The sequence below is a fragment of the Hippocampus guttulatus genome, chromosome 12, assembly GCF_054856545.1.
Source record: "Hippocampus guttulatus isolate MCC_2025c chromosome 12, RoL_Hgut_1.0, whole genome shotgun sequence".
In the NCBI taxonomy this organism is placed as follows: Eukaryota; Metazoa; Chordata; class Actinopteri; order Syngnathiformes; family Syngnathidae; genus Hippocampus; species Hippocampus guttulatus.
The window spans coordinates 4893320-4954267 of NC_141272.1; the positions used below are offsets into that span (position 1 = coordinate 4893320).

The 60948-nt window shown below is 43.5% G+C and overlaps 3 protein-coding genes and 2 long non-coding RNA genes across 7 annotated transcripts; 3 read left to right on the top strand and 2 right to left on the bottom strand.

Annotated features, from left to right (window-relative positions):
• Positions 1 to 1795: 1795 nt before the first annotated feature.
• On the bottom strand, positions 1796 to 10301 carry LOC147197038 (uncharacterized). 2 transcript variants are annotated; one of them, XR_015102521.1, is made up of 4 exons: positions 10173 to 10301; positions 5072 to 5208; positions 3021 to 3074; positions 1796 to 2924 (listed from the first exon to the last, which is right to left on the bottom strand). It is a non-coding gene; the product is annotated as an uncharacterized LOC147197038 (long non-coding RNA). The 2 variants fall into 2 exon arrangements; XR_015102520.1 differs by lacking the exon at positions 10173 to 10301 and having other exon boundaries at positions 5072 to 7139.
• Positions 9995 to 11343, top strand: LOC147197039 (cyclin-L1-like). The gene is made up of 2 exons (XM_086126054.1): positions 9995 to 10125; positions 10201 to 11343. Exons 1-2 carry the CDS (start codon positions 10028 to 10030, stop codon positions 10670 to 10672), a joined length of 570 nt encoding a protein of 189 aa, XP_085982180.1. The 5' UTR covers positions 9995 to 10027; the 3' UTR covers positions 10673 to 11343.
• Positions 11344 to 18140: 6797 nt separating this feature from the next.
• veph1 (ventricular zone expressed PH domain-containing 1) lies at positions 18141 to 59691 on the bottom strand. Of its 2 annotated transcripts, none has more exons than XM_086126161.1 (15): positions 59553 to 59691; positions 52674 to 53254; positions 52138 to 52356; positions 50721 to 50895; positions 37637 to 37800; positions 37065 to 37274; positions 33951 to 34216; positions 32435 to 32635; positions 31597 to 31979; positions 29991 to 30130; positions 29732 to 29866; positions 26479 to 26596; positions 21417 to 21553; positions 19366 to 19419; positions 18141 to 19269 (listed from the first exon to the last, which is right to left on the bottom strand). In XM_086126161.1, exons 2-15 carry the CDS (start codon positions 52809 to 52811, stop codon positions 19087 to 19089), a joined length of 2523 nt encoding a protein of 840 aa, XP_085982287.1. In that variant the 5' UTR covers positions 52812 to 53254; positions 59553 to 59691; the 3' UTR covers positions 18141 to 19086. The 2 variants fall into 2 exon arrangements, with proteins under 2 accessions (XP_085982287.1, XP_085982286.1); XM_086126160.1 differs by having other exon boundaries at positions 18141 to 19290.
• Positions 43234 to 49150, top strand: ptx3a (pentraxin 3, long a). The gene is made up of 4 exons (XM_086126257.1): positions 43234 to 43514; positions 45451 to 45610; positions 45819 to 46243; positions 47525 to 49150. The coding sequence occupies exons 1-4, from the start codon at positions 43376 to 43378 to the stop codon at positions 48193 to 48195; spliced, it is 1395 nt and encodes a 464-aa protein (XP_085982383.1). The 5' UTR covers positions 43234 to 43375; the 3' UTR covers positions 48196 to 49150.
• On the top strand, positions 59203 to 60150 carry LOC147197042 (uncharacterized). Its single transcript, XR_015102529.1, has 2 exons — positions 59203 to 59295; positions 59421 to 60150. It is a non-coding gene; the product is annotated as an uncharacterized LOC147197042 (long non-coding RNA).
• The last annotated feature ends 798 nt before the right edge of the window (positions 60151 to 60948 follow it).

Genomic DNA, 60948 nt, shown 5'->3' on the forward strand with positions numbered 1-60948 from the left:
ATGTATAGTAAGGCGTTTTTAGCAGAAAAAAACGACCATGTATAGTAAGGCATTTTAACCCAAAAACAACGACCATGTATAGGAAGGCGTTTTAACCCGAAAAAAAGGACCATGTATAGTAAGGCGTTTTTCGCCCAATAAAACGACCATGTATATAGTAAGGCGTTTTTAGCCCAAAAAAACGACCATGTATAGTAAGCCGTTTTTAACCGAAAAAAACGACCATGTATAGTAAGGCCTTTTTCGCCCAAAAAAACGACCATGTATAGTAAGCCGTTTTTAACCGAAAGAAACGACCATGTATAGTGGGCGTTTTTAGTCGAAAAAAAACGACCATGTATAGTAAGCCGTTTTTAACCGAAAAAAACAACCATGTATAGTAAGCCATTTTTAACCGAAAAAAACGACCATGTATAGTAAGGTGTTTTTAGCCAAAAAAAACGACCATGTATAGTAAGGCGTTTTTAGCCGAAAAAAACGACCATGTATAGTAAGGCGTTTTTAGCCCAAAAAAACGACCATGTATAGTGAGCCGTTTTTAACCGAAAAAAACGACCATGTATAGTCAGGCGTTTTTATCCAAAAAAAACAACCATGTATAGTAAGCCGTTTTTAACCGAAAAAAACGGCCATGTATAGTAAGGCGTTTTTAGGCCAAAAAAACGACCATGTATAGGAAGGCGTTTTTAGCCGAAAAAAACGACCATGTATAGTATGGCGTTTTTAGCCGAAAAAAACCACCATGTATAGTAAGCGGTTTTTAACCGAAAAAAACGACCATGTATAGTAAGCCGTTTTTAGCCCCAAAAAAATGACCATGTATAGTAAGGCGTTTTTAGCCGAAAAAAAACGACCATGTATAGTAAGGCGTTTTTAGCCGAAAAAAAACGACCATGTATAGTAAGGCGTTTTAATCCGAAAAAAACGACCATGTATAGTAAGGCGTTTTTAGCCAAAAAAACCCGACCATGTATAGTAAGGCGTTTTAATCCGAAAAAAACGACCATGTATAGTAAGGCGTTTTTAGCCGGAAAAAAACGACCATGTATAGTAAGGCATTTTTAGCCCAAAAAAACGACCATGTATAGTAAGGCGTTTTAATCCGATAAAAACGACCATGTATAGTAAGGCGTTTTTAGCCCAAAAAACCCGACCATGTATTATAGTAAGGCGTTTTTAGCCGAAAAAAACGACCATGTACAGTAAGGCGTTTTTAGCCCAAAAAAACCACCATGTATAGTAAGGCGTTTTTAGCCCAAAAAAAACGACCATGTATAGTAAGGCGTTTTTAGCCCAAAAAAAACGACCATGTATAGTAAGGCGTTTTTAGCCGAAAAAAACGACCATGTATAGTAAAGCATTTTTAGCCCAAAAAAATGACCATGTATAGTAAGGCGTTTTTAGCCCAAAAAAACCGACCATGTATAGTAAGGCGTTTTTAGCCGAAAAAAACAGCCATGTATAGTAAGGCGTTTTTAGCCGAAAAAACCGACCATGTATAGTAAGGCGTTTTTAGCCAAAAAAACCCGACCATGTATAGTAAGGCGTTTTTTGCTGAAAAAAACGACTATGTATAGTAAGGCGTTTTTAGCCGGAAAAAACGACCATGTATAGTAAGGCGTTTTTAGCCAAAAAAAACGACCATGTATAGTAAGGCGGTTTTAGCCGAAAAAAAAAAACGACCATGTATAGGAAGGCGTTTTTAGCCGAAAAAAACGACCATGTATAGGAAGGCGTTTTTAGCCGAAAAAAACGGTTAATTGCGATTGTAAATAATAAAAATGTAACACATACCTGTATATACAAAAAGGGTTACGTTTATTTCCGAAGTAACTGGTTTATAAAATTCCTATTTCAACATACACACACACACGCACGCACACAAAATAATTTTGGTATTCTCTATCTCAGGATACAATGACGCTAGCATGGCCGCTTGTTTGGTCTGCTTCTATCCAATCAGGGCCGTCATTTCATTCGAAATGGAGACATGGTTCAAGTTGCTCGCCACAGTTGTCCGTCCGTGGCAAAAGAATATTATTCGACAGCCAGTCCTCCGATGCTGGTATAATATGAAGATCATTTCTCGGAAATTACACTGCATACCGTCCGAGAGTCAAAACAACTCTTCATTTGGAGATCAACCAAACGTATCTGGACTAAAACGCCTACCGTATTATCCACATTAAAAGGCGCATTGGATGATGAGGTGCACCTTCAATGAATGACCTATTTTGTAATTTCTTTTTCTTATATTGGATAAGATGCAATCTGCAATGCATCCACTAGATGGCGCTAGGCTCAAGGAAATGCCAATAGGACGATCAGATGTCAGTAAAACGAATTTAATAAAGCAGCGACACAGTTGACTTGACCAACAGCAAGTTATAACATTGACTCGTTAACGTTGAACTCTCTTGCTGCTGCTCTATTTCCGTGTTCAACTGCGAAACCGATCGCCTTAAGTTTGAACTCTGCGTTGTAAGCAAGTCTCTAGCAAGGAGCCATTTTGGGGTTGAAATATTACCATAATGACCATACACAAGGCGCATCGGATTTCCAGGTGCGCTGTGAGCTTTTAAGAAAATGGAAGGCTTTTAGGTGCGCTTTTTAGTGCGGAAAATAGTAGTTTGCATCCTCTAAATCACACTTCCAACCTTTTGATTAATGAGGCCCAATAGGTGGTTTGGGGGTTTTTTTGTGTGTGTGTTTCCACTAAAGATGAAGGCGGTGCGATAAGATCACAGGTAGGTGGTGGCCTCTGTGTTCTCCCGCTCTCTGGCCTGAGCCACGGCCACGTTGATGCACTGCAGCCACTCTTCGGCGTGCTTTTCATCCTCGGCCTTCAGCACGTACGTCTTATTGTCCGTGAAGATCTCGAAGGCTCGTGGGAGGCCTCGATCTCGCCGCTTCTTGGCCACCACCTGACGGACAAATGAGTCAGCCTTAAGGGAAGTGGATTTAGAGGGCGCACTGATGAAAGAGAAGAAAAGGGATGCCTGGTGCTGCTGAGACTTTACCTTGACGCTTTGTACTTTGGTCAGCTCAATGGGAATGTCATCCAGCTCGTCCTTCTGCAAGGGAGTGCGAGTGGAAAAAAATTAATAATGGCATCGTCGTCATTTCCGCTTCACGCTGACGCATCGCTGTACTGCTTCCCGTACGTTTCAACAAGCATCGAATGATTTTACCGACTGAATGTTGAAATTTGTTTGTTGTGCAGTGCAATGTTACAAATACGCTTGCCAATGCGTCTGTAATTGTCGAGGCGGCAGATGCGCACTGTCTTTTCTTGGGAAACCAAAGTTATGTGGCGATAACCACATAACTCGACATTGTCTTTGTTGACTAGTGCTGTTGTCACCACACTGGAGGTCTTCTCGGTGTTTTCCAAAACGTACATTCATGTACCCATTTCATTATTGACTTCATGGAACAGACACGGCAGTGAATCGTCAACAATTACTCACTGGCCACAAAATTAGGTACAGCATGATAATCAAAGGCAGCGCTTTTCAAAGCGTGCCCCAACGTGCCCCCCAGAGGCCCAAAGGCAAGCTTCAGAAGAAAAAAGATATTTCCAAATATGGTAACCTAATTTTGGCTATTATACGGGCTAAACGGATTGATATTTAGCAGCATGACAGAAAAATTTTCAAACTCGCTAAGTTCCAGCTATGCTACAGCAAAATTGGTGGATTTTTAGGTCTAACATGAAAAATGTTATTTTATTGAAGCTATTCTCAAACTGGATAACATCCACAATGAACATGTTTTTTGCTGCAACACAAAGAGAGCCAGATATTTAAAAAACAAAAACAACAAAAAACTTGTCAGTGGAACCAACGAGACCCCCTCGAGCCACTGATGATAGATGCCAATGGAAATGGAGCAACATAAAATAACATTTTGTGGAATCTCACCCCCACCCCCACCCATGTGGAAAGTGGTTTCTCAACACACCGGCAAGAGCTGACAACGATGAAGTGAGAGCTGAGAACAAAGCTGGAAAACCTTTCCCATTTGTGGCTGCTGAAAAACAAAGATGGCGTCGCCGTTTTGGAATCGAAACAAGTAAGCTTCACTCTTGGATATTTCTAGAGAATCCTGCCGTGGGACAGAAACTCAACACTGACTAGTGTGAGGAACACGGAGGAGGTTCACTTCTCCGCCTGGAGAAGAATAGTCTCATATTTGACAACAAGAGATGTGAAGAGAAGAAAATACATCGGAGGTTATCGGTACATAAAATTCAGCAACCTCCAAGCGAACCATCCAGGAATGGTCTCTCGGAAAGAAAACATGAGATCCATCCATCCATCCATTTTCCGATCCGCTTTATCCTCACAAGGGTCGCGGGGGAGGGTGCTGGAGCCTATCCCAGCTGTCTTCAAGCAGTAGGCGGGGGATACCCTGAACCGGTTGCCAGCCAATCGCAGGACGCACGCATTCTTGATCACAACCATTCTTGCTCACACCTGGGGACAATTTAGAGTGTTCCATTAACCTGTCATGTATGTTTTTGGAATGTGGGAGGAAACCAAAGTACCCGGAGAAAACCCACGCGGGCCCGGGGAGAACATGCAAACTTCACACAGGAAGGCCGGAGCCGGAATCGAACCCTGCACCTCTGCACTGTGAGGTCGACGTGCTAACCACTGGACCAATAGGCCGCCAAAACATGAGATTAAAAGGCAAAATGTCTTGCTTGTTTGTTCATTTTCCCTTTGATAAACACTATCCTGGTTATTTGCTACTTGGTCGCGGAGATATCTGCTCGCAGTTACGCTGAATGTGAGAGTGACTCATATTGTTGCATCATTGCACCTTGGCCTCGGCAGTTCCCTCCGGACCGAGTCCCAAGGCCAAGATGTGTTACAGTTGACTTCAGCAGCTTCCCCCACGGGGACAACCGAGCTGATCACGGGTGGAAATTTCCACTCTTGCATATGGGTTGGCCGGCCGTGAATGACATGGATGCAGAACACTGAATCTGTGTGTATGTGTGTGTATGTGTGTGTGTGTTTGTTTGTGTGTGCGTGTGCGTGCCTCATTTTCATCATGAGCGTACCGATTTGCCTCTCCGGAAGAGCAGCTGGTTTCCCGCCAAGGTGAAGTAGCGAGTCTTCCAGCGCTTGATAAACCTCCAGCGGACCTGTTTCTCCTTCAGCTTCCCTTCGATGAGAGGCTGACCTTCCTGATTCACACCTGCAGAGAGACATCAAACGAGACCAGGAAGACATGGGTTGCACCTTAGTGCAAGAGGCAGGGTACACCCTGGCCTCACCTTTACCCCGGCTTTCAACTCAGCATGAGACTTTGCCCTTCAACTTAACGGTTTTATTTTTCACATGTTCAACTTTTATTTATGTGCAGCACTGTGTTTAGCTGTGGTTGGGGTTTTTTTTCACCTAAATGCTCTATAAATAAAATTGAGTTGGACTGAACACCAGCCAGTTGCAGATCGCATGGAGACAAGCAACCATGAAGACTGATGAATGATTTACTGTCTCCAATTAACCTAATGAGCGTGTTTTGAGGATGTGGGAGGAAGCCAGCGCACTCCAAGATCCACACCCGAGCATGGGAAGAACACGCGGACCTCAAAAAGGCAAGGCTGGAGTCGAGATTCAAACTGCCAACCCCAGAGTTCTGAAGCAGAGATGTTAAGCACTCCAGCGACGCGCTGCCCGAGTTTCATCGTTTGCTGCATGAATTAAGCAGACTCACAATGCGTGCACACAGAGCAGCATTGTCACTTTTTAATCAAAGAAAGTTCAAGGAGGAATGCCTTGTTTTACAGTTACACTTTCTAGACGGCACCACCGCACACAACCTGGACTGGTTGCCATTCAAATACAGGACACGTACACACAGACAATCCTTCATACTCACATTCACACCTGTCAACAATTTAGCCTTCGATGAACCTAACAGGCAGCATGCAACTGACACCGTGGCCACCGTGTTGCCTTGAGTGCGATGGGACAATTACGAAGAGATACTGCCCAAAATCTGCTTGTTTTCTACAAAGTACAGGGCAGTCAATTTTGAAAAAAAATTCTCCTAACAACAGATTCCGATTGCAGTTATGAAGAATCCTGGTCTTCATTTACTCACACTTCTTTTGAACACATTTTAAGAGGAAGTGTCGTTCTGAATAACAATTTGCACACACAATGGGATGACTCATGCAGCACTCGGGGAGGTGGCCTGCTCAAGTACAAAGCAGCCACATTAGAAACTACTATTACACAAAAGGCTGCGGGCTTGTCCAGGATTTGAACGCAGGACCCGTCACACCACAAGTGAGAATCACACCCATCAACCGGTAAGCAAAGTACCGCAACAATTACATTCTGGTCTGGTCACGAGTCATATGGCAACAATTGCATTCACAATCAAGTTGGAACAAAAATCCCACCTCCTGGCTGGAAGCCAAAGAAGCAAGTTTGGCACCTGCCTGAAATTTGTTTCCATGTTAACAAACGTGAACCTGGTGGTCAAATTTATGAAAGGTCAATGATTAACGTATTTTCCGCACTATAAGGTGCATCTAAAAGCATTCAATTTTCTCAAAAGCCGACAGTGCGCTTTATAATCCGATGCGCCTTATATATGGATCAGTATTCTGATTTCTTGGACATAGTATCTTAATGTCCTGTAAAGTGCTTTGTTACAGCTGCAGCGGTTGTGAATGCTGTAAATAAAGCTGTATTGTATTGTATTCCCTCTAGTGGATGCATAACACAACCTCGGCCACTCTTGAAGCTTCTATTCTATGCGCCTTATATTGTGGTGCGCCCTATATATGAAAACTGTTTTCAAGGGCAAGGTCAAGGTCATCTTTTAAAAATAGGCCAGGCATTGAAGGTGCGCCTTATACGCCGAAGCGCCTTAGAGAGCAGAAAATACGGTAAATAAAATCCCAACACATAAACATACCATGTACCGCAGCGCTCTCCCTCTCTCTCTCGCTCTCTCTATATATATATATCCATCCATCCATTTTCCGAACCGCTTGATCCTCACTAGGGTCGCGGGGGGTGCTGGAGCCTATCCCAGCCGTCTTCGGGCAGTAGGTGGGGGACACCCTGAATCAGGAGCTGGAATCGAACCCGGTACCTCTGCACTGTGAAGCCGACGTGCTAACCACTGGACTACCGGGCCGCCCTTATATATATATATATATATATATATATATATATATATATATATATATATATATACATGTTTCAGAGAGAGCTGTAAATGTGTGTATATATATATATATATATATATACACACATTTACAGCTCTCTCTGAAACATTTATTTTTGTGCATGCAAACACTTTGTTTTTCTTCTTTCTACTCCCCAATTTTGCTGCTGTAGACTGTAAATTTCTCCGGTGTCGGACAAAAAAAGGATATCTTAATCTTAATACTTACAGTATATAAAATAGTCTCCTCTCTTTCTAGCTGGCAGAAGACCAAAGGCTGACCATAACATTCAGAGACACCTAATTTCTCCCTAACTGCCTAAAACCTTCTCTTGAGAAGAAATAGCTGAAGCTGATGACTGATATTTCAGGATCTTGCACAGAAGCCAAAAACTGAGCACAGTAGCTACATTGGCCAGAAGCCAGAAGCAACGTTCCTGATTCCCAGGTAAAATAGCAGTGCGGTGAATTGTACACATTATGAGCTGTGTGAAAAGGACTTGGACTTGGACCGCCTCGCTCAACTGTTACAAGCCGAAAGTCCAAATGACTTCCTTCGAAGCTTTAATTAAAACCAAGTCCGCTGAAAGCTGAATGGACCTGACAACTCAAAGACAGATTTGCATTCCAACGGCTCATTCGGTCAAACAACCATCTCTAATGTTGGATTCCACAAATAACCTGCGGAAGACTTTGTACTTGTACAACTAGGGATGCAACGGGAAAATATTGAACCGTATGGTCCGCTCTGAACGGAACAATACACTCTTACGGAATGTGGGTTTTTTTTCAGATTTGCTATTTATTTTGCAATATTAAAGCTTTACCGGCCACTGTGTGTGTGAGTGTTTTATCACTACATTTGACCAACTGTGACCAACAAAGAAAACATTTTCTTTTTGTAGTACAGTATTATCGCAAACGAATGCTTTTGAATTGCATAGGAATCACAGATGAAACCGATTTGTTCCAACAACTGAAGTAGAACCTACAAACGAGAAGTTGTTTTGGGAACAAAATGCCTCAAATAATCTCCATCATATGTGCCGTCACGGGAGAATTAAACTCAGTGATCATCTAAAGGGTAACTTCCACTACAAGTGTGTTTCACTTACATGTTATTGAGACATACAGGAAAGCGGTACATTGTGTGTGTCTCGGTGTAATTTGTTTGACTTGACGAAAGCACATTTTATTATTTAAGCATCTCCTTATATTTTTCCAGCTGGATTTCTACGCACCCCCCCAAAAAGAAAGATGTTTTTAAATGTGAGTTTCTTTTTGAGTCATGGAAATTTAATGTAAGACCTGTCACGATCAATTATATTAATACGCCACCGTCACACCAAAAGTTGGACACCGTTCACTTGGATGACTGACACGTGACACAGTTGATGGTGGGCCTATTTTTATGCAAATGTTGATGTTTCACATATTTATAAGATGGAGACGTTTTGTGTTATTCTTAACTTGTGAATTGAGTCCAATATCTCCTGGCATGAAAAGAGCTGCTGCAAGTGAATTCTAAACCCTGCGAAATTATTGTTGCGTGGTTTTACTTTGGTTACAACAAAGCTCGCCTTGTTTCCTGTCAGCTTCACTCAACACATTTAAACTAATCCCTGTTATACAATGGTCGATAAATATTGTTTTTATTGCATCAAAGTTCTGCGATAGACTGGCCAAAAACTGCAGAGTGTACTCTTGTCCAAAGTCTGCCGGAATAGCTCCAGCTCACCTGTGACCCTGATTGAGACAAACACGATAGAATATGGATGGGATGACCATTTAAAGCACGTGTCAAAGTCAAGGCCCACGGGCCAGATCTGGCCCGCCATGTCATTTTATGTGGCCCGCGAAAGCAAATAGCGATAAGAAAATGTTTGGAGGCCAATGAAGCATTAGTCAGGTTTGACTGATACGAAAACGGTCAGCCTGTTTGGGATGAATATTGCAGAGGGGCAACAATAGTCTGCTGACTCTATTCAACAACTGCTGTTCAAATTGCTTACAAGACTTCGGCTTCCAGCTGAAAACAGAAATTGGTGAAACTAAATCATCACCCGCCTTCTTGCACGCAACCCCCCACCCCCCACCAAGATCACATGGAGTACTTCCAGAGTGAAAAAGACAAACTTTCAACATGTTTGACATGAATACAATGTCTATATTGAAAACAATTATGCCTTTGACATGACTTGCATGTGTACCATCTGCTCTCACTTTTCATACAAAAGCCTTTTGGTGAAACAGAGTCGGTCGAGGACACATGTGGACCTGTAGTCATTTGTGCATGCACACGCACTGTCAAGAAAAATGCCAAGCGGCAGCTTCTCTAAGCCCCACTCATGCAAATATATACATATAAGATTTTTTGGTTGTGCCCACTAACTTGCATCCACAACTGCTATGATTGAGCATGTAACAAATTCAACCATGACCTGTGTTCTGAAAAAAGCTCTTTGCCATACGCGGATAGAAGAATCCAATGTATAACTTGGTCTGTCTCACACACACGCACGCACACACGCGCGCGCGCGCACACACACACACACACACACACACACACACACACACACACACACACACACACACACCTCAATCAATCTAATAGGTGAACAGTATCTAGAAGCATTCCGAACAAATTTTTACTTCAAAAACTATATCTCTCTATTCACGTGGTATTTGGTACCTTGCGGCATCGAGGTGACCAACGCTTGGTTGCCCATCACTGTTACGATGCTTCCATAGATCAACAATGACACATTTTAATAAATTGGATCGTGAATTTCTTAACGCTTTCTTTTTTTCCCCTCTTTGGGTCAGAATGAGGAAGGAGGCAAAGATCGGGAGGAATAGCCGGAGCGGCAGCCGTTCCCGATCCAGAACGCGTTCCCGTTCCAGAACGCGTTCCCCTCGCAGGCAGTAAGTCAAATACGTTGGTCACGTGCCACGGCCGCTATGTTGCTCACCTCCCTTTTCTTGCCATTCCTCTTCCAGTTACAACAGCCGGCGCAGTCGCTCTGGGACATACAGTTCTCGCTCACGCTCGCGATCCCACAGCCGGAGTCCCTCGCCTCGGAGACAACCGCCCTCGCCTCTCCTCCCTCACCTCAAATCCAAGGCAGCCCACCACAGCAACAGCGACTCCAAGACCGGCGGACGTCACAACAACGGTGGCGGTGGCCACCACAAGAGAAAACGCTCGCGTTCTCGGTCCCGCTCTCGCACGCCACTCAAGACCGAAAGGGAGCGGGACCGAGAGAGGGACCGGGACAGAGATCGCGGCGGCGCCTTTGACACGTCCTCGAAGAAGCACAAACACGAGCGCAGCGCCGGACATCGAGGAGACAGGCGAGACGGGGAGAGGTCACGGTCATATGACAGGGACAGAGAGCGCGAGCGTGCTCACAAGGGCAAACATCACAGCAGTAGTAGCGGACATTCGGGGCACGGAAGACACAGACGCTAACACTCGCTTCGGCAGCGAGGCTTTTCCAAAATGTAAATAATTTCAGGAGTGCACAAGGACAGCGTTGACGTTTGGGATTCCTGCTTTGTTTTCCGGGTTTCCCAAACACATCTTTCATTTAACTCAAAAGAACAGGAATGCTCATTTTCATACCTTTTTGGTAGCGGACAGAAATTTGTTTTGTTGCCAGAAGCCGCCATCCGGTGTGTCATGTCCTCTGTTAATGTCGCACAGCTGCTAACATTTAGCTTCGATGTGGACTGTGCGAGGACCCACCAACTGGCTTGGCGAAATGTCGCGTCACATAGCCTCACGTTACATCACGTACCCTGCCTGCCCGAGCTAATCGATTCAAGTAGCAAAGCATCTATTTACAGTGTAAAGTTGGATTGATGTCCACTGGTATAAATGTCAATGCTTTAATTTTTTAAAGCGATCTGCACAGTGGATGGCTTGGATGAAAATGTCAAAAGCATTTAGTAAAGCGCAGAATTTTACAGGCGGCTCTTTTGTCAGATTTTTCTTTTTTTTTAAGACCAGTTATTCTTTACATATTGTGATGCAGACTTAATTTAAAGAACAAATTGGGGCTGTCAACTGGTTACACTGGTTTTAGTATACACAAATATTCATGTCTAATTTTTATTCAATAAATAAGTTGAAGCACTAAATTGGTTAATTTTTTCTTCTACCACTATGAATAGATACTGCATGTACCACCAGTTTTAAGAGGCATACCCCATCCATCCATCTTCTACCGCTTATCCGGGGCCGGGTCGCGGGATCTCGTTCTTTTGGTCACGACCCATATCTCGTGAACACAGATGAGGGTTGGAACGTAGATCGACTGTTGAATTGAGAGCATCGCCCTTTGACTCAGCTCCTTCTTTACCACGACAGACCGATATAACGTCCGCATCACAGCAGACGCTGCACCGATCCGCCTGTCGATCTCTCGCTCCCTCCTGCCCTCACTCGTGAACAAGACCCCAAGATACTTAAACTCCTCCACTTGGGGCAAGATCTCCTCCCCGACCCGGGGGGGGCACTCCACCCTTTTCCGACTGAGGACCATTGTTTCAGATTTGGAGGTGCTGATTTTCATCCCAACCGCTTCACACTGCTGCGAAACGCTCCAGTGAGCGTTGGAGAGCCCTTCTTGAAGGAGCCAACAGTATCACATCTGCAAAAAGCAGAGAGGCAATACCGAGGCCACCAAAACAGACCCCCTCAACGCTTCGGCTGTGCCGAGAAATTCTGTCCATAAAGGTTATGAACAGAATCGGCGACAAAGGGCAGCCTTGGCGGAGTCCTACCCTCACTGGAAACGATTCTGACTTACTGCCGGCAATGTGAACCAAACTGACATCGGTGGTATAGTGACCGAACAGCCCGTATCAGGGGGTTCGGTACCCACACCTGGGGCCTTGCCCCCAAGGAGCTTTTTAACCACATCAGTGACTTCAACCACAGAGATAGGAGAGCCCACCTCAGGGTCCTCACACTCTGCTTCCTCCAAGGAAGGCGTGTTGGTGGAGTTGAGGAGGTCTTCGAAGTACCGGTTCACAACGTCCTGAGTCGAAGTCAGCAGCGCTCCATCCCCACTGTACACAGTGTTAGTGGTGCACTGCTTCCCTCTCCTGAGACGTCGGATGGTGGACCAGAATTTCCTCGAAGCTGTCCGGAAGTCGGCTTCCATGGGCTCACAGAACTCTTCCCACGCCCAGGTTTTTGCCTCGGCGACCACCGAAGCTGCGTTCCGCTTAGCTAGTCGATACCTGTCAGCTGCCTCTGGGGTCCCACTGGCCATAAAGGCCCGATAGGACTCCTTCTTCAGCTTGACGGCATCCCTTACTGCTGGTGTCCACCAGCGAGTACGGGGATTGCCGCCACGACAGGCACCAACCACCTTACGTCCACAACTCAGATTGGCCGCCTCAACAATAGAGGCACGGAACATGGTCCATTCGGACTCAATGTCCCCCGCCTGCCCCGGAACATGGGAAAAGCTCTGTCGGAGGTGGGAGTTGAAACTCCTTCTGACAGGGGATTCCGCCAGACGCTCCCAACAAACCCTCACAATACGTTTGGGTCTGCCAGGACGAACCGGCATCTTCCCCCACCATCGGAGCCTACTCACCACCAGGTGGTGATCAGTTGACAGCTCCGCCCCTCTCTTCACCCGAGTGTCCAAAACATGCGGCCGCAAATCCGATGATACAACCACAAAGTCAATCAGTGAACTGCGACCAAGGGTCTCCTGGTGCCAAGTGCACATATGGACACCCTTATGTTTGAACAAGGGGTTCGTTATGGACAATCCGTGACGAGCACAGAAGTCCAATAAAAAAAAAACACCACTCGAGTTCTGATCGGGGGGGCGTTCCTCCCAATCACACCCTTCCAGGTCTCACTGTCATTGCCCACGTGAGCATTGAGGTCCCCTAGCAGAACAAGGGAGTCCCCACCAGGAGTACTCTCCAGCACACCCTCCAAGGACTCCAAAAAGGGTGGGTACGCTGAGCTGCTGTTTGGTGCATATGCACAAACAACAGTCAGGACCTGTCCCCCCACCCGAAGGCGGAGGGAGGCAACAGACTCTCGTCTACCGGTGTGAACCCACATGTACAGGCACTGAGCCGGGGGGCAATGAGTATGCCCACACCTGCTCTGCGCCTCTCACTGTGAGCAACTCCAGAGTGGAAGAGAGTCCAACCCCTCTCGAGAGAACTGGTACCAGAACCCAGGTTGTGTGTGTCGGAACTTCTCTGCCTCACACACCAGCTCGGGCTCCTTCCCTGCCAGAGAGGTGACATTCCATGTCCCAAGAGCAGCCGAGGATCGGACCGCCAGGGTCCCCGCCTGTGGCTGCCGCCCAGCTCACACTGCACCCGACCCCTTTGGCCCCTCCCACGAGTGGTGAGCCCATGAGAAGGGGGACCCACGTTGCCTCTTCGGGCTGAGTCCGGCCGGGCCCCATGGGTGTAGGTCCGGCCACCAGGTGCTCGCCAACGAGCCCCACCTCCAGGCCTGGCTCCAGAGGGGGGCTCCGGTGACCCGCGTCCGGGCAAGGGAAACTGAGTGCCATTTATTTTATTTATCATTCGGGGTTTGCGAGCCATGCTTTGTCTGGTCCCTCACCTAGGACCTGTTTGCCGTGGGTGACCCTGCCAGGGGCATAAAGCCCCTGACAACTTAGCTCCTAGGATCATTGGGACACACAAACCCCTCCACCATGGTAAAGTGACGGCTCACGGAGGGGGAGGCAAACCCCCTTGAATAGATTTGAGATGCGGATATTAGTGTGCCTCGCAAAAACGCAATCAGTGAAATGCACACCAGGGGGTGCAATCGCTTCTCGTGTTTGGGGGTGAATTTCCGGCATCACTAATTGCTTAGATCAGAAAAATACGCGACATGGTCGATTTGTCTCGCGTTTAACGAATGGTGCTGGATTACAACCAACTCCATTAAAATGAGCCCACAATAGGCTGGACCTGGTGATGGAGGCAAGAAAAAAAATTGGTGTCAAGATATATCTGACCGGCTATGGTCTCATTTCAGTAGCATTATAAATTGGTGCATGCTTATTTGACATACTGGTATTTTCAGTTATCCTGTAAAGATAATCTTATCCTATGCAGTTGCTACCCCGGTCTCATGTGGTAAATGTGCTTCTTGAAGTGGTTGGATTTGCCTTGATAGGAGACAAACAGTAGTTTGACGGAGGACGGCATGTTCACAATTTGAGATGTGTTGTGCTCCATTTTGCATTTTCAAATGGTTCAGGTTTTTGATTTGAGGACCGTGACCACACAGTTGGACGTTGAGCACCTTATCTGTGCGGTAAAAAAAACAACACGTTTTTGCAGGCATTAATTTTGCTTTCAAAGACATGCAGACATGCAGTGGATCAATCCTAATAAGTCACATTAAAATGAAGAGCAGGAAGACTATTTCTTGTCAGCATTACATGATTGAGTCATACAAAATAAATAGCACATTTTTGGACGTATCAAAATGCCATTTTGTACTGTTGAAATTATTAAATGGGATGTTAAAATGGTGCCTTGGAAATTTGCCTCAGAGTTCTGAAATTTGAGGTTTCCGATCTTAGCTTTGACCTTCCTGTGTGGTGTTTTTGTGCTTGTTTGGATTTCATTGATTGAACATTAAATTGTCCATAGGGACGAAGGTGATTGAATGGTTGTTTATGTGTGCCCTGTGACTCACTGGCGAACAGTCTCGGATGTACTGCTCCTTTCGCTCAAAGATTGAAGTCACCTGGAAGGAATAAGCAGTGTTGAAAATGGGTGGATGGATGAACGTTAGGCATCGCTGCCCATCTTTAAAGCTCAGTTTTATTCTTTGGCTTTTGACTCGGCATGAGACTTATTTTAGTTTTCATGTTTTTGTGCGTTGCACTGTCTTTGTTATTAATTTTTTTTTTTGGGATGGATAATCTTTGCTCCTTGTACAGCACTTTGTATACGGTGGTGGTTGTTTTAAAGGGTTCTATAAATACAATTGAGTTGCGTTATCTCTACACCACCCCTACCCACTCACATCTGGATTTTGGTCTGTTTTACTGCCATGACCCCCACCCCCACCGCCTGCGCTTTTTAGAAAATTGATCAATCGGTCTACTTATTTGAGAATAAAGTTCCTTAACTGCTTGAATGAGTTTGGTGTGAAAGAACAGATGTGATCGTTTGAGGTGAATGAGAAGAGAGCTTGTCCAACATCAGGGACGTCTGACATTACAAAATGTTTTTCTGCCTGAATGAAGCAAAAACCCCGGTCCATACATTTTTCCATTTTCATCCATAGTATGTCCCAATACCCCACATAAGAAGTGGCCCAGCCTCCAACCCGCACACAAATTTGAGTGAACTTAGATTGAATCCAAACGGTGTGACTTTTCCAACAAAATGATGACACTGACTGAAAACTGGCTTGGATGGGGGGGGGGGGGGGTGATAGGAAATGGGCAACGTGGGTAATTTGAGCCAATGTTATGTCTGCAGCTAGCAGGGTTGCAGCTGTTGCACAAAGATTTCATGTGAAGATATTGACATGCAGTTGAATCTCCAAGGTGGAATGCCCACACAGAAAGGCTGGAGGCAAGACTTGAACCCAGAACCTCCACAATGTGAGACAGACTTGCTGCTAGATGTACCTAAAATGTACAAGAGTCTATACAGTTGTTCAATGTTTTATGATGGTGATATGCATTATGTTAAAAAAAAACCCAAAACGTTTGAGTCAATCAGCACCAAACACAGTAAATTGCACATTTGTTGAAGGCAATGTAAGGTGCTTCATGAAATGTTTTGTAAAAGATACGTTCATTAAATTTCAACATTTTCCAAATGTTCTTGTGCTTCTTTATACCAAAACAAAGGAAAGACATATTATTAATGGTCCGGCCCACTTGACATCTACCGAGGCCGTATGTGGTCCACCATGTGAAAGGAGTTTGACACCAGTGATGTATAGTAAGGAATTTATAGCCGAAAAAAACAACCATGTACAGAAAGGCGTTTTTAGCCCAAAAAACGACCATGTATAGTAAGGCGTTTTAACCCGAAAAAAAACGACCATGTATAGTAAGGCGTTTTTAGACAAAAAAAACATGTACAGTAAGGCGTTTTTCAACGAAAAAAAATGACCATGTATAGTAAGGCGTTTTTAGCAGAAAAAAACGACCATGTATAGTAAGGCATTTTAACCCAAAAACAACGACCATGTATAGGAAGGCGTTTTAACCCGAAAAAAAGGACCATGTATAGTAAGGCGTTTTTCGCCCAATAAAACGACCATGTATATAGTAAGGCGTTTTTAGCCCAAAAAAACGACCATGTATAGTAAGCCGTTTTTAACCGAAAAAAACGACCATGTATAGTAAGGCCTTTTTCGCCCAAAAAAACGACCATGTATAGTAAGCCGTTTTTAACCGAAAGAAACGACCATGTATAGTGGGCGTTTTTAGTCGAAAAAAAACGACCATGTATAGTAAGCCGTTTTTAACCGAAAAAAACAACCATGTATAGTAAGCCATTTTTAACCGAAAAAAACGACCATGTATAGTAAGGTGTTTTTAGCCAAAAAAAACGACCATGTATAGTAAGGCGTTTTTAGCCGAAAAAAACGACCATGTATAGTAAGGCGTTTTTAGCCCAAAAAAACGACCATGTATAGTGAGCCGTTTTTAACCGAAAAAAACGACCATGTATAGTCAGGCGTTTTTATCCAAAAAAAACAACCATGTATAGTAAGCCGTTTTTAACCGAAAAAAACGGCCATGTATAGTAAGGCGTTTTTAGGCCAAAAAAACGACCATGTATAGGAAGGCGTTTTTAGCCGAAAAAAACGACCATGTATAGTATGGCGTTTTTAGCCGAAAAAAACCACCATGTATAGTAAGCGGTTTTTAACCGAAAAAAACGACCATGTATAGTAAGCCGTTTTTAGCCCCAAAAAAATGACCATGTATAGTAAGGCGTTTTTAGCCGAAAAAAAACGACCATGTATAGTAAGGCGTTTTTAGCCGAAAAAAAACGACCATGTATAGTAAGGCGTTTTAATCCGAAAAAAACGACCATGTATAGTAAGGCGTTTTTAGCCAAAAAAACCCGACCATGTATAGTAAGGCGTTTTAATCCGAAAAAAACGACCATGTATAGTAAGGCGTTTTTAGCCGGAAAAAAACGACCATGTATAGTAAGGCATTTTTAGCCCAAAAAAACGACCATGTATAGTAAGGCGTTTTAATCCGATAAAAACGACCATGTATAGTAAGGCGTTTTTAGCCCAAAAAACCCGACCATGTATTATAGTAAGGCGTTTTTAGCCGAAAAAAACGACCATGTACAGTAAGGCGTTTTTAGCCCAAAAAAACCACCATGTATAGTAAGGCGTTTTTAGCCCAAAAAAAACGACCATGTATAGTAAGGCGTTTTTAGCCCAAAAAAAACGACCATGTATAGTAAGGCGTTTTTAGCCGAAAAAAACGACCATGTATAGTAAAGCATTTTTAGCCCAAAAAAATGACCATGTATAGTAAGGCGTTTTTAGCCCAAAAAAACCGACCATGTATAGTAAGGCGTTTTTAGCCGAAAAAAACAGCCATGTATAGTAAGGCGTTTTTAGCCGAAAAAACCGACCATGTATAGTAAGGCGTTTTTAGCCAAAAAAACCCGACCATGTATAGTAAGGCGTTTTTTGCTGAAAAAAACGACTATGTATAGTAAGGCGTTTTTAGCCGGAAAAAACGACCATGTATAGTAAGGCGTTTTTAGCCAAAAAAAACGACCATGTATAGTAAGGCGGTTTTAGCCGAAAAAAAAAAACGACCATGTATAGGAAGGCGTTTTTAGCCGAAAAAAACGACCATGTATAGGAAGGCGTTTTTAGCCGAAAAAAACGGTTAATTGCGATTGTAAATAATAAAAATGTAACACATACCTGTATATACAAAAAGGGTTACGTTTATTTCCGAAGTAACTGGTTTATAAAATTCCTATTTCAACATACACACACACACGCACGCACACAAAATAATTTTGGTATTCTCTATCTCAGGATACAATGACGCTAGCATGGCCGCTTGTTTGGTCTGCTTCTATCCAATCAGGGCCGTCATTTCATTCGAAATGGAGACATGGTTCAAGTTGCTCGCCACAGTTGTCCGTCCGTGGCAAAAGAATATTATTCGACAGCCAGTCCTCCGATGCTGGTATAATATGAAGATCATTTCTCGGAAATTACACTGCATACCGTCCGAGAGTCAAAACAACTCTTCATTTGGAGATCAACCAAACGTATCTGGACTAAAACGCCTACCGTATTATCCACATTAAAAGGCGCATTGGATGATGAGGTGCACCTTCAATGAATGACCTATTTTGTAATTTCTTTTTCTTATATTGGATAAGATGCAATCTGCAATGCATCCACTAGATGGCGCTAGGCTCAAGGAAATGCCAATAGGACGATCAGATGTCAGTAAAACGAATTTAATAAAGCAGCGACACAGTTGACTTGACCAACAGCAAGTTATAACATTGACTCGTTAACGTTGAACTCTCTTGCTGCTGCTCTATTTCCGTGTTCAACTGCGAAACCGATCGCCTTAAGTTTGAACTCTGCGTTGTAAGCAAGTCTCTAGCAAGGAGCCATTTTGGGGTTGAAATATTACCATAATGACCATACACAAGGCGCATCGGATTTCCAGGTGCGCTGTGAGCTTTTAAGAAAATGGAAGGCTTTTAGGTGCGCTTTTTAGTGCGGAAAATAGTAGTTTGCATCCTCTAAATCACACTTCCAACCTTTTGATTAATGAGGCCCAATAGGTGGTTTGGGGGTTTTTTTGTGTGTGTGTTTCCACTAAAGATGAAGGCGGTGCGATAAGATCACAGGTAGGTGGTGGCCTCTGTGTTCTCCCGCTCTCTGGCCTGAGCCACGGCCACGTTGATGCACTGCAGCCACTCTTCGGCGTGCTTTTCATCCTCGGCCTTCAGCACGTACGTCTTATTGTCCGTGAAGATCTCGAAGGCTCGTGGGAGGCCTCGATCTCGCCGCTTCTTGGCCACCACCTGACGGACAAATGAGTCAGCCTTAAGGGAAGTGGATTTAGAGGGCGCACTGATGAAAGAGAAGAAAAGGGATGCCTGGTGCTGCTGAGACTTTACCTTGACGCTTTGTACTTTGGTCAGCTCAATGGGAATGTCATCCAGCTCGTCCTTCTGCAAGGGAGTGCGAGTGGAAAAAAATTAATAATGGCATCGTCGTCATTTCCGCTTCACGCTGACGCATCGCTGTACTGCTTCCCGTACGTTTCAACAAGCATCGAATGATTTTACCGACTGAATGTTGAAATTTGTTTGTTGTGCAGTGCAATGTTACAAATACGCTTGCCAATGCGTCTGTAATTGTCGAGGCGGCAGATGCGCACTGTCTTTTCTTGGGAAACCAAAGTTATGTGGCGATAACCACATAACTCGACATTGTCTTTGTTGACTAGTGCTGTTGTCACCACACTGGAGGTCTTCTCGGTGTTTTCCAAAACGTACATTCATGTACCCATTTCATTATTGACTTCATGGAACAGACACGGCAGTGAATCGTCAACAATTACTCACTGGCCACAAAATTAGGTACAGCATGATAATCAAAGGCAGCGCTTTTCAAAGCGTGCCCCAACGTGCCCCCCAGAGGCCCAAAGGCAAGCTTCAGAAGAAAAAAGATATTTCCAAATATGGTAACCTAATTTTGGCTATTATACGGGCTAAACGGATTGATATTTAGCAGCATGACAGAAAAATTTTCAAACTCGCTAAGTTCCAGCTATGCTACAGCAAAATTGGTGGATTTTTAGGTCTAACATGAAAAATGTTATTTTATTGAAGCTATTCTCAAACTGGATAACATCCACAATGAACATGTTTTTTGCTGCAACACAAAGAGAGCCAGATATTTAAAAAACAAAAACAACAAAAAACTTGTCAGTGGAACCAACGAGACCCCCTCGAGCCACTGATGATAGATGCCAATGGAAATGGAGCAACATAAAATAACATTTTGTGGAATCTCACCCCCACCCCCACCCATGTGGAAAGTGGTTTCTCAACACACCGGCAAGAGCTGACAACGATGAAGTGAGAGCTGAGAACAAAGCTGGAAAACCTTTCCCATTTGTGGCTGCTGAAAAACAAAGATGGCGTCGCCGTTTTGGAATCGAAACAAGTAAGCTTCACTCTTGGATATTTCTAGAGAATCCTGCCGTGGGACAGAAACTCAACACTGACTAGTGTGAGGAACACGGAGGAGGTTCACTTCTCCGCCTGGAGAAGAATAGTCTCATATTTGACAACAAGAGATGTGAAGAGAAGAAAATACATCGGAGGTTATCGGTACATAAAATTCAGCAACCTCCAAGCGAACCATCCAGGAATGGTCTCTCGGAAAGAAAACATGAGATCCATCCATCCATCCATTTTCCGATCCGCTTTATCCTCACAAGGGTCGCGGGGGAGGGTGCTGGAGCCTATCCCAGCTGTCTTCAAGCAGTAGGCGGGGGATACCCTGAACCGGTTGCCAGCCAATCGCAGGACGCACGCATTCTTGATCACAACCATTCTTGCTCACACCTGGGGACAATTTAGAGTGTTCCATTAACCTGTCATGTATGTTTTTGGAATGTGGGAGGAAACCAAAGTACCCGGAGAAAACCCACGCGGGCCCGGGGAGAACATGCAAACTTCACACAGGAAGGCCGGAGCCGGAATCGAACCCTGCACCTCTGCACTGTGAGGTCGACGTGCTAACCACTGGACCAATAGGCCGCCAAAACATGAGATTAAAAGGCAAAATGTCTTGCTTGTTTGTTCATTTTCCCTTTGATAAACACTATCCTGGTTATTTGCTACTTGGTCGCGGAGATATCTGCTCGCAGTTACGCTGAATGTGAGAGTGACTCATATTGTTGCATCATTGCACCTTGGCCTCGGCAGTTCCCTCCGGACCGAGTCCCAAGGCCAAGATGTGTTACAGTTGACTTCAGCAGCTTCCCCCACGGGGACAACCGAGCTGATCACGGGTGGAAATTTCCACTCTTGCATATGGGTTGGCCGGCCGTGAATGACATGGATGCAGAACACTGAATCTGTGTGTATGTGTGTGTATGTGTGTGTGTGTTTGTTTGTGTGTGCGTGTGCGTGCCTCATTTTCATCATGAGCGTACCGATTTGCCTCTCCGGAAGAGCAGCTGGTTTCCCGCCAAGGTGAAGTAGCGAGTCTTCCAGCGCTTGATAAACCTCCAGCGGACCTGTTTCTCCTTCAGCTTCCCTTCGATGAGAGGCTGACCTTCCTGATTCACACCTGCAGAGAGACATCAAACGAGACCAGGAAGACATGGGTTGCACCTTAGTGCAAGAGGCAGGGTACACCCTGGCCTCACCTTTACCCCGGCTTTCAACTCAGCATGAGACTTTGCCCTTCAACTTAACGGTTTTATTTTTCACATGTTCAACTTTTATTTATGTGCAGCACTGTGTTTAGCTGTGGTTGGGGTTTTTTTTCACCTAAATGCTCTATAAATAAAATTGAGTTGGACTGAACACCAGCCAGTTGCAGATCGCATGGAGACAAGCAACCATGAAGACTGATGAATGATTTACTGTCTCCAATTAACCTAATGAGCGTGTTTTGAGGATGTGGGAGGAAGCCAGCGCACTCCAAGATCCACACCCGAGCATGGGAAGAACACGCGGACCTCAAAAAGGCAAGGCTGGAGTCGAGATTCAAACTGCCAACCCCAGAGTTCTGAAGCAGAGATGTTAAGCACTCCAGCGACGCGCTGCCCGAGTTTCATCGTTTGCTGCATGAATTAAGCAGACTCACAATGCGTGCACACAGAGCAGCATTGTCACTTTTTAATCAAAGAAAGTTCAAGGAGGAATGCCTTGTTTTACAGTTACACTTTCTAGACGGCACCACCGCACACAACCTGGACTGGTTGCCATTCAAATACAGGACACGTACACACAGACAATCCTTCATACTCACATTCACACCTGTCAACAATTTAGCCTTCGATGAACCTAACAGGCAGCATGCAACTGACACCGTGGCCACCGTGTTGCCTTGAGTGCGATGGGACAATTACGAAGAGATACTGCCCAAAATCTGCTTGTTTTCTACAAAGTACAGGGCAGTCAATTTTGAAAAAAAATTCTCCTAACAACAGATTCCGATTGCAGTTATGAAGAATCCTGGTCTTCATTTACTCACACTTCTTTTGAACACATTTTAAGAGGAAGTGTCGTTCTGAATAACAATTTGCACACACAATGGGATGACTCATGCAGCACTCGGGGAGGTGGCCTGCTCAAGTACAAAGCAGCCACATTAGAAACTACTATTACACAAAAGGCTGCGGGCTTGTCCAGGATTTGAACGCAGGACCCGTCACACCACAAGTGAGAATCACACCCATCAACCGGTAAGCAAAGTACCGCAACAATTACATTCTGGTCTGGTCACGAGTCATATGGCAACAATTGCATTCACAATCAAGTTGGAACAAAAATCCCACCTCCTGGCTGGAAGCCAAAGAAGCAAGTTTGGCACCTGCCTGAAATTTGTTTCCATGTTAACAAACGTGAACCTGGTGGTCAAATTTATGAAAGGTCAATGATTAACGTATTTTCCGCACTATAAGGTGCATCTAAAAGCATTCAATTTTCTCAAAAGCCGACAGTGCGCTTTATAATCCGATGCGCCTTATATATGGATCAGTATTCTGATTTCTTGGACATAGTATCTTAATGTCCTGTAAAGTGCTTTGTTACAGCTGCAGCGGTTGTGAATGCTGTAAATAAAGCTGTATTGTATTGTATTCCCTCTAGTGGATGCATAACACAACCTCGGCCACTCTTGAAGCTTCTATTCTATGCGCCTTATATTGTGGTGCGCCCTATATATGAAAACTGTTTTCAAGGGCAAGGTCAAGGTCATCTTTTAAAAATAGGCCAGGCATTGAAGGTGCGCCTTATACGCCGAAGCGCCTTAGAGAGCAGAAAATACGGTAAATAAAATCCCAACACATAAACATACCATGTACCGCAGCGCTCTCCCTCTCTCTCTCGCTCTCTCTATATATATATATCCATCCATCCATTTTCCGAACCGCTTGATCCTCACTAGGGTCGCGGGGGGTGCTGGAGCCTATCCCAGCCGTCTTCGGGCAGTAGGTGGGGGACACCCTGAATCAGGAGCTGGAATCGAACCCGGTACCTCTGCACTGTGAAGCCGACGTGCTAACCACTGGACTACCGGGCCGCCCTTATATATATATATATATATATATATATATATATATATATATATATATATATATACATGTTTCAGAGAGAGCTGTAAATGTGTGTATATATATATATATATATATATACACACATTTACAGCTCTCTCTGAAACATTTATTTTTGTGCATGCAAACACTTTGTTTTTCTTCTTTCTACTCCCCAATTTTGCTGCTGTAGACTGTAAATTTCTCCGGTGTCGGACAAAAAAAGGATATCTTAATCTTAATACTTACAGTATATAAAATAGTCTCCTCTCTTTCTAGCTGGCAGAAGACCAAAGGCTGACCATAACATTCAGAGACACCTAATTTCTCCCTAACTGCCTAAAACCTTCTCTTGAGAAGAAATAGCTGAAGCTGATGACTGATATTTCAGGATCTTGCACAGAAGCCAAAAACTGAGCACAGTAGCTACATTGGCCAGAAGCCAGAAGCAACGTTCCTGATTCCCAGGTAAAATAGCAGTGCGGTGAATTGTACACATTATGAGCTGTGTGAAAAGGACTTGGACTTGGACCGCCTCGCTCAACTGTTACAAGCCGAAAGTCCAAATGACTTCCTTCGAAGCTTTAATTAAAACCAAGTCCGCTGAAAGCTGAATGGACCTGACAACTCAAAGACAGATTTGCATTCCAACGGCTCATTCGGTCAAACAACCATCTCTAATGTTGGATTCCACAAATAACCTGCGGAAGACTTTGTACTTGTACAACTAGGGATGCAACGGGAAAATATTGAACCGTATGGTCCGCTCTGAACGGAACAATACACTCTTACGGAATGTGGGTTTTTTTTCAGATTTGCTATTTATTTTGCAATATTAAAGCTTTACCGGCCACTGTGTGTGTGAGTGTTTTATCACTACATTTGACCAACTGTGACCAACAAAGAAAACATTTTCTTTTTGTAGTACAGTATTATCGCAAACGAATGCTTTTGAATTGCATAGGAATCACAGATGAAACCGATTTGTTCCAACAACTGAAGTAGAACCTACAAACGAGAAGTTGTTTTGGGAACAAAATGCCTCAAATAATCTCCATCATATGTGCCGTCACGGGAGAATTAAACTCAGTGATCATCTAAAGGGTAACTTCCACTACAAGTGTGTTTCACTTACATGTTATTGAGACATACAGGAAAGCGGTACATTGTGTGTGTCTCGGTGTAATTTGTTTGACTTGACGAAAGCACATTTTATTATTTAAGCATCTCCTTATATTTTTCCAGCTGGATTTCTACGCACCCCCCCAAAAAGAAAGATGTTTTTAAATGTGAGTTTCTTTTTGAGTCATGGAAATTTAATGTAAGACCTGTCACGATCAATTATATTAATACGCCACCGTCACACCAAAAGTTGGACACCGTTCACTTGGATGACTGACACGTGACACAGTTGATGGTGGGCCTATTTTTATGCAAATGTTGATGTTTCACATATTTATAAGATGGAGACGTTTTGTGTTATTCTTAACTTGTGAATTGAGTCCAATATCTCCTGGCATGAAAAGAGCTGCTGCAAGTGAATTCTAAACCCTGCGAAATTATTGTTGCGTGGTTTTACTTTGGTTACAACAAAGCTCGCCTTGTTTCCTGTCAGCTTCACTCAACACATTTAAACTAATCCCTGTTATACAATGGTCGATAAATATTGTTTTTATTGCATCAAAGTTCTGCGATAGACTGGCCAAAAACTGCAGAGTGTACTCTTGTCCAAAGTCTGCCGGAATAGCTCCAGCTCACCTGTGACCCTGATTGAGACAAACACGATAGAATATGGATGGGATGACCATTTAAAGCACGTGTCAAAGTCAAGGCCCACGGGCCAGATCTGGCCCGCCATGTCATTTTATGTGGCCCGCGAAAGCAAATAGCGATAAGAAAATGTTTGGAGGCCAATGAAGCATTAGTCAGGTTTGACTGATACGAAAACGGTCAGCCTGTTTGGGATGAATATTGCAGAGGGGCAACAATAGTCTGCTGACTCTATTCAACAACTGCTGTTCAAATTGCTTACAAGACTTCGGCTTCCAGCTGAAAACAGAAATTGGTGAAACTAAATCATCACCCGCCTTCTTGCACGCAACCCCCCACCCCCCACCAAGATCACATGGAGTACTTCCAGAGTGAAAAAGACAAACTTTCAACATGTTTGACATGAATACAATGTCTATATTGAAAACAATTATGCCTTTGACATGACTTGCATGTGTACCATCTGCTCTCACTTTTCATACAAAAGCCTTTTGGTGAAACAGAGTCGGTCGAGGACACATGTGGACCTGTAGTCATTTGTGCATGCACACGCACTGTCAAGAAAAATGCCAAGCGGCAGCTTCTCTAAGCCCCACTCATGCAAATATATACATATAAGATTTTTTGGTTGTGCCCACTAACTTGCATCCACAACTGCTATGATTGAGCATGTAACAAATTCAACCATGACCTGTGTTCTGAAAAAAGCTCTTTGCCATACGCGGATAGAAGAATCCAATGTATAACTTGGTCTGTCTCACACACACGCACGCACACACGCGCGCGCGCGCACACACACACACACACACACACACACACACACACACACACACACACACACACACACACACACACACACACGAGCAGTCATCTTAATGCAATTCAGGGATGGAAACATGACATCATCGGGGCTAAGTGCTCTTCGAAAACGGGTCACTGGTCCAAAGTCAACTAATCAGAGCTGATTGACTGACGAAATTGATCCTTCACAAAGAACATGCTGAGTATTTTCGTCACCTGGAATATTCTGGGAAAACATTATTATGCATCAAGGGACTCGGGGGTCACCACCACACGGTTCATTGGAATGTTTTCAAAGGTGCAGTCCAAAGAAACTGACTACAATTGAGATGGCGAATAGATATCTCTTGCAAGAAATTATCCTTTGTGTGTGTGTTTGTACCTGTGGCCTTCTCGGGGTTGTTGCACATGAAGCATAACCAGCCTCCCTCTTCTTCATTGTAGCCAAACAGGTCAAAGAAGCGAACCTCCTCCAGCTGCATCTGGAGACTGTCCAGGTCCTGAAGAAGTGCGGAAGCACCAACAGAAAATGACAATTGGACTGACACCACCTCTATTTTATTTCCAACATCCAACAGCGTGGATCAACTGGTCATGCCTGCGTAGTTGGATGAAGGCATGTCCGAATCAGACCGACACATCATGTAAACATCAATGACAGAGGGACAACAATGATTATCATAATTCAAATCAACTTTCACCAACATGAATACATTTGTTATGTTATGCAATATTTGTGTTGTTGTAACATGAGTTTGTACGTGTGCAATCAATATCCATACTTTTTTTTTTTTGTAAACCTAACAGGCCCTTTAGTTCAGTGTAGCCAACGGGCAAAACTGGTTACGGAAGAGCGGAACTCGTACCAGAAGAAAGCAAAACTCAGAAAGAAATAAGATGAGAACATTAACAAAATGACAGCTCACAAAACATGAGTCTATCTTTCGGAGATGCCCATTTCTCAACATCCCACATTTACAATTGTTTCAGGTTCAATAGCTAAAAATCTCAGCTAGAAAGTAACAGGTACAAGTCCAAAGACAATAAAAGTCCTAGAAAGCAAACATGGGAACCGATAAATTACCTTGCACAGCATAATGAGAAATAAATAGTCACTAATCAACCACATGTGTTTTTGCTTCATTGATCTCAGTGCGTGTGTGTGTGTGAGTGTGTGTGTGTGCCAGGCTGACACACAGCTGGATGGCCTTGATGCACCAGATGAAGGTCCCCCTAGGCACGCTTGAACGACGATTTTAGACGAGAGGAACGTATTTGCAGTGAGACAACAGGATGTGGCTCGGAAGATTGTTTGGCTGCTGGATATCCTCAATTCACCCCATTTGGCATCTCAAGACCACCCCTACTTTTGGCTGCACGTCCTCCCTGTTTTACTAGTTTTTGATCAGGGTGATGATTGGATGAAAATTCTTTGGTGTGCAATAGAGACTGCACATGTGGACCAAGACACTACTTGAGATACAAAATCTAAAGTCCTTCTAATATTGCGATCCCACTTATTCATGAAAAGACCCTCCAACGAATTTATCCAAGTGTTATTTTAGCGCTCTTCCTCATTAGGATCACGGGCGAGAGGTGGGATACGTGATGGACAGGCCAATTAATTCAAGACACGTAAAGAAATTTATGAACACTCACATTCACCCGGGGGAAATTTCGAGTCTTCAATTAACCTGAAATGCATGCCTTTGGAATGTGGGTGGAAACCGGAGTTCCTGAAGAAAACACACGCATGCAAACTTCATGTGTAAGAGGAGATCCATGACCCGAAGCCAGGACCTTTGGCTACAAGTCAGACGTGCAAACCGCTCTCTTTCTGACAAAACATCGTTATCTCAAGTGCCTCTCCGCTCTTCCTCATCTTCCATCCTGTCCCCCCGTCTTCAGCCTTCCTCGCACCTCCTCTTCCTTCTCTACCTAACTTGATCAACAGAGCAGCTATATCAACAACAATCTCCACTCGGGACACAGGGCGGGGTGGAAAGGTGAAACAATAATCGTTAATTATCCCAGACCTCCACTCAGATCAACTTCCCTGCCGTCATGTTTTCTTTCCTCTTCCTCGACTCTCCTTTTGAAATCACTCAAGAGACTGCTTGGGCAAAAATAACACCCACTCGCGCCTACCGTTACTCCATTTCTAATTGCTATTTGCCCCCTTTTCACATTTAACTAATCTGTCCTTTCTGCCGCAGAAGTTTTCAATTTTGTCATTAAACTGCTGAGCTGACTCCTAAAAGGCAGAACTTCAATTTCAGAGGCCCGAAAAGTCCCCAAAAGTCTCTGCTTTAAATCTCGCTGTCGATAATACTATTCCTGTCACACGGGATGCCGTTGCTCACTTTTCCTCCCTCCCCTTTCTCTCTTGATATGTTTTACATTTTGAAAAAACAGCTGAAGATTTATTTTTCACACCCCACACATAGATAGGAACACTTCACACAACAAACATGCATGTTCCCACGGGCTTCCATGGACACACAGTACTTTCCTTGAGTACATGAGCAAAAGCAATGTGCTGTATCATGAACATTTGGAAGGAAACTGTACAAAAAGTAAAAGTTCAGCATTACAAATCGCATATGGCCAAACCACCGTGGCACACTCCAAAACTAAGGCCAACCCCCCTAAGGCCAAATAAATACATAAATAATAAAAAAAAAAAGAAAAGAAAAAAAACCCACTTCAAATTAATCTCAGTCAAAATTATGCCGGACGTGATGACAAGGAGCAGAGAAAAAAAAGGCAGAATTTTGTCCTAATTCCACCATGTTTTGCGCAGGCACGGCCCACTCAAAAAGCCTAAAAAAACAGCGCCACCTAACAAATGATGCCCACACAATCTTCTAACGGTAACGGCAATCACGTGAAAAAAAAAAAACCTAACTAACGGACAAAACGCTACTGTTGGCGCACACTTGTTTCGGCATGCAAAACTGAGTGCCTTGAATGTCATTTCGCCACCAAAGTGGTCGATCCTCTTCCGTGTGAGAATGAAAGACCCCACACGCAAGTCAGCTGTTTTTGTAAAAAGTTCTAAAAGGAGTAAGCAGAAAAATCCTAAAAAGTCATGTTTCGGCTGATCCAATTTAATTAAGGCAAAAGCTACTTCAACACTTGTTATTTAAAGCAGGTTTGAATTAGTTGTGATCCATGTTTTGTTTACATCATAACACAGTATATATTGGCTCATTTGTGTGTGTGTGATTATATATGAAGAATTGAATTTGGGTGGTCATATCCAAGTGTGCGTTTGGGCTCCATATGGTAACCGCGGCAGCTGAGAAGAAAATAACTGCTGTAATATTTTTCTGAGCAACCGCTTAACTTGACACTTCAGGACGACACAGCATGGCGCCGACACATTTGAAACTTGTGTCCACACTTGGGGGGGGGGGGGGGGGAAACGTGTTTGAAAAGTGTCAAATGATAAATGGGGATTTAGCAGCTGACCTCATCGCCGCTGTCGGTGCCACCAGAATTCAGCACGATTTATCACAACCGAAAGGAACAATTAGGATAAAACTGACCCATTTTTTTCGACATGTGCAAAAAGGTCTCTGTCTTTGTGGCATGTGCTGCAGCCAGACTCGCCGTAAATCGTGCTCAAATACCTTTCTGTGCGGAGTGGCGTGTTGCGTCATTGCCATGTGGAAGCTGTGAGCTCCTTTGAGTTGAGTCTTGCCCCAAAGTGAAGCCAGCCTCTGAACGCATTCATCTCCAGAACTTAGTGGAACTTTGGACTTACTCTACAAGAGACAAACATTACAAGGAATGACGTAGATGGTGGGCAGAATTTGAACCGAGGCGTATAGATGCAGGTGGAGACTTGTAGCTTGACGAATGTGTTCTTATTGAGGCGTTTCGATGCACCTGTAGATGGAGCAGCATGATGTGTATCCAAAGATGAGGCCGGCGGCTGCTCAGGCAAAAACTGGACTTTGTGTACAAGCAGTAATGACCCTTCAGGGGACAGGAGAACGACAGCTTGGCCACACAGCCTCTGTTTGATTCTGCCATAAAATAATATGCAATGCCATTAGTTGTGTCTTGGTGAGAAGAGGATAGATAAATGAGAAGACACATTCAACATGACAGGTATCCATTAGGGCTTCGCGATCGTGAAAAAAAAATATTAATCACGATTCGAGACATTTTAGGTCATTCTGCATGAACAAAAGCCTTTGCCGTGGATCCATATGATTATTTTTCAATGACACAGCAATGATAGAATGCACAACAAGGCCGTGGAGCTAATACTGTTGAAAACGGCACTAAACCCCTTTGTACCAAAATAAAAAACACAAAACTTTATATAACAGAAGATGGTGCATGTGAAAGTGGAAGCCATCAAAAGTGAGTTTTTCATTTCTGAATTGTTTCTCACATGAACTGTAGACCTCTTTTTGCTTCTAAACAAAGTGACCTGCCAGGAGTAGAGTTTAAAAGCACATACTACATTAATATCACACCCCATTGTCCTTAAAACACGCAGTTCTCTCATGGGAGCTTGTCATAAAAGGCGAGCCATTCATCCGGTATGCAAATAGTACCTCCATATGCCCTCTGCAGGCTCACTGTTCAGATTGGGGGCGAGTGATTTAATATTTGCTGAGCTCTGGTGGCTCAGACCCCTTGTTAAAAGCACACATGTTCAAATTAAATTACATCTCAGAAGAGATGAAATCACACATTGATGCCCTCTGGATGGTATTAACATTATTATGAAATAACTTGGAGTAATAAGTCTATGTCTGGTTGAAGCTTAAAATTCAATGATGGAATGCTGAGTCGTAAATACTGCTGCATTTTTTTTTATGCGGGTATGGTCGAGGTAATATTTTTTGGGGACGAATGCAGTGGGTTAACATGGTTAAAAAAAAAAAAAAAAGAGAGAATAAGATAAAATATAAGGCTTTGGCTTTTATTCACGTTGTGGGGGGAGGGAGATGGTGTTTTATATGACACACCAGAAGGTGACCTGCTTTTTTATTATTTTTTTATGTATATACTGTATATTTTTTAATATTTTGTTAAAGTGAGACTGATAGGATGCTAAGGGTGCAGTGTGCACTAACATAAAAAATATATAATATCAACAACACAAATCTTTTCCCCCCCCATTTCCCCCCTACACCCCTCGTGGTTGACTTGAAACGAGTCCGCTGGCTACCAGTTGATCGCGATTTCTACACTGCATTCACATTGACATGCTAATATTTCCAGTCCTTTTTTTAATGTGATTAAGAACAGATTTGGTTGGGCTATCTGTCTGCTGCTCAGTGTTTTCTTTTGTGTCAGTGTTAATACAATTGTAAAAAAAAAGTAATTTTTTTTTGAAAACTTCAATATTATTATTATTATTAGTTGTAGTAGTAGTAAGATTGGATAAAGGAAAATGGGTGAAAGTCACTGAATGAACTCTAAAGGGATGCATGTATGTAATAAGATTAAATATGTACATCACCGGTCATCTTACCTTCTATTACGCATTGCTCTGGTATGGGGATCTGTTGAACCATGCCCTTACAAAACTCTCGGATCATCTCAAGATTGTCTCTTAAGTGGATGTAGAGTCTGTCCGCTACCTCCGCTACCTCCTCCTTGTTCTTCTGCCCGCTCAAAGCTCTGTCTGCCTCTTTGATCCCATTGTCTGGCGCAGGGGCTGCGGTGTATGTGGGTGCATTGTCTGTCAGTGTCTTGGCAGGAGGTGTCGCTTCCCGTTGGGCCGCTGAAGGCTGGCAGGACAACGTGCTGGTGAATGTCATGTTGTCTGGACTCAGCTCCACTCCTTCTCCATCGTCCCCGCCATCCGAATTGATGGATCGCAAGCGCACAACATGGAGAGCCAGGCTCTTGGACCTATGAGAGACCACAGTGCCACCACAAGAATGCAATTTCAATCCAAAAACATCCATAAATAATGTTCCGCTTAATCCTTGATGCAAATAAATAAAACACAAGGTGGGTAAGACACAGTGTTGATAATGTCGCAGAAAGGTGCCGCCGGCAGATCTGAAAGTAGGTCGCCTGCGCTAATGTGGGAGTGATCACAGCCAACTTCAATCTTGACATGGCAGTGTGCAGACAACATGTGCGAATCAAACACATGGTGTTCCAAATCATCTGCAAAGTGAAGTGGGCTCTAGGACACCAACTCCCCAACCTCCATCCTTCAAACTCCACAAGGGAAGGCTTAATCACAGATCCTTATGTCTGTGAGTCCGACGCTGTAAGCATATTACATTGTGCAGTCCTCAAAAACAAAATGAAAATGCATTCAGTCAATCTGCGCTGATGATCACATTCTCTCCCACCTGTTGAATCTCATCTCTCGTTGCTCATCTCTCACCGCTTGATTCAGGCTGTATCGCCGCTGGGGGGCAGGAGAGTCCTCCTGCGCCTCCGACCCACCCCCCGCCTTCACCGGCTTCCTCGGCTCGGACCCACCTCCGCCTACTCCTCCTCCTTCGCATTGAAGCGATGCGTTTGGAGATGGCGAGCAATGCCCATTCTCGCTGGGAAACACACGCACACGCACACACACACAAAAGGGTAAATGTATTGAGGACATGCGATGAAACTGATATTAATGTAAGTCGTTGCCTTCCCTCACATTCTGGCTTACATTTGAGTATTTCTCAAATTCTCACGCTGGCTGGGTCTAGTTCTCTTTCTGTCACCTTGTACTCCCCCTTTTTCATCAGCCCCATTCTGCCCCAGCTTTTTTATGGTTCTTTTTATGAACTGCCAAGTATTGCCTCGATCTTGTTCTTTGTTCAGGTCTCGGTTTCTCCTGCCAAAGTAGTTAATAATAATTGCTATGGCACTCAGTAGAGAGCAAACTTCATTCAAAGTTGAACTGTTAATAGGGCTGGAAAAAAAAATCAAATTTAAGTGAGGTTGTTCATATTTGTGTTTGTTTGTCTGTATGCTAGCGAGCAGGCTACTTTCTGGTTCATCGTGAAAGGCTTCAGAATGATTGAAGTATGATGACATGGACATGAGGCGACCATTTGCATTCTGAAAAGACAAGTCAATTAAGACAGATTTGCCCCAAAATATAATCAGTGTAGATATATTATAAATACTGTTTATAGATGTATTTCGTGGTCTTTCAGCACAGGGGGCCACCCCACGACAAAGTTAGATGGGAATCAGTTATGTAGATTTTGCAGTCACGAGAAACCAAAACAACACATCCTGCTTTCACGCTTGCCAGAGGTAAAAACAACAACCGTTTTCCATTGTTTCTCTGATGGGTTATTCTTACCACCCCGTTTGATTGTCATGAAAGGAGAAGACCCCAAGAAAAGCCCTCAATCCTGCACACAATGCTTTTCATCCTTCCACTTGCAAAGTGGCACACAAACACATGCTGTCATTCACGCATGCTTTTATTACGTGACACTTTGTGTGTCAGTGGGGAAGAGGCGGTGTAACTTTCAGACGTAATTGTCTTCAATATATCGCAATTTTTCCCTCGATACAGTGTTGCCAGAGAGCATCCCTGAACGTGGGAAGCCACAAATAAGAACAAAGAGTAGTACTGTAGTAGAAAAATAAATAGAAGACGATGTTAGGCTAAGCTAACTACGTTGCAGTTGCCAAACTTTTCTACTTGTCATTTTTCATTGTGATGAATGATTGGGGACACGTGACACAAAAACTCAGCACAGATAATTGCTCCTCTATTTGTGTTCGGCAGCTGCACAAGCGAGAGCTCACTTCTACTTTGGCTATCAATTTGTTTCATGTCACAATGAGGATTTGCAATCGGAATTCTTGAACAGGAGAAAGAAAATCTTAACGCACGCCAACTGAAGAACATACCTTTGTTTCCGAAGAACAAAGGATGAGTGCGCCTTCTCCTCCGACTTGCGGCATGCGCTGGCAGTCTCCTCCAGTCGCCTCCCCAGCAGTCTGGCTATGGCTGCGAAGGAGTTGCTCAGTCTGTAGAGGTCTTTCCCATAGCCTCCGAGCACAGACGGGTAACGGTCTGTCAGAGCTCGGATCTCCAGTAGCAGTGTGTGGTGAAAAGTGTGTTCCATGTTGCCCAGAAGAGACACCAGGTAAACCAAAGAATGGTGCGCATGTGCCTGAGAATAATAAAGAACACGTTACAATTATAGTGTGTGTGTGTTTTTTTTTAATAAGTTAAAATCCAGTCATAAAACCTTGGAGCTGAGGGTCAACTTTTTCTCCGCAACTACAAAGTCTACATGAAGACACTAGTGACTTTGCTTCGATTAATTTTAAACGCAAATATTTTACCCACAGAAAAGCCTCTATATTCTCAAGTTTCCCACTGGTCTCATTAACACTTCTGGTTTAAAAAAAATAAATAAATACACAGTTATATATTATCCAACAACAGATCAACCAGGGCTAGTCACTTTTGGCACACAATCATAACTACGAGCTAGATTTACATCTATGGATGCTGTGTGTTCTATTCTGGCAGAAGGAAAAACTCGTATGTGCTGGCAGTCATGCTGCATGAATTACCCCCCCCCCCCCCCCCCCCCCTCCGTGCTGGATCTAATAACACAGTGTGAGTGGAGAAAAAGCGCTAGTATTCAGTGTCAGCACTCTTGCAATTTTAAATACAACCCCCCCCATTAGTTGATAAAAAGTGGACAAAATAAGAAAAAAAACCCCCCGGAGGTTTCTAAGATCGCTGCTTTGGCTGGGCTGCATCCTTTAGTTTCCCCGAGAAACAAACACGAGTGATTGATGGGACGAATGATGTTGCTGCATAATTTGGGCACGTTTCAAACTTTTGATGATAACCTCATGTGTGAATGTGAAAGAGTAGGAGTAGTGGGCTTCCACCCAACATACTAAGGGAGTTAGGAGGCTCTAAGGCACAGCACGACAATAAAACAGAAGCTCATTGGGGTGAAGATTGAAGCTATAAAGATAGAATTGCACAATTATTATTGCATCACAGTGCTGGCTTTATATACTTGTTATTTTACGTTCTAAAAGGCTACGGCGCTTACAAGCTTATATCCAAAGCAGATCTTACATAACATTTCGGGCATGATCATGCTGGACTCTCCAATCAATTGACAGCATTTTCTCAACAAATGAGAGTAGGCAGGGGGGAGCCTTCTTGCCCCTTGAGGTCATTCGCTGCTGGGTACTCCCTACGGTTGCTGGCACAAGTGGAAAATGGTGTGGCTATCAATTATTGGCATTCTGATAGCAGATATCCTGCTTTGTGGATGTGGCAGCTTCCTGAACTATCGCAGAATTCATCAGAGACGGACGGGAGCATCTCCGTTGGGAGAGAACGAGCCGTCGGTCTTTTTGAATGACGAGCGATGAGCACTCCAAGTCATGCGGCGTGCCGACCCAATCGCTACGGGGATGCGATTTCTGAGTTTCTTCTCAAAATGGCTGCCACCGTTTGCTCTTCGTCTTAAAGAAGTGATCGCTAATCCGACTAATTGAAGCCCCACTGAGAGGACACAGTAGAAGTTTCACAGTTGCCGTAGACGAAAATCGAGCCCGGAGATTTAAGACACTTGAATTTCTTTGCTTCCTTTTGTACAATGCCGTGTTTTCTATTTTTAAGGTCTCACTGTGAAGACGAATTAAGTTGACGTGTTCGGACCAAACAAACAACAGAGATGGTCATTCAATACAGATGAAGCGCTTCCGAAGCAAAAGGAAGCCAGAGAAAGTTGTGCAACCAGTATAGGGGGTGATGTGGGTGTGTGTTAGGGTTGTGTGTGTGTGTGTGGGGGGGGGGGGGCAACACAAACTTACAGGAGGCATTGCCATCACTAGGAGGTCTATGCAGAGTCATTTCCCAGAAAATCAGGCCTTATTTTCCAAATAGCTCCAGTGTGAAGAAATACAGGACATTAGGAGCCAAATGACCTGTAACTATGTGTGTTACTAAAGATGAACAAATGAACAAACACACACACACACATGCACGCACACACACAACTTACATCTTGTTGCATGAGAAATAGGGCTGATCGAGGTTCAAACCCACAACCACACACATCATCTCAGGGCAAAGACTTAACACCAGAAAGTGTGCCTGGAGTTATTTCCCTGCATTTCTTTGGGTGGTTGCTTAAATGGCACCAGTTCCCCCTTTACGAATTTCATAACAGCAACATAAATTGTATGCCAAATGCCCCCTTGTTTTGAATCTGCTCTAGCTGCTTTGTGCACATTATAGTTGTCGAGCCATCTATGCAAAAGGCTGCCAGCGATAGAAGCAATAATATCTCTTGCCTTTTTGTGCTTGAAACAGGGTGTGTGCGCGCGTGTGTGTGTGTGTGTGTGTGTGTAGTTGGATTACTTGGCTTTAGAAAGTGTGATGCATGTTTCATCGTGCTAGTAAAAGCTTGAAATACTGTATATGGTATAATATACTTACCTTAAGTATCATTGTTTGTGCTTTCCAAATTATTTTTGTGGCCTCAGCTCATTAAAAAAAAAACCCCAAAAAACACACCTTTGCTTCTATTATTCTGTGTATTTACATGTCAATTCCATATGCTTGAGTGAGATTATCATACAACAGGCTAAAAGCGAATAAGTGATTGATAGTGAAGTGCTACTTTTGCCTGACTTCAATGCAGCCAGCGCGGGATCAGTCTCGACTCAGTGACTATATGAATGTGAGAGAGAGGATGCTTGTCTGCCACGATTGGCGATCAGTCCAGCCTTTCACCCAAAGTCAGCTGGGAAAGGTTCCAGCTCCCTAAGCAGTATAGAAAATGGTCCCATGGATACTTCATTGGATTCTTTGTTGAGTGCTTTTGTTTAGTCACGTTATTGAACTGAAGTTGGTTAAGTGGAATCATTGCAACTCAGTATGAAAGAATGCAGCCAGGCCAACAATTCAGCTCACTAGTTGGTACTCCCATTCCTCATGAATCAGTTGTCCATTGTGTGTGCGTGCGTGTGTACGTGTACCTCACTGATGATGCCCACAGCACCATGGATTTTGGCCACGTGACCCAAGAGAGCAGGCCATTGTTGTCCCGTAGTCCTGAGCTTTGGCAGACAGCTGACCAGTGAGGAGGGGCTAGCGAGAGACACATCCACCAGAGTGCCTAAAATGGCCTCAATTAGAGACTGGTTGCCTAGGTAACTGACCAGGGCAGGCACCTGAGGGCTCAGCATCTGAAAAATAGAGTTGTATTTTTATTTATTAGACTTTTACATTGACTCCAGCAACATAAGGAGGCTTCGGTGGCATGCGACGGGAGCGAGAATGTCTCTTCTCTTCTGGTGAAAATCAGAGCGAGTTGAACAGTGAGGTGACTGACGATAAACAAAGACGCAACTGTAGGACCGTCTGGAAACACTCTGGCAATGAACTGTTCCTCCTTATTATCCCCTGCTAGACAGAATTGGATCAGACGATAGCAGAACAATCCCGCCGCTTCAATGGCATTTACATTCAAACAGTACCAACTCTCATCTGCACATTGATCAGGAAAACACAAAGGCGCGTGCCATTTCGTACACAAAATAAATCTCACCAGCGGATGCTGCTCAGCCACCATTTGAAGCAGTCTGATCAGGTGTTGTTGTTCTGCGGAATCCAACTGTGACAGTACAGCAGTGAGCTTGCCAAGGTGACGGTGTATGACATCAGGTTGCCTGGGGTAGACTGAGGGGAGCACGCGGAGGAGCATGTGGTTGCCTGTGGACAGACAGTGGCGCCACATCATTTTATGTATGCAATGAATAATACACAGGTCACCTTTTTATTTGATTTTGATTCATGTTGAACTGTTCTGAATTAAATCAGATAATAAATGGAAATGTTAAAATCATCTCATGACACAGCAACGTTCATCCATGTGCATCAAATGCAATGCTTAACGAGACACACTTTTGCCGAATTATTGCACCTTCTGAAATGACACTCTAGTTATCTCAAGTCCTTATAGATTGCTCAAAGGAAGAAGATTGCTTGATGATTGCGAATGAGGAACACGGACCCGATGTACATTTTCACCCAACATTCCACTGAATTATTCGACCTAAACAGAAGCACGACAATCCCTGAAAGTTGGGAGGGAACACATACAAAAAGAGTAGCATGAGGTAACCTAGAGGATCTTTTTGATATTTGATTCGGAAAATGTCTACAACACATGTGCTGCCAATTGTAATTGTAGGTATAAAACTATTCATGTCCCAGAAAAGAAAAGAACTGTGGGAAGGTGAACCATAGCTATAAAAGGATGCATCAGTCATACTCACGATGCCCATTTCCCTCTGCAATTGTGCTAAAGACCCAGTTGAGCATAAAACTAGACACAAGTTGCACAGGGCGTGTACAGAGGCAAAGTTTTTCATAGCCATTAGGCTGAAGCAGAAGCTGAAGCATTTCCGGGATTCTTCTGAGGACTTTTTAAGGGTTTGCGCAGAAATACGCTGTGGGGGATTTCAGGAGTCACACGAGTCAACCCTCTGTCATGCGCAGATCTAAACACATGGAGAGCATGTGGGATAATAATAGAGACAGTGCGAAAAGCATTGCCCTTTTAAGATCTGCATACACTTTATTATTCCAGATGTGTTGTCTTTAAATCCCAGTTCACACAGTAAGAGTAACTCTCCTGTGATGGAAAAATGTCAAGAGATCACGGCGTATGAGCTGGCTGCTGCTGGTCGGTTCGGTTGCTGTAGATGGCACTCGGGTGCAGTGAAGCTGTAAAATAAATCAATCAATAAATAAATCTCCTCTGTCGCATGCTAAACAACAATCATGGCTAACCCCAAAGAATAATTATTTCTAAACATGTAAAAACAAAACAAAACAAAAAAATTGTCTGATGACCACAATAATCTACTTTGAAATATTTGTCTGCAGCTCTGACAACAAATTGAAACATTAAAAAAAGGGTGTCAAAAATATATACATATCTATAGCTGGGATAGGCTCCAGCACGCCCAGAGAAAGAGAGAGAGAGAGATTTGCATAGATGTAATTTTAATGGCCACTTCCATTTTTTTTCCCCCTAATTATAACAATAAATACTAATCCAGAGAGACGAAGAGCCTTAGGGTGCCTTAGGGCCCAAGGTGAGCTGGAGCCTATCCTGGCTGACGTTGGGTGAGAACTGGGATACAGTCTGGGCTGGTCGCCAGCCAAACTCAGACAAAGGTGACATATTTTGATAATTACATAATGGGAAAGAAAACACTGAAAATGATTGTGGTAACAACACCACTAAATGACAAAGTCATTCAGTTAAAATTGTGCATACAAACTATTACAGCTGTCTTAAAAGTTGGATTTATGAAGACATGCGCTGTACGTGAACGCCACATGTTTACTTCTCTCCGACCACAGCTGCATGGTTGCGTGTTTCTCTGCTTATTTTTGAAATATTAAAAAGAAACACTGTCTGGCAGAGAATATATAACACCTTCTCTAGCTTGTCTCCAAGTAGGCCATGGATTAGGATTGTTCGCTCTTCTCTGCCATTTTGCAGAAATGTTATCTGATATATAAATGTTAAAGTCAACCCATTGTTGGTTGTGTAAATAACATGAGCAGAGAATAAAAACATCGAGGAAGTTACATAATTCAAGGGGATATTTAAAGTCTTCAATCACTTGTTTGTACGTCAGGTCGATATTTTTGTAGTATCACACCTAAAAAAAATCTGTTACAGTAAAATACTGCCTTCACATTGAAAAGTTTCATAATAACTTTCAAACTAAACAGTCAATGTTTATTGGAGTTGTCCACTTATTCACGAAATTAAAGCCAAACTTAAAATTAGCCACATGCAGTAAACCAAAAGTGTGACATTTTATCACATGTGCAGAATGCTTGGAATTAAAGAGAACAATTTTGCTTAACAATCAAAAATATCCATCCATCCATTTTCTGATCCGCTTTGTCCTCACAAGGGTCGCGGGGCGTGCTGGAGCCTATCCCAGCTGTCTTCGGGGCAGTAGGCGGGGGACACCCTGAACCGGTTGCCAGCCAATCGCAGGACAGATAAACAAAAAATAGATATTTGCAAATTCAGAGTCAATTAAAAAGAGAGTTAGGTACTACAATCCTCTTCCATTCCTCCTCGATAACATTTTAGAGTTGGTGGGTTTGGGTTTAGGTCTGGCGGTGGCTGTTTGTTGGAATGCCGGCCTGCGTGTTTTGCTTCAGTATGTCAACATAAACGTTGGCAATTCTAGTTCCCTCAATAAACTGTAGCCTTAGTGCCCGCATACTCAGACCATGACACTTCTACTACCATGCTTGACTCGAGTCAAGACGCACTTCTTCATGTTTCTACCTCTCCTCTGGTTGCCGCCAAACACACTGGGCACCATTTGAATCAAATACGTTTTTTTCTTTGGCTCATTCGACCACAGGACATGGTTCCACTGATCCATATCCTTAATCAGCTCAAGATGTACTCAGCAGTTTAGAGGCTAATGCCTGTGTCAGGAGTTATTTTCAGGAAGAAATTTACACCGGTATGCATGCGTTACACTGACTCGATTGTAGCAAAGTGCCATTTCTTCTGCATTGTCTCATGAAGGGATATAAAAAGTATTTACAATGATGTGAGTGTGCACTCACTTTGGTGGCTGTATTGTTACAAGAGATACAAAAGACAAAGTAAAGAGATGCCCTTTAAGTAACATCCTGTTTATATTACAATATACCCTTTACCTTTCACCTACAAACCGTTCATTTCCGTTGTTTGTTTGTTTTTTAAGGTAGGCGGTTTTTATTTTATTTTTAAGTAGGAATCTTTTATTGAATGAGGTTTTGGGTACAACCTGTGATGCAGCACACTGGGTCAGACAGGGTCAGCATTTCATACTGCTGAGTCAGCGGTGACTGAACATGGAACCAATTTTTTTCGTGCCACGATCCATCATTTCGGCATGAGTCAACTATTGTCAGGAAGTAAAGGAAACCCCCCCAAGCTTTACGTTTCCAACATCTAATTTACACATCCATAGGGAAGGGTGACGTGCAGTGACTTGTTTCTATTGCTGCATAAGAGCGTGCCTCAGTGAGCAGCCAACGCAATTGATGGTAAATCTAAAATCGGGCCAAAGAGAAGCGTGGGTAATACAGTACAGTAGGTCGCTAGTGCTTAATATTTTTATTATTAAGCACTAACACAACACTTTAAACATACCCAATCTTGTCAATTGTTTAAATGTTTCTGAATTGTATTATATTATAAAGCCATCCATCCATTTTCTAATCCGCTTATCACGGGCGTGCTGGAGCCTATCCCAGCCGTCTTCGGGCAGTAGGCGGGGGACCCCCTGAACCGGTTGCCAGCCAATCGCAGGGCACACAGAGACAAACAACAAGTACGCAAAGACACACCGCAAATAAAAACACACTAAAAGGCTGCGCCGAAAAGCCAAATCCTCAAATCCCATGAAGAAGTCATTAAGTCCATCCGCTACACCAGAAAGACAAAAGCACAAAGTCCCACAAAAGGAAACATGTGTATATCTACACTGTCCACACACAACCAACAGCATAAAAGCATTAGATGAGGCGAAGGGGTGCAGAAAAATCTGAAGCCATTTAAAAATCTATTTCGAAAACGCTCTGTCTTTCACACAGGCACACACAAACTCTGCATGGGGCAAAAATCAATCTTTCTTTCTCTCTCTCTCTCTCTCTCTCTCTCTCTCTCTCTCTCTCTCTCTCTCTCTCTCTCTCTCTCTCTCTCTCTCTCTCTCTCTCTCTCTCTCTCTCTCTCTCTCTCTCTCTCTCTCTCCTCTCCCATTACCTGTCCCCCCCCTTTCCCTGTGAGTGAGTTGCTGCATCGGCAGTAATATCTGATTGCGACATACAGGCTACCTCCAACGATGCATTACTCACTGCTTTGCCGTATTCGCTCTCAGGCTGGGGCAGTGCTCACATTTCAACAACCCAAAGAGCGTTTTTAAGGGAGTTTTTGACCCAGCCCACGCCATGCAAAAACCTGTTGAACGGTTATAAAATCCCCCCCCAAAACATCCATCCATCCATTTTCCGATCCGCTTTATCCTAACAGGGGGTTGCGGGGGTTGCTGGAGCCTATCCCAGCTCCGGGGATAGGCGGGGTACACCCTGAACCGGTTACCAGCCAATCGCAGGGCACAAAGAGACAAACAGCCATCCGCGCTCACACTCCAAAACACTTCAGTCACGCAATGCAGTGTGCAGTGAGCACACAAACTGTTGTGATACAGTATTGCACATTCAATATAATTTGGGCCAGAATTCAAGTCGGATTTACAAATTCTCTTCTCCACTGACCTCACTATTTCACAATCATAATCATTCTCATCATATTTAAAAAAAAAAACACACACACACAAACAAAAACAACCCCCAATAGCTTTATGGTTTGTGCTCTCCAAAACAGAGCTGTGCAAGACAGCATTCAAATATGCTGCTCCCTTTTCATGGAAGAAAAGGATTTGAACTTACCAGAACTTATTACTCTGGGAGAACTCAAATTTATTGTAAAGGTTTGTGAAACTAATGCTACTGGATAATGTGACTGCTTTTAAAATTGGTAAGGTTGGTGTTGAATTATTATGGATTGACATACGTGTTTATGGTGGATGACTGTTGTTTTTTCTTTGTGGGGGAATTGGTTGTAACTATGTCTTTGCTACCCCACATGGCTTGGTCACCATTGGAAAAGAGACTTTTTATCTCAATGAGTTTTTGCCTGGTTAAATAAAGGAAAATGAAGTATCAGTATTAATGAAGATAATGGGATCCAAAGTGCTGACCACATCATCTCCAAAGGTAAAGGCAATGGTAAAAGGTGTGGGTGCGGGTCAACAATTTATATGGACAAAACGAGTTAAGTCAATTGGTTGCTTTCCTAAAAAGTGCAGTTACTAATTGAAAAAAAAAGTTGTGCATGAGTTGAATCCAACAAGCCCCCTTAAACTCTGTACAGTATTTGGCTGGGGTAGACTATACTGAACGGCTTCCTGCCAAGGATTGCTCAGCATTTAACAAGAAAGAATGGAAGCGGTAAAGAGGAGGAGGGGGAGGATGCGGAGAGGGAGGGAACAAATGTTGCATGAGGTGTTGGGGAGGGAGCGCTTTCAAAACGAGAGTGGTAGACCGGAGGGGACCACAGTGACTGACAGAGCATTTCCTCACATGCACGCAGACACAGAGAGAAGGACAAGGAGGCAAGCCGCACATCTGTTTTCCTCTCCCACCTGTGCACACTCACTCACCTCTCGGCATACACGCACAGCAGAGCAGCATGTTGTACTGGAGACTCCCCCTGGCAGTGGGTGCGTGGTCTATTTGTGTGTGTCTGACTCTGACCTACGACGACGATATCGAAGTCAACTATGCCGACACCTACTACAACGAAATCACAGAGGAGGAAACACCAGAGCGTAAGTGTTAAATACACTTTGACCGATGAAGTCCAGATTTTAGTGCTTCCCAATTAGGGGCCTGTTAGATTTTTGGTTCCTCATATTCAGATCTCATCACTGTTTTGTTATAGTTACAACTATGTATTTTCCTCGTACATCCAGCAAAACCGAGGATAAGAAAGTTATGTAGCATGATATTATTGCTGGTTGATTTGTAGTTGGAATAAGGTGAACGGTCAGAAAATGGAAAAACACAAAAATGATGCGTGCCGAAGTTCCACCAAAATGTCTGGTAGAATTAAGCCTCAAAAGTCAAACAAGGCTTGGGGTTCAAACCGCATCAAGCATGAAGTCACAGGACTTGCTCAGTGAGCGTCTCAAGGTTAATATCTTTAACTTTGGCTTTTTATGCTCTTGTGATGCTGCCACAGAATGGGTGAAGCGGTGGTAAAGATATTCATATTAAACATGAATCGGGAATTGGACTTCTACCTCATACCTAGCAACATCAATTCGTTCTTATGATAAGACAAATGCACACTTAATCAATTCTAGCAATACCCATAAACTGCCACTGAGGGGCAGTATTGCTTGTCAAACACCTCCCTGTTGCCTCTTCCATTCCCTTTTTGACAGGAGTCTTCAAAGGGTGAGTAGTTTTACTTTATTTTCATTGTATTATACAGAGCCCGCACCTAATATTTATCTTATACTTGACTGTTAGGAGTGTTAAAATTGCATGTGAAAAAAAATGCCTGTACATTTAATTGAGCCTCAAACAAATTAACTAAACACATTAATTTAATTGAGCCAGAAACATACTAATGAGAAAATGCTGGTTTGAAAGTCAAACAGATTTGCTCAGTTTTTGGGTGTTCCGCTGTATTCTGTTAGGTGTGAGAAACCTGCTAATTGCTATCTTAATACTTCATTGTAAGCCTATTAGTTGACTTGGAAAACATACAGGTTTTTCAACAGCTTGGACCAAAATAAATTAAAAAGCCAAAAGATATAAAAATGAGAAAACACTAGTCTGAGATATTAGAACGTAATGTAAGTGTGTGTGCGTGTGTGTGTGTGTGCGTCCGTGCGTGCGCGTGAGTGTGGCAGCTTGCATTTTGCATGTTTGTTAATTTAAACCTAGCAGGAGGTCTTGTTGCACCGCCAACATTTAAACAGCAACAACCTAGTTTCGATAAAACTGACTGCAGATCCTTTTGATGACTATGACACGTCTAGTACTCTGTGGAATGATAAGAAAAATTAGTCACGCTAAAAGAAAAGTACACTTTTCACACTCAAGTTTGTGCTGGTTCGAAGTTAATGCTGATATTGTCGCTAGCCAAATGTTAACTAACTAATCTGGCTGTATTTCTGCTTAACTTTCAGCTTTGACCTGATAGTGTTTCCATGTAGTCAGTTCATCACATGAAAATGGCATATCCTCACCCAGCCGAACAGTATTATGTAAATTAGTTGCAGCTCTCAAAAGATTACTGCGGGTGTGAAATTTACACTGACTTAAAGTGAGGGCAGGCCCCACTGCAACTCTTACAGTGATGTGGCTTTTCACTGTTTCAAGTAGCTCTCATAGTTCTGCTCAACGGACTTCAACCACACAGAGTTTGCAAATCCACCTCTTCAATCTGCCTGGGTGCGCCCCAGGGTTTGGATGGTCATCTGAATTCCTTTCAACCAAACAAAACTTGTCAACGGTTAAGAGACCCTTGATGTCAGGCAATGTATTTTAGTCATCAGCGACATCAAAGTGCTTTGGTACCCAAGCTGTAGAAAAGTGACTCACATAGTCTCATTTCATTCCATTATATGAGCCATATTTGTCATTCACTCTTTTGTTGTTGCAAAATATTTCACAAAAAAAAAAAAAAAAAAAGCAGGAGGAAATTGTCTTGTTCACGAAGTGGTTCTTTCTCCTTCCGTTATCTGTTTCTAGCCACACCGAGCGCTACCCCCTGTAGTTCTCCAGACCTCACTAAGTGGGACAAAATCTTCTCAATGTTGGAGAATAGCCAGATGCGGGAGAACATGCTTCTCCAGTATGCCGATGACATTGTCAAAGTGGAGATGGGGTCTCTGCGTGGGGAAATACTCAGGTCAGTTGGATGACTGAATAAGAAGTTTTTGCAACAATGGTCAGGTTGACAACAAGTACCCAAGTCCCGTCGGGTCACATCCAATATTTTACACTTTCCAAAGATGGATGATGACTTGGGTCATCCAGAAGTTATGACGTTATTATACTTAGTCATAATGGATTGAGGTTACGCCATCTTGATCCTTGATGTTGATTTTGTTGATTAGGTTTGTTTCTCAGTATGGAGGTTCATGCGGGGCTGCAGTGGAAACAGCGGGAAGGAGGATGGCTTTGCAGCTGGAAGGCCGACTAAGGGAATCCCTAGAACGATTGAAATTTGGAGATTACATTCCCACCGCTGATGTTAATTCTGTTGGGAGTTCAAATAACCTGGAGGCAATGCTACAACAGCTTCTCTCCGCCACACGAAGCCAAGCGACCCGACTTGGCAAGCTAGAAACCAGCTGCTTCAGCAACCCGGGAGGTGTGAAATCACCATCGCCACTTCCACAGGGTGGAAGAGTCGGCCACAGAGAGCAGGAGGTCACATCCCACGAAGTAGCCTTGGAAGCAGCCTCGGCTGTGCTGCAGCAGACAAGAATGGAGATCCAGGAGGTACTCAGTTCATCACGGCGCAGACACCTGCCTGCAGGTAAACTGTCACTTGGCCCATCTTTCTCCTTTTGAACCCCACAAACTGTCTCCTCTTCGCTCTCTTTGATTCGTCTTCATTTTTTTAACTTGCCATCGTAATTTAAATCATCTTTTCATCATCAATGTAACTCATCAATCTTTGTTGACACATTTAGCTCATTCTCAAATCCCCCTCGTTTCTTAGCAGTCAGTGACTAATCTCATGTCCTGCATTTGTCCTGAATACCTTATTTTCAGTCTCTAGGCAATATCAGACTCTTCCTTTCTGTCTGTTGACAGTACTGTCACTTGATATAGTAAAGTGAACCTTTCGAAGGTTCATCTTGACATCACTCAACTTATTTATCATATCTAAACATGGAGCAGATTGCATATTATATTCAGGGCAAACTCCATCCCGAAAACATTGCCCAACAATCGGAAATAACCCAACACCCAAAAATGCCTTCCAAATGGTTTTAGTCCCAACTCTTGTTGACACCATCATGCCCTGGTATTATTCAATTTGAATAAATGAAAGGAGTTGAGAGCACCAGCATACATCAACTTAAATATATGCAGCCGTAGATGCAATCCCAGTCCAATCATCATAAACCCACAACACAAACTCTGGGGATAAACAAAACCAGATGGGATCCATCACGAGAACACCCAGTGTGTCCATAATGTCTCCTTTCACCTCTATGAATTGAGTGTAAGAAATCAGGGAGAGAAGGCAGATCTAAATAAAGATATTAGTTAAAAATAAGCCTTCCAATTGATAGAAGGATAAAAAGATTTCACAGTTGTATATTTTCCCTCAAAATGTGTAACTCTTCTGTTGGCATAAAGTTCGACCTGTGATCATTTATGTCAAAATCCATCCCATACAGCTGAGGGTAGAAATTTAACTTGAACTTGTTGTACACGGTGTTCTGCAGAGTTCAATCTCAGCTCCCATTTCTTTTCTCTGAACACCAAAGTAGAATTATCAAAATGTGTGGTATAATCAAATGCTTCAAGAAATGGTGCCCTCATCCAGTGAGTGATTTCACCTCACCCTTTGACCCTGTTCAGCTTTTAATTATCTGTTTAATTTTATTTCTATCTAACGTTGTGCCTTTACTGCATGTGAGGATCAGTCTTAGGAGGCTAAGTCAGAGACCTCCTCAGTAACAGTCATCTTCATAGACTTGGTCATTCTGCACTCAGCCCTTTTCGACGGTTATAAAGTACAACATGAATATGATTGAGTAGCATCAGATGATTGATTCATTCTTTGGCGATCTCCATTACACAGGCAATGAGATGGCAATCCTCTTCCCAATGCGTTCCCGTCGCATCTACACATCTGTGATACCCGATGTCCCTCTTTCACTGTCCTCCTTCACTGTCTGCCTTTGGGTGAAGCCAGTCACAGTCTCCAACAAAACAGTTCTGTTCTCCTATGGCAACCGCCGCAACCCCTATGAGATCCAACTCTTGCTCAGCCACACATCAGCCCTGTTCACCATAGGAGGAGAGACTCACCTGGTGGAGGCACAGGGTGTAGTCAACCCAAAGGGCCCTACAGAATGGCTCCACCTATGCGGGTCTTGGTCCTCTGAGCAGGGCCTGGCATCCTTGTGGGCAGGTGGGAAAAAGGTTGCTTCCACACCCGGAGTGGCAGAAGGACACATCCTGCCAGACGGAGGCTCACTCCAGCTAGGACAGGAAAGGAATGGTTGCTGCCCTCTGACCCCAAGCAGCAGTGGGAACGGGGTGCCGGGGTTTGAGGCAGGGTTCGATCCCAAGCTGGCGTTCACGGGCACAATGACGGGAGTGAACATGTGGGATAAAGTGCTACCGGAGGAGAAGATTTCCCTGCTGGCCTTGAAAGAAGGCCAGCAGGGCTGCGAGCAGAGGGGAAACATCGTGGCGTGGGGTGTGACAGAGATGGTGCCACATGGAGGCGCTCTATTCATCAACTAAAATAGACTCTGTGAACTCCATCAGCATTGTCCTTGCCTTTCACAAACTTTTGAATCGCTTTCATCCTAAAACTGAGGAAACGTCACCTCTGTGCAAATATTTCAATGTTTATTTTTCTACCACAATCACTTCAATTGAGGCCATATCTCACACTCGCTGCTCACTGCAACACACAAACACTGTCGAGCATTCATCTTGGGAAAACGTGTGTTGCAGCAGGAAACGCGCTGCAAGCGATGTTTACCAAAGACCTAATTAGGGTGAAAGAAAGAGTCCATTGTGAAAATGAGCAAGTTCTGAGCCAATAAATGAAATAACTGAGCAGACACAAGAGAGGGTAACCAGAGGTCAAAAATAATTGAAATGTTTGAATCGTACCGCCATTTATTTCCTTTTATTTGGAGTCATTTTTGTCTGTCTAGTTTTGTCATACACAGCAAAAATCCATCTTTTGGCAAGTCAAACCTGGTATTTGCTTTCTTAGAGAGCCATTCTCATATTAGTCCTCTGTCGGACAACTTTACATTGCAGAAGCTGTCAGCGTTTTCTTTCACTTTTCGCCTCACCAAGTCCCTTGTGTTGCTTTGTACTTGTCAACATTTTTATATTCATATTAGTTATTCTATGTCTGCTTTGTCACCTGTATTTTACACATGGTGTAATGCATGTATTTTTTTGGAATGCAGTTACATAGTTACATTTTATATATATATATATATATATATATATATATATACTGTATATGTGTGTGTGTGTGTGTGCGCACACACACACAGTGAGGGCAATGTTTACATGGTCTGGTCTTTAGTGAGTTAACTTGTCTTATAGAATATTGTACAGGTATGTTAACTGAATTTGGTTTCCCTGGTAATGGAACTGAGTGAAAATGAATGTATTTTGTACATAAATGTATTTTGAAAGGATAATGTGATATGAATAAAGCTATACTAGTGTGCTTGTTTGCCAAAGTGTTTGATTGCTGAGAGAAATGTTTCTCTTTGCCGCTAAAAGATGAATTTCAGGGTATTTAGATAAAAACTCAGGAAGCACAGGAAAAACAAGGGTTAAATAGTGGGGGAAAATAGATCTACACATCTACTGAGAATTCCAGACAGCTCATATAAGCAAATAGGATGGATGAAGACCATTAAGAGCTTTCAACCCGATAAATGCCAATCAAACGAAAGCTCAAAGGGCTTTCGAACCGCCTGCTCTCGGCCCCTCAAGACAAAGTAGGATAGATGCATGTTTCTTAGCTGGGCATTTTAAAAACTTAACTGAAAACACGCTCATGTAACCAAGATATCACAAAGTCCATCATTCACCTCGCCCATGACATCACCCATACTTCTTTCACAAATTGCTGCTAGGGACACGTACGTGTGAAGAAGTCATCTGTTTTTGCTTCGATGAGCTGTATGTGTAAGCGCATCTTTTGCATGTTTCTATTCCTGTGTATACCTTCAGTTCCAAGGTATGGCTAGCTCATGAAGAACCAACGCGGGGTGAAATACATCAGAGCACAGTTTAGGCACCGCAATGGCACAAAAAAAGAAAAACATTATTCAGAGTTTGTATTTCAAAGGTCTCAAAGTTCATCATTTGTCTACTGTGTGGTTGTGTCATCATCTGGCTTGAAAAAGGACCACCATCAGACCGTCACCCCTGGTGAGCTGCGCCAGTGGGTTTTGTGCAATTTTATCGATAAGATCAGTTTATCTCATTCATTTCTAACACAGTTTTCTCACCGCTTCAAGCATTAGCCTGTTATCAAGAATTTCAGCACTACCACATTGCAGCTGACAAAGGATGCGTTTGGTAGAGCACAACTAACATGTAAATAGCACACATTAAAATGTAAGCCATTACCACATCGCACCTTCTCTAGTTCTTTTTCTTCGGATAACGACTGACTTCGGCCAACCGGTGCATGCAGTGGGGCCATAAAAGGCAAGTACACAATACCTGAGGGTATTTCCAATTAAACACAATATCCAAAACTGTTTTAGTTTAGGACTCTGACAATGTATGACTCAACATATTTCATCCACATTACCTTCATTGACAGGCTGGGTAAAATCACATGGTAGTAGTACAGTGAGGCGAGATTTGTCAATTTCAAATCAAAGTGAAGATACCAAGGTTGTATTTTCCTCACAAAGGGCTATATGGGGCACTGTGAAAGTGACATTATTTGAATGGTGCACGACCTTGTAATTAGGGGAACTTGCAACCTGGGCACTTTCAGTAGTCTGCAAATCTGTAATTATTTTAGATCTAGGACTTGGAGGATACAGTCTTGTCTGATTCGATATGCTTGATGTGTGTATCTTTCCTAAAATTCTTCACTTTATACTGTCAGGATTCTGCTATGAAAATTGCTGTGCTGTGCTGTGGTATACTTTGTATATCCCACACCTACATGCCGACATTAATCAAAGAATGGGTAAGTGTCATTTTACCCATTGCAGCTAGCAAGGATCTTTTCATGCCATATCAGTTTAATACTGGGAGTATTGTCCAACCTGCAAGCACGCTGAGCGTTATGGCCTCCGCATGTTCAGCCAGTAGATCGACCTCGACTATAGCAGCCAGCGAGAGATAACTGGACATGTTCCTGCTCAGCTCTCTGTTCCCTCTATGGAGGAAGCGCACCGCCACCGGGACAGCCAACACCATGACTGACGGACAACTGTAATTCTGTGAAAAAAAAAGAGAGAGGGGGATGAGGGAACAAGCAAGCGAATGATCAGCAGTGGAGTACAGACAACAAAAGTTTTAAACTTGGCGAAAACCAAAGGCACTGCATTATCCATACCATTAAATACAGAAAGAGGATGTTGCATTTTAGAGAACAGGTGTAAATTTGTGCTACAAAGCCACAGGGCGACACGAAGCAGCTGCATTCATGGACTGTCTCCGTTTCTCCACAGAGACAGCAAAAGGACATTCACTTCTTTGTCATGACCTACAATTACAAGTATACCTCATCTTTTGTAAACAAGGTTTAATACGACAGTATAACAGTAAATACAATCTGAAGAAACAGCAACAGTCATGATACATGAGTCGACAGAAAGCAGACTTGTCGCGTGCTACCCAGCAAAACAGGCAGCAGGTGGACAAAGGTGTACTGGCGCCCTCAACTGGTGAAACGGATCTGAATGCATAAATTTGTGATGATCAAGAAAGTTAACGGAGATTTCTGCCAATCCGTCACTGATGCATAAGCACACTTGGTGACATGATATAGAAAAATATTTTATACGTGAGCATTAATCATGCAGTAAAAGAACATTAAACAAGATTTTGGAGAGTGGTGAATGTCTTGTCCATTTGTCCAGAGAGGGCCAGATTCAACATCTCTGGCCATTTTTTTCATGTGCATATGCATTCTGCATCACAGGGATTCTATGATTGGCTGATGACCACTCCAGGGTGTACCACACTCAGTGAAACATGTAACTCAAGGTGTGTTTTCAATTAACTTTCACCTAGTAGCTAACTCCTGGAGGTCGGAAACTGCTGACAATGACACAGTAGATCACACACCACTTTGTGCGAGTACAGCACATGGAGGATAGAACCTATAACTATACTGTGTGTGTGTGTGTGTGTGTGTGTGTGTGTGTGTGTGTGTGTGTGTGCGCGCGCATGTGTGATATGCATGTTACAATCTGCTGTGCTATCATTCCCTGACTGAATTTTCAGTGTTTAGTTGTCCACCTCTCAGTGGATTAAAAATGCTCGAACGGGCATCTGTGAATCAAACGACAGGAAGTCAAAGTGAGAACAGAAGGACAAAAGAGAAGAGACAGATGGTCAGAGGGTAAAGAAAATCAAAGAGCAGCTGAAGCTGAAGTGATCCCATTGCCGTAGGGAGGTTGGGCAATGAAACCGGGAGTTGTTGTCAAATGTGTGTGTGTGCGCGCGCGTGCGTACCTGCAGGATGCAGCTGGTAATGTCGGAGGCTATCTTGGTGTGCGGCGTGTCCTCGGTGTTGTCACCTTGAGGCGTGAGGTTATGTTCCAGACACGACTCCCACAGCCCCACCAGGGCCGTGCTGTGCCTCTCGATGGAGCCGGTCTCTCTGATGGCGCTGGTGATACGCGTGATACAAATCTCTACCACTGCCTGGTCATTGTCGTTGGTCAAATAATCCTGTATCAGACACGTGTATTTAAATGGACTCGTGAAGACAGAAGTATTAGTGACAGAAGAGGCTGATAAAGTCACGATGAGGAGAGCTTTGGATTGAAGGTATCCAACATGTCACGTTACTATCAACTGACTTTTTTTTTTTTTTTTGCCCCATCAATGGATATTTAATTTCCCGGAAACGTTTGGTTATATTTCCAATTTTACAGCCATGTGCGAATTCAGTTTTAAAGTGTAGACTCCATCGAAGTTTATGAATCCTAGCGGACTGTTAAATGTCCATTTAATATACAGAGCTACTTTTTGGCATGCCTACTAACCGGTGAGCAAGAGATGGACTTGATCTGGTCCAGAGCCTGTGACAAGCAGTCTTCGATCGCAGCATCCTCCAAAGAAAACAGATCCCCTGCTCTGGATAAATCCCTCTGGCCCAGCACCTGACTGAAGAGCTGGTGCATCCTGGTCCTTGTAGAGAATGACTGTATGACCAGTTGGTCAGCAAAGGTTTAAAAGCGCCCAATATGGAATGAGCATATCCCTAACATATTGTAATTGTTGAGAGATGATTCAAATCTGATGAAATTCCAATATGCAGCTTTTATCAACTCTTGGATTCAGGGGAGAATTCAAGCAGTTACACAGCATGATCCCAAGAGAAAAGATAATAAAGTACAGATACCTTAAAAAAAAAATCACAGTTGTTTTTTTGCCATTATTCGGGGTAGTGGAAACCTCAAGAAATATTTCCTTGTTTCTATTCCAATTTTCATCCCCTGTGTCCAGGATCAGGTATGTTGGAAAAAGGATCAACTTGGCTTGATATTTTTCTGGGTCTTCGTGTGGCCTGTTACCATGGAAACAAAGCATATTCCAGAGGATGTCGGTGTGTCACAACACAGTCCTGAAAGAGAGAGGGAGGAAACAATCACTAGCTGCAAAATGCAGAGACGTCAAGGTTATTGTAGGCAATCATTATCATAACATTTGCCAAAGTTGTCTTGTATCCTAAGGACCAAATATGGGGGGGAAAACACTCCTTGACTCCCACTTTCTCACATGATACATTTATCAGGTGCAAGTTAGAAGGCTACAGTATATGATGCAACTACAGATACATTTCTCCAGTATGCTACAAAGCCACAGATAGTCACTTAAGACTTGGGTATTTTCATTTATGTCGGAACCACAAGACAACCCCCAGCCCCACAGTTAGATCCGCATGTTGTCCTGTGGACCCTTGCTATGCATGAGGGAAAGAAAAAAAAAAACAACATAATAAAATGAAGAAGAAGAACTCTAAATTTTAAGAACACTCTAAAGCTATTCAACCTCCAAAATGCATTTCCACGGAAACACAATCTCCTCAGCGTGTGTCCTAAACAGACTACATTTTGCAGAGTCTTCTGATGTCGAGACGGTGTGTGCGCTCTCACACACTTGAAGTTTTTCTTAAAAGAAGCAACCCCAGTGTGCCTTTTATTTGTGATCATGAAGGAGTTTGCTTTGAGCTCAACTCCTCAGCTATAAGCATATGTATCTGTGCCACAGCCAGCAATCTGCACTTGGTTCCCTTCCCTCTCCAGGCAAAACTATCTCTCATCTGGTCCAACTGATGAAAGACCAAAGAAAGGCACAAAGAAGAGCACTTTGGATAGCTTTCTGCTGGAGTTTGGCGATGGAACCCTGCCCGTGTTTCCTCGGTACCCACATCAGGAATCCTTGCTGGTCTGTCAGCCCAGTGATACCGAGAGTCATGAAAGAGTCATGAAAGCAGATGCGAGGGAGATCACGGGAAGATACGTGGTTTATTGGCAGTGCAATATAGTACGCATGTATGGTGCAATGAGTTATGTGAAATAGTAAACATTATGTAACACAACCCTTAAAACCAGTTTCTGCATGAATGAATGTGTTTATAGTTTACTGGCTTCCAAGCAGGGGCGGTTCTGGATCAATTTCACTGAGGGGGCCGGATTGGGGCCAGGGGTTTTGATGGGGGGGCACATTCAACCCAGGGCTAAAAAGACAGATTCGAAATCTTATTTGACTTTTTATTTCTTCAGACTTTGAAATTGTAGTCATAACATTACACTGATGAGAAAAAAACAGTATTAGGAGGGCTAAAATGTCTGCAAGCGTAACAATACGCCGTGTCCATCTGTTGAGAATATTCAAGCCAGGGGATGATATGGTACCAGCCTGCCGGGGACAAAAATTGCAAATAAGATAAGATAAGATAAGATAAGAAAACCTTTATTAGTCTCACGATGGAGAAATTCCCGATTCACAGCAGCAAAGTTATGAAAGGAAGAAGTAGAACAACAAAATATAGGAGCTGCTGGAAAGGCAGCCACTCACGCAGCGCCATTTTGAAGTCAAAATAACAAAAATAACACAACGCAACACATAGGACACAGACAGTCGTGCAATCTTCACCACTTTTCTGCATTCACTTTGTTCTCTGAAGCAGTTATAGATGAAAGAGGAGAGGATCAAAGTGTCCTTTTCACCAGTGGATCAGTTCACCATGGATCACCAGTTTCATGCTGAAAATGTGCACACGTCTGCTACAAGCTAAGTTAAATACACTGAAGCTAGATGTTTTACATGCATATAATTATCCAAATTTTAAAAGGCAATGTCTTATATATTGATCCTGTTAAATAAAAATTAAAATAAAAAGGGAGACTAAAAAACTTACACACACACACGCACACACACACACGCACACACACACACACACGCACACACACACACGCGCACACACGCACACACGCAAATAGCACTCGTGTTGTGGTAATTTCCTTCTCTGCGGACTGCTTCTCATTTTCCCGCTCATTTTTAAGTGGCGCAGCGCACTAAAGGGTCCGACTAGAATGTTAAATCACGCACTTTGTTTCCACCTTTCGCGTCGGTGACTCGGCACGATTGCATAATCTGCGCTCGGAGGGGGGGGCCACAGGGGGGGCCAGAATCGGTGCTACAGGGGCACTGGCCCCCGTTGCCCCCCCCCCCCCCCCCCAGAACCGCCACTGCTTCCAAGTTCAAACGTAACCAAAGTAAGAAAACTGCATCCATCTATCCATCCATTTTCCGATCCGCTTTATCCTCACGAGGGTCGCGGGGCGTGCTGGAGCCTATCCCAGCTGTCTTCGAGCAGTTGGCGGGGCACACAGAGACGACCAACCATCCACGCTCACAATCACACCTAGGGACAACTTCGAGTGTTCAGAAAACTGCATTTCCTTGCAAAATCATTGCTTGTGTAATTATATTCTTAGTGCAAGGAAATTTGAAAAATTATCAAATGTATGTTATTATTTAGGGCGGCCCGGTAGTCCAGTGGTTAGCACGTCGGCTTCACAGTGCAGAGGTACCGGGTTCGATTCCAGCTCCGGCCTCCCTGTGTGGAGTTTGCATGTTCTCCCGGGGCCTGCGTGGGTTTTCTCCGGGTGCTCCGGTTTCCTCCCACATTCCAAAAACATGCATGACAGGCTGATTGGACGCTCTATGTTGTCCCTAGGTGCGAGTGTGGGCGTGGATGGTTGTTCGTCTCTGTGTGCCCTGCGATTGGCTGGCAACTGATTCAGGGTGTCCCCCGCCTACTGCCCGGAGACGGCTGGGATAGGCTCCATCACCCCCCGCAACCCTAGTGAGGATCAAGCGGTTCGGAAAATGGATGGATGTTATTATTTATAGAAAGAAATGTGTATAATATTTGTACAGACAGTATTTTCTCAACCCATCCTTTTTTTTTTTATCTCGCTTGCCTTCATTCAAGTCACGGCTACATTTGATTCAAAATCAACTTAAGCGGAAGAATGTCCATTTTGAAACTATCCTCCTGGAACTACTAATCACCCGGCTCCAGCTGAGCGAGCGCAGGAATGCAACCTTTAAACCCACAAAAATTCCAGTGGGACAATCACCTTTGGATACCTTAACAGTTCACAACAACTTGATCATCTTTGTTTGTTTGTTTTTTTACACTGGTCATGTTTAAGCACTGGAGCTATGCAATCGACATCTTGCAGTCAAATGAATATTGTATTAAACTGACGAGCAATGAATGGGGCCTTAGGTGAGGAGGGTGAGTGTGATGGGTGGTGAATGCTGGGGGACCCTGTGAGAGTGAGGGGGTATGCGAGGGCAATTCGACGTAAGGCTCTCTTGCTCTCTTTCTGTTCATGTGGCCCACCGGCTTTCCTACTGTCTTCACTCGGCACACTGCTCGAGGGAGAACACTGGCTCTTTTGTCGCGCCTAAAAGACAGAGCCCTCCCTCCTTCGCCACCCCGTGTCTGCACGTCTCACTGTTTCATTCAGCCCCGTCCAACTGTGAAATTTGCACCTGCATTGCCTGTGAGACGTCTCCCACACATACAAAAATACTTTCAGGATGACGTTAGGTGTATTGTACACATCATAATTATTTTGGACAATTTATATCGCATTTACAAACCAAAGATGAGAGTGAACATCCGGTAGTATCCGTGGCACGTTCAATCTTTGGGTGGACATGATGGAATGTAAGAAGTGTACTTCACAACCTATTGCCTGAAACGGCTCACTTGCCAAGGGAAATGTTGGCGGCACGCTAGCCGATTGGCTGACAAGAGGTTGTGGGTTCAAATCCGGGCTCTGGCCTTCCTAGCCTTCCCCATGTCATTGTTGTTTCACACTGTACACGCTAAAGTACGGACACCTGAAGTCAAACATTATAGCGCGTGTTGTTGATTATTGGAAAGTTGGAGGCCAAAGAGAGAAACGTGCATCCGCCCTTGGTTAATAAAAAAGTGAATCTGTTACAGAGCCGCTTCCTTTGCTGCTCATGCAATCTTCTACAAAAGTGTGCTTTTCTAATAGAATTCACAGTGTGAAATAAGCAGTCCAATACAACACGGCAGTGGCATAAAGACAAAAGTCAGTTTGCCAAATTATATTTGCACACAAGTTTAGATCTTCCTTTGCCTCATAGATGGATGAATACGACATTAGTTTGCACTGTCTGTATGACAATCCTACAAATTCAAATTTCAAGCACTTTTAGTGAACTGTAGTCAAGTGGACCACACTTCAGGTTATTAAGACAGACTCACATGGCCATCTGAGCTGAGCAGCTCGCATATTTGGATTAGAACGGTTCTCAGTAGGTCACAAACACCCACCAGGACCAAACAATACCAGGATTCTGGATCAAGATTACCCTCCTTTATCAATTGTATCCTATTTTGATGTTATCTTTATCCACCTGTAAAAATTCTCTGATGACGCCGCAAAGGTGGGTTGTATTCAGTCACAACTGACGTAAATCGAGGCGCACAAATACACAAACATGCATGTTTAGGACATTTGTAAGTAAAACATCCATAATTTTTCCTATGACATGCTGAACACATGTTTCAAAATACACATTGTAAGGTGAATAATATGTGCAGGGCCTGGCGCTAAAACTGGGATAATTTATGCAGTGGATTACAAGAATGGATATATGCAAAAAGTCACCAAAAGTCTGCCTTCAAGACCCCTCAATAGGAGTCTGTCTGTGTGTGACTTGGGACAAAAGGGAAAGTTCTCCATTATTTATGCGGCTCCAAATAGTTGTGAATTATACGCTTACAAGAGCGGCAGAAAATAGCCTCATTAAAACTAGACTGAGCATAAGGGAAATAAATTGGGGAATAGTTGTCTTTCCCTCCCTAGGACAAGATAAAGACCTATTTTTATTCAAACAATTTGTACCCTTCTGGGATTTATCTTTGTCACCACATGCGCTCCACATGCACCCAACATTGATTGGATGATCACTGAACAAAACTAAAACAGTTGGCAAAGTTTCAAATGAAACTGAATCATGGCAGTTTATTTTTTTTCCTACGGGCAAACCAAAAGCCAACAATTAATACTCTAGAATCTTCATAAGCCAATGCGAGTGCAGCGTAATCAGACAGATTGGATGTATCCTTGTCAATGCAAACTTGACATCATTGAAATACATTGATTGCTGACATATACGGGCCCAAGTGGCCACGTTTGTCCAAACAACTGAAATAAACACATAATAAACACCTGATTTAAATCTCAACTACAGAGTAAGCATCGACCATTTCATATCATGTAAATATGGTGCGTTTTGTGTGTTAATCATTAAATAATAAAAAATAATTACAGAGAATGGCCAAAGAAGTACAGTAATGGCGTGGGGGTTACCATTGTCGACATTAATGGGAGGAAGGCTCTGTCGGGGTCCAAAACTGTAAATGTCATGTAATGTTAAGTATGTATTTATGCATTACTGTTTACGTCTCTGCTGTCACTGCCTACATTTGTCATTCGTAGAGTTACTTCATGCAATTTGGGCATCCGCAGGTTGTTCCATGAATGCAAACAAAGCCATGGTGGATGTAAATAGACAATTTTACAGAAAATTGGATATAGGCCTGACATTGGAATTGGGCTCCTGAACTTGATAATAGAAAGAAATCTACCACTGGCATTAGTTGGGCCAATACTCCACTCAACTGAATATCCCCATTTCTGGATACGGCACTTGGATTGCCTCTTATTAGATTGTGCTGGTGTATCTAATAAAGTGACGATGTGTGCACATGAACAAGTGAATGAAGCAAGTAACATTAACTAGATGAGATAGCACGGGAACAAAACAAAGTTTTCCAAGTCAATATGGGTGTACACTATTAATAAACGGATAGAATATTAACACAATACAACATTGGTTCTACAATCTCACAAGTCTTTGACCTTGAAAAGTGTCCCCCTCGATTCCTTTCTGCCTTCACACAGTCGGACCTCATCATGAACGGGGAGGGAGGGGGGGGGGCTGAAAAATGTGAGTAATGCGACTGAACTGGCCTCTAAACTCCAAACACATTCCATTGGATTTAGGCGCCGAGAGGGCGACGACTGGATGGAGGCAAAGCAGGTGGAGTACAACAGTATGCCGTCGTTTTAATAACAAGTAACTCTCATTGCCCCTTGACTATATACGAATGGTTACAATTGTATCCTTCGTCGCTCTCCTTGCCCAACCGATGCCTCTGCATGCAGCCAACTTTCCCGAAATCAAGGAACGACGGCGACGTTCACGCCAATTGCCACCGCGTCTCGAATGTCAACAAGCTGAGCAACATGACAACCCGATTCGCCCTTTCCGAACCCCCACAGCGTCGTGCCGCTTACCTGCGGAAGAATTAGCAGTTCATGTCAGCCCAGCGGCTCCCATGCAAGATATGCAACACATAACAAGACATGTTTTTATCCGGACGAGCCCTTGGTACAAGCTTCAAGTTCCCCCCACAGTCTGAAGCCCATTCCATCTCCACCGGCTATTATTGGAAAGCGCGCCATCGTGCGGTGAAAAAGGGTGCAGCCCGCAACAGGTGGACGGTTGGTTGACAGGCTTGGATGCTGACTTCAAGGACAACTGAAAGTCACAGAAACAAACCAATTGGCAGAGCAGTATATTTGTGGAAAACAAAAGACTATATATAGATAGATAGATCAGTCGCAGGGCACATATAGAGACAAACAACCATTCACTCCCACATCTACACTGTCACCAAGTGAGAACCGATCCCACACTGCCCGCACACGTGTCAGGCAAGTGTACCACTACACCATCAGGGACTAGGCTTATTGCCATTCGGTTCATTTAATAATGTATGTTTCAATACATGAGCTCATTCGGAAAGTGGCTGGCTTTTACCAAAGGTGAGCTGACCTGAGTTGTTTAACTCGTCTGGGCGGAAATACCATCAAATAAAAGCTGGAATTCTGAGCTTTGTGTGAAACCAAATGTCTTCAGGAAACAACAAAAACAAAGGAATTGATCTTGCCGTTCCAATACTTTTGGAGGGGATGTATGTGTGACAGCTTTGAGCCTTAAGTCATGGGTCATTTCACAGTGAAGAGAAAAAAAAACCTTTATGAGAGAACCAGTTTTCTACTGGCATTTCTACAAAACAGTTGACCGTTTCACAGTAAATAGTCAAACTGAAAGGTGGGGGGACAGGTTTGGAAGGCTTCAAATCGTCCCTGACATTTGTTGTATTTGTTTGGTAAAACATTTATGCAGGAGACCATTGGATGGCAGTATTCCCCCAGGTATCGTTTAGACCAGTGGCACTGCAACAAGCGCAGAGAATCCGCTAGGTGACACTTTCTGACTTAAAATTAAGATAAAAGGCACCTGATGAAAACCTTCCCTTTCAATTAGATAATAAACGAGTAAGTCAACGAATTCTGTATATCAAATTGGTAAAATAATCCTTATCCAAACACAGTTTTTCATATAATAGGCATTATCATAGTAAATAAAAAGGGGGAAATTGATTCTGGCTGTAAGGACAACAGCGAAAATGTAAGAATAATAATAATTATTATTATTGTTATTATTATTATAATTGGTTACCAGCCATTTACAGGGCACACATAGGCAAACAACAACCACTCACAACCACACCTACGGACAAAGTGTGTTCAATTAACCGACCATGTAAGCTTATGGACTGCGGGAGAAAACCGGAATACCCAGAGAAAACCCATTCAGGCACGGGAAGAACATGCAAACTCCACA

What these genes read in the sequence shown, in the direction of transcription:
- LOC147197039 (XM_086126054.1), top strand. Translation starts at nt 10,028, where the DNA reads ATGAGGAAGGAGGCAAAGATCGGGAGGAATAGCCGGAGCGGCAGCCGT. An exon ending in ACGCGTTCCCCTCGCAGGCA is followed by an intron (nt 10,126 to 10,200) that starts GTAAGTCAAATA and finishes TTCCTCTTCCAG; the next exon opens with TTACAACAGCCGGCGCAGTC.
- veph1 (XM_086126160.1), bottom strand. Translation starts at nt 52,811, where the DNA reads ATGCACCAGCTCTTCAGTCAGGTGCTGGGCCAGAGGGATTTATCCAGA. An exon ending in AGAGCAATGCGTAATAGAAG is followed by an intron (nt 30,131 to 31,596) that starts GTAAGATGACCG and finishes ATTTTATGGCAG; the next exon opens with AATCAAACAGAGGCTGTGTG. An exon ending in TCATGCTGCTCCATCTACAG is followed by an intron (nt 29,867 to 29,990) that starts GTGCATCGAAAC and finishes TGTCTCTTGTAG; the next exon opens with AGTAAGTCCAAAGTTCCACT.
- ptx3a (XM_086126257.1), top strand. Translation starts at nt 43,376, where the DNA reads ATGTTGTACTGGAGACTCCCCCTGGCAGTGGGTGCGTGGTCTATTTGT. An exon ending in AGAGGAGGAAACACCAGAGC is followed by an intron (nt 43,515 to 45,450) that starts GTAAGTGTTAAA and finishes ATCTGTTTCTAG; the next exon opens with CCACACCGAGCGCTACCCCC. An exon ending in CTGCGTGGGGAAATACTCAG is followed by an intron (nt 45,611 to 45,818) that starts GTCAGTTGGATG and finishes TTTGTTGATTAG; the next exon opens with GTTTGTTTCTCAGTATGGAG.